This window comes from Amblyomma americanum, chromosome 7, assembly GCF_052857255.1.
Source record: "Amblyomma americanum isolate KBUSLIRL-KWMA chromosome 7, ASM5285725v1, whole genome shotgun sequence".
NCBI lineage: Eukaryota > Metazoa > Arthropoda > Arachnida > Ixodida > Ixodidae > Amblyomma > Amblyomma americanum.
Window position 1 is genome coordinate 106,004,716 of NC_135503.1, and position 60,948 is coordinate 106,065,663.

The window sequence follows — 60,948 nt, forward strand, 5'->3', positions numbered from 1 at the left end:
TTTCCATAGCAGATGTGCATATTGCATGATAAAAAGTTGTTCGTGGCTGAAAACCTGGTAGAATTAGATGCTTCGCGTTTTTTGTGTGCAGGTGTGTTTTTGGTGCCTGACACACTGTTATAGCGAGGATCTCTTCTTTTATGGTGCTCTGCTGGCATTTTTACAGGGTAAAAAATGTCTTTGAAGTTGGCTTTTCAAATCCTGCAATAGAAGTCAAGCGGATGAAAGTGCGAGAGAATGCGGCAAGGACAAGGTGCTCTTGGTGGTTCTTTGCAGTCTACGGCCCTCAAAATGGTGTCAGAAATTCGGTCCGCGTTTTTGGGGCGCCTATCTTGCTTTGGAAGAAAAACTAACTGCTACGTATAGCCCGGCAGATCACAAAAGGATGGACAGGAGATGCGAGCGACGCACTCTTACCAAGCACAAGGTAGTGTGCAGCAAAAATGAAGTGACTTACGAAATACTACTTGAACGCGGAAGCGCGCTCATCCGCCAAACAGGCGCCTAATGCGGCTGAACCCGCAGCTAGAACCAAAGGGCAAATGGTTGAACTCCGAAGCGGATGAACAAGTGGAAGCAGTTAGGGAGGCGGAGCGCCTTAAAAGCACCTCAAAGAGAAGCTGTGAACGCGGCAAAACTAAAATTTGAAAAGTGACACTTGGCTCCAGCACGTGAAGACAAATAAGCAGCCGAGAGGCCGGAAACAGGTGTCTTGTTTTACGTTCCTCTTTTCTCTTCCGTGGTTCCACTATGCAGTCTAGTAGAAAGATATGAAGAGGGATAAGGTGGTGGCACATACTGCAGTCAAGGATCCTGGTCGATGTCGGTTCAAATAGGTCGAAGTGCACCATCTGTGAACCATCTGAAATTATTCTATGCCGGTTTCTTGTTGCATTTCATGTTTACTTGACGACGAGATAGACTTTAAGCTTCTTTCAATGCGTGGCATATCAAAGAATGTCGGCACCAAAATGATGAGCATAAAGCAGTATACAGTCTTGTGCATTTGGTTTCAATTCCGGGCTGAGATGCTCGCTGCTGTCACTTTATCTGGCGCGGAAGAATTATTCAGCTTTGAGGGCGTTGTGTTCTCGGCATGGCGAGCTGTCCTTCATACACACCGAGGCCCCTAATCTTCCATTCCGCCTGGAGTATTTCCAGGAGTTGCATTTTTGTGTTGGCGACGTCTCTATTGACCGCTCTACGCCTCTAAACAAAAGCATTATAAAGTTACCAGCTTCTAATTATATCTACGTTAGTTAAATAATCACTAATTCCATAGCTACATGGATGTGCTTTAAGCTTCTTTTTCGACGGCGGATATTACCTGCATAACACCTTAATCAAATTTTCTGCGCTCGTTTTGAAACTACCCAGCGGTGGTCAGCGTCGCTGTCTTGTAGCTGATCTGGGCGAAAATAACTGCTCTTCTACTACGTATTATTTGCGCTGCTGTACACCACTAGACAGTTCCTTTTCCAGAAAAGGCAAATCAGATAAAATAGTGGAGGCATAGCCAACGCCCGATAGCCCTTATCAGCTATTGTGAAAGTTACTTGCTATTCTGAATAAGTCCTTATCTTTCTCGTGCGCTCCGATTTCCGGGCAGCTAATTAGTTTATTCACCGCGGTCGCACTGGCATGATTTATGATAACGACTTCTGACAAGCGTCGTAAAATAATTTGCCCTTGTTTTATGAAGTGCTGCACGGCCATGAAGTACGGCATATGGGGCTGCATCCGCTTGGCAAACAAAACTTCGTGTTCACCAGATGTACGCACTACAGTATTGCTTTCAGCTTTAACGAAGGAGGCATTTTTAAAGCTTTGAGAAGTTCGTGAAGATTGGTAAAGCCGGTATTAACACCAGTTGGGGGTCAACTACGGCGCAGGGCTTTTGGATTTACCCGCTGCGCAGCAATTTTTTCTCAATGGCAACATAGTGTAATTAGGGATATGATGGAAAGAAAAGACAATTTAGCGCCCCTAAAAAATGAACTCTTTAGTTGTGCGTTCAATGAGGGCAACAGACAGGATACCAGATAGGTTTTATTTGTGTGACTCCTGCCGAATAAAAGGCTAGCACTCTTTTTCACAAATGATTAGCCCCCTTCATGTTGCAGTTTTGGCGGCTCCAGCCAATATTTCATAGCGTTATGATCGGGTTACATTATAAAAGTATGGGAGATACTTAATAGCTCGCTTTGCGACGCCGTTATCGACCTCGACGATATCACTGTATAATCATAATCATCATGATCGTAATTCCTCATTATTGCCATTTGGTGAACAGGTACGCCATTGCACAAGAAGACGTAATTCATAATCATATAGAAAGTATCAATGATGAGAATTTGTGCGGAGAACAGTGAACAGTGCATTTAAGGCGCAGTTCTGTGTTCCCAAGCATGCCCGTATCTCTTTCACTCTGCGCATTTTTTGTTTTAATTACTCTTAGATGCTGCGTTTCCGACCCAGTAGCGACAATTTTAAACACTGAAAAGAAAGGCATTACACGAATGACAAAAACTTTCCGCAGATTTTGAACTCATTCTAAAGGGAAATACCGCCGGCTGCAGTTATCATTAAAAAGGAAACAATACACATCGATTTTATCTTCGCAGTACCAACCCGTAAGGTCCAAGTTTGGAAGTTAACAGGCGAAGTCTAGAATCGGAGCAAAGAAGACATCCGTGCACACGCCATTACCTAGCGCTCAGCGCTTCGCCTGAAATGGAGACAGGCGCAACTACCACTATTACATAAATCACGCGCAAACGTTGGCGCCGAAACTTCGACAAGACAGCACACTCTATAAAGAGACTCGCCGACACTCGAAGAAGGATTTATGTCGAAGCACGTCGGCGCTCCACCCGCACTCTACCTGCGGGTACGCATATTTTCGATTGGCGATTGGAGAAAAGGTAGGCCCGTGTAGATGCTTTTTCTTTGGATAGGAATTTTAAAGAAGCGATAGCCCTGAAGGAAATAAATCAACATCGGTTTATCTGTCAGCACACGCCGGTTTGGAGCTTGTTTGAGACGGAAAGTTTTTTTTTTTTTCAAAATGCGTTACCTACAGTCATAAAAAGAGATGAATTGACTTCGTCACACGAAATGGGGAAGTTGCTGCTATAGAGGCTGGTGAGTTATCTATACGGAATGGTTGATACATTATTCTGCCGTCAAAAAATATCAAAAGTTTCGTGGCCCTAGACGCGCCTTCCGCTTCAAGTCTTTTGAAAGATGTTTTTTTTTTCTGCTGGCCTTCGTTTGCATACTGATCGCAAACTTCACTCTAATGGATCGGACAACTGGCAAATTGATGATCATTGCTCTCCAAGCACATTAGGAGAGCGGTGATATGTGAAAATAATTAAATTGTTTCCTTATCGACTAAATAACAGTGGTACAAGTTTTCATTTTATGTTATTTTGGAGTCCGCCGCGGTCGCTTCGTGGATACCTCGCTCGGTTTGCCGCGGCGAATGCAGAAATATCAGCGGTGCTATGCGATTTTACTTCCTTTGAAACAATCCGGTAGTCAAAATTTATGCGTGTCACACATCGGCGCTGTGCGACGCACGCTCGAAAGCGTGGCTAGCGCGGTTCCGCCTTGGCCCGGTGTGAGGTCCCGAAATTCTTTGCGCTGAACCGGTGACCACGAAAGAATTTTGGGAATTTTGAAAACTGCTATGTATATTACTTACGGTGTGCTCCAACTCACTTCAAAAATAAGGAGCCTAAGTGTAATATGTGTACTGTTAACTCCTTAAAATTATCTAACCAGCTTGCTAGTTGGCAAGTCTCAGCTGCATTATGTGTCACTACTACACTGGCAACGCCATGCCGAAGAAGCGCTCTATCGTCGAACTCCCAAACCTCATTTTTAGCTATTGTTTGCAGTCTTACGTAAAACACCTTGTACTTTAACAGGTGTTTCTAGGAAGCCAGCAAGTAATTTTTAAAAACAGGCTTTTCAAGACATAAGGATGGGTTTAGCTGAATATTAATACCACTGTTGGCGGGTAACAGAAAACAGGTATCTCATGTGCAGTAATAAGCTTCTGAAGTAATTTCGGACTGCTAAATATTACAGTTTGATCACCCGTTGCAATTTTAAATTTTGTAGCAGGCCCTTCGTAGCAGCCAAACCATTTTTAGAGTTTTGAAAACGTGGTTGGCCTCCGCTCTCGAAGTCAAAACGTTTCAGTCATCACGCACCAAAAGAGCGCACTTTCGAAAGGCGACCTCTCTGGCATGCGCAGACGGCGTCGATCACCGCACGTTACTTCGCGGCGTCACGTGACCTTCTCTATGCTGAGTGGGCTGGGGCAGCGAGCTGCGGCGAGCAGTGCAGCGCGGGCGGGTCTGAGAAGGCCACGTTGCACGGACGCCGCGCAGTGACGTGCGTGAGGGGTTTCGCTCAATTTTATGTCGATCGTACAAGCGATGTAACTTTTTATCCAATTTTTTTGCAGTATGAATTGATTACTCCCATTCCGTATTTAGCTTTTCCATCAGCCAGAAAACGTATAAAACCGAAGGATTGGTAGGGCCTGCGCGGTTACTAATATTGACAACGCCTCCTTTAAAACTATGTAAATTAAGGGTGACCGCATACAGCACTCCGATACTTGGCATATTGTTTTTATTAACTTTTGTCACCGAAGTGAAATATTCATGGGACATAATTTATGGATTAGCTGTACTGATTAGAAACGAAGCTCATAGAAGCAGTCAAAGTTTATGGAAGAATTTGAAGCGATAATTTTGGCCGTCAAGCGCAGCACAATAGTCACGCTCAAAAGTCTCTGAACCACGTGATCGCAAAAGAAGCCGATAGCTCTGTTATTAGCCGCCAGTCCACGTTCGTGTTACTGAAAAAAAAATTTTTACTTGCACCTACATAAGTGCGGTCTCCAACTGGTGGATATTATATTGGCTTTGTTTGCAGACCACGCGGGACCGAGGCTGTTCTCCCCAACTGTGCATAGTGTCTTCCAGACTTGATTTTTGTGTTTGCGCTGCAGTCCTCCCAAGGCGATTCTGTAAGCTGCTTATCATGGTTTCGAGTCCTCCACATATTTATCCCCGTCTGCCTGTCCGTCATGATTGTCATATTTTCTGCGTGTCACATGTTTCCATTGTCAAGTTTGCCAGACATGATCTTTAGATCTTGAACTGCTCTGAATTTAGCCCGGAACCTTTTCATTATTGGGGACAAATTTCTAAGCTTAGAGCACAACCTAAAATGAAGCGCTGAAAGCGCTGGTACCATATAGCTCATTGCAGTGTCGCATGCAGCCATGACGACCACTTACCACGGCTATCTGGTAAAAAGAGACGTATAGAGGGAAGTGCCACATGCATTTTTTGCGCCTGAATGCACGCTTCATGCCGGGGTTATTCTCTTCAATAAGCTAGAAAAAGTACTATGAAAAATTCCGTGCCCGCACAAGGAAGCAGTTATGGTATTAAAACAACATAAACGTGAAAATACCGGGATGTCCTTGCGTCGTTCACCAAATTTTTAACTTTTAAATGAAAAACAAACACGTGATTCTTCTCGAAAGTGTGTTTCATGCACGCAATGCTTTAAAACTCCATTTTTCTGCTGCTTCTATTAGGATACCAGAGCCAGTAGGGTTTAACATACATTCATTATTAGCTTAGCCTGTACTTAGGGCTGTTCGGTGTATTAGAGGGTTTATTTGCAATTTTACAAAATCGACATGCCTGGTAGGAACTGCCAAAAGTAACTAGCTTGACGTAATGTGACCAAATGATATTAAGAACAGAAGCAACGGTAGCTTGAGGCTTGCACACTGCGATCAATACCGCGAATACAGCTCCACTACTGTCGTTTGTGTTTTTTATTCTAATGCTCAAATGAATTATGCTTCCTTTATCCCGGTACCTATCAGCCACCAATACAACCTTTAGGACTCTGTTTCAAGCGTCCTTAGAGTAGCTTGTGCGCGTTCGGTGACGTTGCCAAGTTCCACATGAATTCAAGTGTAAGCTGCCAGTACTAGGAGAAAAGACTGTGGCCGTTCGACTCAGACAGATGCAATGCTGCAGTAGAGCCCTGGAAATGTTAGACGATCCGATCAGATGTCTTACTTGTTTTTTCACCTAGAACGTATATATTTTATAGTAGTTGTTCAGCAGTACACTTAAGAGTGCGTGTTACAGATTTGCTAGTACATCTTCTGTCTGGCTTTGCTTCAAGAGATTTTCACTTTATACTGGCGCTCAGAGAAGCGGGTCTCTCGTACGTATTTCACGAATTGACGCTCACCACTGAAAGTCTTTCTTTTTGCGAATTAGAGAAAACGTGCTTTGAGCTGTTCCATGGTAGGTAAACTCCAGATTATGTGAGGCTGCTGCCCAGTTCATCTCTGTTACTTGAACTAGGAACGCAGGATCTGTGCATGTTGGTAGAACGTGAGGATTCATGGTGGGCTATCCTCGTGTCGCTCTTATTAAGTATATCGCAAGAACACCGCTCTTACGAGTGTTCTCCGCATGTGTGCTTATTGATTCTTAGTGTTAATAATTGTTGAGAACTATGTTCTGCTGCAGATGGGTTTCCTTTTTCGATGATTTTTAATGTCCCTGCCTATCACGTCACCATTTGATATCGGAGGAACGCTCCCGAAAAGGATCTTAACTAAGATGACTTCACCACAAGTCACTGCTTGCCACCTTTCTCACTGCTCACCACTCTCCTGGTTACGTAAATGGGAAGTTAGGAGCTAATGAACCAAGCTGCCAGCTGTCTTCGGCTGTAAAATGCATACTAATTCAATGTGTGACACTCGCGTGCATGACAGAGGGTCATATCTGTCCGGCGTGTCACAAGTACCATGCTACTCGTCTTATAACATGCCCTTTTCAGTAGCCAGTCAAAAGGTGAGGGCAAGGTTTCTTACGCCCGTTGATATAAGGCTGTTAGCCGCATGCCGCACTCCTTCCTTTTTCTCAGCCTCTAAAGTTCTACACGAATCACTCGAAAGGGCGAAGCCCTGCTCTCTCAAGCTCCGGAAATTTCTAGTCCTATACTTAAGGACGGGCGTTCTCACCAAGGTGTTCCGAAAGTGCAAAGTTGAAATCAATTCATGGTAAGGCGACCTTCTTGCTGAAGCTCGCATTGCTTATTGAGGGCTTTATTTTGATAAAACGTAGTGCTATCTCGAAGGGTATGCAAAAGCAGTTCCCCTACCTCGCGTTTTCGCTATTAGGGCTCAAAACAATACTTTAGTCAAGTAGATAATCCCTTTTTTTCTCATTTTGTATGAAATATATTTTTTTGAAATAACACTAAGCAAAAAAATGGCTTATTGCCAGACGACATAGGAACCGTGATGCCTGTATTTATCGCTAACAAGACCACTCAGAGGGGCGCCTCCCGATGTATCGTCTACAGGCGAGTCGATTATGTCCCCGTGCGTATGGCGTTATTAGCTCTCTTCCGTTATCTGCATAGCTTCTTGTGTTTTGTGCTTGCCTCAGGCTATACAAGGTTTGATAACGCAGAAACAACGGTTACGACCACGATAATTAAAGGTAACTGATTGTCAAACTGAAAGGAGCTGAGAAAGCTGATACTGCTTGTTATATTTGTGTGGCAGAGCAAAAAGAAAATTTGCTGGAAAACTGAAGAGGCGTAATTAACTCTTTACCTGCCGCTACCTACAGTTTTTGCTCCGAGATTGTAAACTGCATAATTTAAAGTAGCAGACATTATACGAATACATTTCACAGCCCTAAACTTTTTATCAACAGAGGTACATGCATTGATTCTCCATAATGAATTCACATTGCAGCTGATGTCTTAATGACATGACTTTTTAAACAGATTCTGCGTTCTATTTATGAGTTCAAAGAAGGCGCAGAGGCGCTGTTAGGCGCTGCTTGCTACTCGGGGATGCCTTTGATTATGAGTACGTTGTTTCTTTCAGAAGTGCTCGCTACATAATGAGACGAAAAAATTTGCGCGATTTAATCGCATCGAATTATGGAGGTTTTCCACCCGGCTCAATGCCAGATGCGATTTCTCCCTAGTGCAACAAGTGCGACCCCAAAATACGCTTGGGGAACGCTACCCTGCCGCTTATGTTTAAAAGAGCAGTGAATTTCAGTTGGGAGCTGCTTTGCCCAGGAGTCCTTCGATATGGCGTCGAACGCTTCGCACCTCATAGTGACGTTTGCTACAGTGAGTGTGCCCTCATCTGTCGTGACATAGAATGCTTTCTTAAGGCCGAAAATGCAGAGTACTGAGATTGTGCATTGCAGCTCTTTCAAGATAACGTGTTGTAATAGGATGCTTCGGTAGCAAAGCGTTTCGAATGGCTTTTTCCTGCGATATCTGTCCTCTGCTAGCTCTACAATGCATCAAGCGCTACAGGTCGGCCAAACGTTTCGAAAGGACATGCAATGGGTTAACACTATCAATTTCTTAAACTAGAGCTTGTTTTGTTGAAGACCCAGGTAACTAATTAGGAATTAAGAGCGAATACATCAGCTTACACGAAATACGTATAATTGTCGCGCTCGTAGCATGCGGAGGCACTCAGTAAAACCATTTTGCTGGGTCATTGCTTGCCAACAATGTGAAACGTTGAGGGGAAAACTATAAAAACTATGGTCAACTTAATATTACAATATAATTCTGGAGAGTAAACAAACAACTAGTCAAGAAAGAACGCTTTAGGTCGACACTGAAGAACAGACTCTTTCACAATATTCAATACTTTTGTGCGCCTACGGGCAGTATTTTTATCGCTTATTGTCAGTTCACAAATATTCAAGTTCATTTTTGATTTGTACAGCAAAGCAGCTGTAAAAGAAATTGTCAGAAATCCAGTCGCATGCCTGGCTAAGTGTCAGTTTTCTATAACGTGTGAAACATCGCACAGAGCAGGGCAAAAAATAAGACATAAAATATATATTGAGCTGCGCGTACACACATGTTCGGTATAAACAGGACATGCACCTGATATCGATTACATAATTTAATCAAATACCTTAACTGCATGCTGCTTGGAGAGCGCAGGGGGATTAGATGAGAGTCAACACATATACGCGGAGACGGTTCGTGAAAATTTCTACACAATTACTTTCATTGATAATAGCTATACTGTCCCGATTAAGGAGGTCTGCGATCTGATTGATTGGTTAGTATTTGTACGCCAAAATTTTACGCATCTTAGCAAAACATCTTCATCATCGGAACATTTAGGGATTAAATCGAGTCGCATGGTTATATGGAATGACGGAACAACTCCTTTATGGTACCTGCAGTCATATGTGCTCCTCCGCCGCCTACTGCAACTATGTGTCATGGCGTGCGAGATGTTGAGAGTTCTGCAAGTTCTCTAGTTAACTGGTTACAAAAACGAAAACACTGCACATGGTGGCACTTCAAGGCTGCGAATTTTATCGAGTGCATCCAACATCTAACCACCCATACTTCACAACGATACATGCGGCCTTGCTGTCTTACGTATCTGAGCTTTCATTTTGCCCTTTTTTCAGGCCCCGCCATTTGTCAAAGAAGGCTATAGAGATGGGAAGCTCTACGTAGCTGGCATGTTCGGACTCATACTGCAGGCGCTCGCCGACTTCGTACCTTTCAGGTTTTGTGGCGTTTCCTTGAATTCCTGCCAGGCGTAACAATGGCTAAACATTCAACAATATCCGAGCATGTCAGTGCTTATTTGACGAGGGTTCTGAGCAAAAAGTTTTCATGTTCTGCTTTCAGCTTGGGCACTTGTGCGATCGATATGATCAGGCTAAATATCAGCAAACAACCTGAAATATATATCGAATAAGTTTGTAGCAGCACCATCCCCGCCATTATCGGCCGCGGCGAAAAGAGGCGCGGCGATGTGGATCATCCTCGTCCTCATGCGCCGCTGCTGACAGACAGCGCTCTTTTGTAGCGGGAGGTACACTAGGCTACCAGTCGAGCATTTCGCGATATAGGCGAGACGCCAGTTGTGCGCATGCGCTTTTACCATGCCATGGTACATGCGGGAGGCCAGTTGTGCGCATGCACCGTTACCATGGCAGCCGGGGAGGAGGAATGGGTGCGCCGGGCGCTTTGTCGTTTCCCTCCCTCCTTAATCCTTTCCATTAGGGCGCTGTTCGGGTGTCCATCGAGATATGTGAGCATGGTACATGCGGCAGGCCAGTTCTGCGCATGCGCCGTTACCATGGCAACAGGGAAGGAGGAGTAGGTGTGCCGCGCGCTTCGTCGTTTCCATCCCTCCTCTATCCTTTCTTTTACGGCGCGGTTCGGGTGTCCAGCGAGATATATGAGACGGTTACTGCGCTTTGTGCGCTCGCGGTGCCATCTGGCATGATGTAACACCGCGCGGCTAGCCGCCGCCGCCATTTGGTATGACGTCACACCGCGTTCATCACCCGAACCGAGCGTCGTCGCATGTGCAGCATTGCGTATAAAAAGCGGGGATGTAATCGGCGGCTGCATCGCAACGCTTGATATGGATGCACCGAAGGAGTGTCCAGCCGCTGCTAAACGGCGGTATAGACAAGAGAACATTTACTCTTCCGATCCTGAGGTTGTCGCCTAGCAGTTGGCTACTCAAAAAAGAAAGAATGAGCGTCAGAAGGCGAAGAGAGCAGCGGAGACGCCCGAACGGGGTGGAGCGCCTTGCCAAACGGAGACGCCAGACTGCCGAGCGTGATAGACACTGCATAGCCGCCGAGAGAGAGCCTATGGAAGGCGTCAGATAACGGCAACCAACCGAAGAGGATGTGAAGGCCCGTCATGTGTCTTATCACACTATTCGAGTTTCCGAAAGTGCATTTGTGACCCGGACATTTCAAGCGGACATGTCTCTCATTGCTAAACATACAGTGTCAACAACAAGCTCACCCAGGGAAACGTACCTCCCGCTGAGTATATCCTGGCATAGCGGAGCTAAGCCACTGCCATTTTTTTCTGTCCACAATGTGCGGAACGGGCAATGTGTGGTGTTGCATTTGGGTTGCAAGCCCCAAGGGTAGCGTTGGCCTGGCGGCCTGGGGCAAAGCTGGAAACATCCGAAGGTCCCGGCAAAGGATGAGTCGACTGGCAACAGAACAACTTGTTTATTCTGGCATCTCAAAAGAGCAGCCGGTCAGGGCGACCACGTTACTCGAAGGGCGAAATCGAAGGCTCTCCTTGGCGTCCGGGGCAGCTCGCTTTATACCCACGGAGTCGAGGGCAAGAGGGAACGGCTTGGGAAGAGTCATCCGATACGGCGACGCTTGAACATGTTCAGGCGTGACGGGCGCGTCCGCCAGGCCGGCGCCGGTCAGACCTCCTCGCCTCCCAGTTGAGGAGCTCCTCTCCCCGGCTGCCGCGCTTTGGCAAGCGTGGGCAAAACATGCACACACACACACACGCACGCACGACGACACGTGGCACTGAAACATGCCTGGACGCGCTTGGCGGGAGGCGTTGCGGCCGCGATGAACGAAGCCGCGGCGTCCGTTGCATCCGCGCCGGCTATACCGCGCGTCGTAGGTAGGCGAGACGTAACAGACCGCCCCGCCGGGAGAAGGAGATCCCGATGGTCAGGGGACTGCATCCGCTGTCCAGAGGGATGTCGCTCGATGATGCTCGTAATCGAAACCGATCGTCCCTCGACGTTGCTTGAGCGCAGCGCACAGAGAAGGCCTCGTTCTCGGGTTCAGGATCACATAGGACACTGTAAAGTCACTTCGGGAGAGTTGCCATTTTTGTGCTCGTTCCCAGCAAGCGTTAGAACTACGCCGAAACGCAACCGCTCAGTCAGCAAGCACGAGACAACCCTCACTAAGCTCTGCCAGGCTCTTTCCCCTTTTATACTACTGCCTAGTTCCTTACAGTAGTCAAGCAGCACTCAGAACGCGTCCACAAATTGGAAAATTGCACTAGAAAGCACATAATCACTTTGAAACACTAAACAAAAGCAATATGTTAAAAATCCTGCCTCAGGAAGAAAACATCAGTAACCAACAACTTTGAGGCGGATTCCTACGTTAGGGGCTTCGACTTAAGCCATCGGCGTTACCGTTGAGACTCCCCTTTTTGTAACGCACCTCAAAGGAATATTGTTGCAAAGCGAGGCTCCAGCGCAGGAGGCGGCCATTTTTGGGAGATATGGTCTGCAGCCATTGGAGAGGGCAGTGATCCGTCTCAATGATAAACCTCGAGCCGGCTAGGTAGCATGACAATTTCTGAACGGCCCACACGAGACACGCACACTCTTTCTCGGTGGCGCTGTACGCCTGCTCACGACAGGTCAGCTTACGACTAGCATACAGGACGGGGTGTTCCACTTCTCCATTGTCCCTTTGGCACAGTACAACGCCCATGCCTCGCTCACTAGCATCGCACTGAACAACGAACCCTTTGGTATGGTCTGGCGATCGTAGCACAGGCTGGCTTGTTAGGGCGCTCTTTAGGGCGCTAAAAGCTCTCTCCTTTGTCTCGCTCCAGACGACTGTTTGGGGCTCTGTTTTTCTTAGAGCATCCGTCAGGGGAGCCGCGATATCGGAGTACCTGGGGATGTACCTCTGATAGTAGCCGGCGACACCCAAGAACGACCGAATATTGGTCTTCGTGCGCGGTTGCGGGAAGTCTCGCACAGCGGCCACCTTTATTTCAGAGGGGCGGCGACGACCCTGTCCAATCACGTGACCGAGGTAGACAACCTCGGCCTGTGCTAATTGGCACTTGGGAGCCTTGACTGTCAAGCCCGCTTCGCGCAGGCGGGTTAGCACTGCCCGCAAGTGTGCCATATGCTCAGACCAGGAGGCGGAGAATATCGCTACGTCGTCTAAATACGGTAAAGCGAATTCTTCCTGTCCCCGCAACACTTTGTCCATGAGGCTTGAAAAGCAGTATGGCGCGTTCTTCAAACCAAAACTCAAAACTTTAGGACGGAATGTTCCCATTGGTGAAATGAACGCCGCATACCTACTAGCCTCTTCTGTAAGTGGAACCTGCCCATAACCCCTGACAAGATCTAGGGTGGAAATAAACTGAGCGCTACTAACTTTCTCAAGGCGCTCCTCGATGTTAGGGATCGGATAAATTTGATCCTTAGTAATGGAATTAAGCCTGCGGTAGTCGACGCAAGGACGAGGTTCCTTGCCCGGTACCTCAACTAAAATCAAAGGGGAGGTATAATCACTCTCACCCGCCTCAATAACACCGAGCTGTAGCATTTTCTTTACCTCAGCCCTAATAATATCGCGCTGGCGGGGTGACACCCGGTACGCCTTGGATCGTACTGGCTCTGGCGAGGTAAGTTCTATATTATGAGTAAGGACAGAAGTCCTACCAGGCCTCTCAGAGAACTGACCTTGAAACTCTTGTAAGAGTTGGTGTAGTTCGGATTTCTGCTCAGCCGACAGCGGTGCTTTAATGATTAAGTCACTAATGACCTGATCAGTGTCTTCCCTGTTCGTCACTGAGCCTATTCCCGGAAGCTCGACTGGAAGCTCTTCTAACTTTCCCGCGTCGGGCATTTCCTCTCCAGTACCTGGTGCCTTCAACGCTACAGGCTCAATTTTATCCAGTTCGGACGTGCCTGGAATATCAGCTTGCTGCGCCTCCGACCCTTTTTCATTGTTCGACAACGTCGGCCCCGCAACTACCGCCTTTGCAGCGAGCTCCCGAACTCTCGGTCTGGTTAAGGCCTGAACGCTAGCCTCACCAAACAAAAGACCCTTCTCGCGCAGGAGGTGATCGGACCGGTTCGAAAATAGGTACGGGTACTGGGGGGGCAGCATAGATGACACTGCTGCCTCCGTCTCAATTGCTCCGAAAGGTCCTTCAATGAGCACTTTTGCTACGGGCAGACACACGCTGTGAGCTTCCACGGCTTGCTTGATCCATGCGCACTCGCCCGTGAACATATCGGGTTCTACGTAAGAGGGGTGAACTACATCCATTGTAGCTGCGGAATCACGAAGCACTCGGCACTCTTTCCCGTTCACGAGGAAGTCTCGCATGTAAGGCTCGAGAAGCTTCATGTTCTCGTCAGTGCTGCATAATGACAAAAAAACGACTTTTGTTTTTGTTTCTGGACACTGCGCCGAAAAGTGACCCGGCTTCTGGCACGTATAACACACGCGCGCTTGCCTCGCCTCGAACCGCTTTCTGCGTTCGGCTTCGGCTGCCGCCGTCTCCTTACGTTCGGTCGGACTGCTTTCACTCGCATCCGCACTACGTGTGTCCCCCCTTGCTCTCATGGGTGTGAACTTCGGCCTCTCAGACTTGGAGCCAAATTCACCCTTTTGACCGTCCTTAGCTCCGCGAGCCCGACGCGTCACAAACTCCTCGGCTAGCTCGGTGGCTTTAGCCACTGTACTAACGTCTGGCCTATCCAAGACCCAGTACCGCACGTTCTCAGGTAACCGACTATAAAACTGTTCCAGCCCGAAACACTGCAGAATTTTCTCGTGGTCACCAAACGCTTTCTCTTCTTTGAGCCACTCCTGCATGTTTGACATAAGCCTGTAGGCAAACTCTGTATATGACTCATTTCTGCCTTTTTCATTTTCCCGAAACTTCCGACGGAACGCCTCCGCTGACAGCCTGTACTTTTTTAGCAGACTTGATTTCACTTGGTCGAAATCCTCTGCCTCCTCTCTCTTCAAGCGAGCGACTACGTCGGCCGCCTCGGCGGGTAACAAAGTGAGCAAGCGCTGTGGCCACGTTTCCCGAGAGAACCCCTGCTTCTCGCACGTTCGCTCAAAGTTAACCAGGAACAAACCAATGTCCTCTCCAAGCTTAAACGGCCGCATCAGGTCAGTCATTTTGAACGATACCCGTTCTCCTGCACCGTGTGCCTGACTTCCATTACGAGCGCGTTCCATCTCTACCTCGAGACGCTTCATTTCCAAAGCGTGTCGACGGTCGCGCTCTTCTTTCTCTTTCTCTTTTTGTTCTTTACGTTCTCGCTCCTCTTTCTCTTTTTGTTCTTTACGTTCGCGCTCGTCTTTCTCTTTTTGTTCTTTACGTTCGCGCTCCTCTTTCTCTTTTTGTTCCCTCTCCTCAATGGTCTCAAGGCATTCCGACAGCTCGTCATCCTCAGCCTCCAACTCAAGAATCGCCCTTAGCAGTTCTGGTTTTCTGAGTTTGTCTGAGACATCAAGACCCAACTCTCTTGCAAGCTCCAGCAATTTCGGTTTGCGCAACGACTTCAAATCCATGGCTGCTCCGAATGCTGCTTTCTCTACTGCCTACTATTGTCTTGCCGCAAACTAACCCGGCAGCAACGACAACCACAATTACCAGCTCTGTTTCTGACACTAACAAAAGCCTGGCAAAACTCAGAAGAAGAAAGTCCCGCACTCACCAAACCTCGCAGCCAAGAATTCAGCGCAGTCGTTCCGCTGCAGGCAACCAGTCATCACACAGGGCTCGTTGCACTGCTCCCGGATGGTCGTTGTGCTGCTCAGCATACAGTTGAACGCATATCTTCGCTGCTGGCCTCCGTTGTCGGGATCTCACCGCTGGCAACCAGTTGTTGCATTTGGGTTGCAAGCCCCAAGGGTAGCGTTGGCCTGGCGGCCTGGGGCAAAGCTGGAAACATCCGAAGGTCCCGGCAAAGGATGAGTCGACTGGCAACAGAACAACTTGTTTATTCTGGCATCTCAAAAGAGCAGCCGGTCAGGGCGACCACGTTACTCGAAGGGCGAAATCGAAGGCTCTCCTTGGCGTCCGGGGCAGCTCGCTTTATACCCACGGAGTCGAGGGCAAGAGGGAACGGCTTGGGAAGAGTCATCCGATACGGCGACGCTTGAACATGTTCAGGCGTGACGGGCGCGTCCGCCAGGCCGGCGCCGGTCAGACCTCCTCGCCTCCCAGTTGAGGAGCTCCTCTCCCCGGCTGCCGCGCTTTGGCAAGCGTGGGCAAAACATGCACACACACACACACGCACGCACGACGACACGTGGCACTGAAACATGCCTGGACGCGCTTGGCGGGAGGCGTTGCGGCCGCGATGAACGAAGCCGCGGCGTCCGTTGCATCCGCGCCGGCTATACCGCGCGTCGTAGGTAGGCGAGACGTAACAGTGGCCATGTCTCCTAGCAGCTTTTCTAACTTCTAATAGAACCTGCTTATTGACCGTTCGTGATTTACTTCATGCGAAACCGACACGCTCACATCCACAAGTATACGATCCCGCACTCTCCGTATCATGGCGACAAGTTGCTCAATTTGGACCCGCAATGTTATCCATCGGCACACACGAAATGCTCCTTTTGACCATGCAGCGTCCCATCAAGTCTACGCTGTCTACCTTTACCACCTGCCGACCTGGCTGTCAGGACCATTCCTCTCGTTGGCCATGCTCGTGACGACACGTATCAGATCGCCGCCATCAATGTTTTACCTCGTTATGTCGTAGCTTCCTCTAGACATTGCTGGCGAGATCCATGACCTAATTGTTTATTGCATTCGCATGAAGTAAATCAGGAACGCAGGCTCACAACAAACTGGTTATATTGTAATTCTAGAAGGTTGGCGAGTGACAGAGACCTACGTAACCGGTTTTTTTTTTGCCTCAGCCGATTATGTTGGCGATGGTGCATCTAGGAAATGGTTGCTCGAGAAAATCTTGGCCGCTTAATTTATCACCCAAAGCTTCTGCATTCACCTATGACACCGTATAGCGGATAAACAAGCAGAAGCCACGCAAGAATAATTGCAATGCACACGGTAATAGGAGAGCGGCGTTTGTACCTCGTTTCGCCTGACACCTTATGCGTGAGAAAAAATTTCGCTTATATGCGCATTGAGTTCTTCCATAAATAAGAACTAACACAAATAGAGAAAAACTCGCTGTTTGCTGCACTTAAACTTTTTTTTTATCGCGTCAGTGTTTGCACCTGCTTTCCCGAAACATGATACGCATCGTGACGCGTTTCTGCCTCTTTCTTGGTAGCTACGAGATCATGTATGACCCCAGAAGAACATTTGGCGTGCGCCTGGCAAATGGTTCCTACAACGGCATCATTGGGCTCTTGCAAACAGGGGTGAGCAACATTGTGTCACGTCCTGCTGTGCAGCTTTGACGGAGATGGTAGCTCAGTCCTTTGCGAAACATAAGTAGATGGAGCGAACAAAAAAGACAGCACACAGAAAGAATAACACAAGAAACGTGCTACTTGCTACAGTTTATTGAATTCAGGCGCGGCTTATTATATAGCCAAGAGTAAGGCGTGGTTGAAGGAGAGATAAAAACAATACAAAAACGGGTAAACGACACGTGCGAGGACTTAGTCTATGCACGAACTTTCCCCAGAATGTGTTCTACTGCGATACCTCTGTGAAGCAGTACTGGTCAAAAGAAATTTCCCCAGCAGAATTGGTCAACGCAACAGCAATGTGCATAACTGTAGCAGAGGTTGTGTGAACCGCACAAACTTTTCAAAGCAACAGTAATGACCGTAAAAAACCGTACCAGCATACACGTCGCTCTTCCAGACATCATCGTAATAAAAGTTTCTTCAGGCTTACCAAGCTAAAAATAAAGAAACATCTTAGCAAATGTGTGATTACGAATAATCGCTTTAGAACTCTGAAACAAATCTTAAATGAAGATACACATGAATTTAAAGAAATTGTTGTAAACTACGCCCTACCGAGCAGTTGGCGATTATTAATAGACATTGAGAAATATTTTTAAACACCAGAAGATAAGCAGAAACCATCATCTGTTCTCTCTCATATTTTTGGTTCTCAATGGGCAGGCAGCAGATCTGGCTGCCGCCCCGGTGATCATGCGCTACGACCGGGCCCAAGTGGCTACTTACACGCCCGTCATGTACACCAGCCAATGCGCCCTCATCGCCGTCGCCGAAGAAGCTTCCGTCAACGCATTCAGCTACTTCTTTGTCTTCGATTGGGAGGTACGTAACACGCCATGCCTTTGAGGAACCGTGAAAAACTGCTAGAGGGAATGAAGCATGGAACTACTACAATATGTGTCCGTATGTTGGTAGAGCAATCCCTTCTTGACATCCGTGGTGCGCAGTAAGCTCAGATAGATTAAAATATAATCATGTACACATCTTTCGTTTAAAGAAAAAGCTAAATAAATTCCGCGGATTGGGACAAAAGATTACAAGGCTAGATATTTAGAAGGTTGCCTGAAGCAGCGACAGTGAAAAAAGCAAAAGCGTTTGTGGGATGTCATTCTGTCGAAGGACGATTCCCAACATAAAACATAACTGTTTATTAACGAGGGCAGCGGACGAGCAAACCCACGCTACGCTCGTATCGGTAGCGGAAGGAAAACAGCCGCCCTTCCCAGCCGGGCAGCCTGTTTTTGTAGCCGCCGTTGGTGACGCGTGTCTCGGGTGACGCAGCGGTGGCGCTGTGCTTTATCAGTAACGCAGTCCAGCGCGTGGCCGTGTTAAGCTGGGCCGGATGATAACTAGGCAGAGGCTGCGCGGAAATGTGCGCAGAGTAAGTCGCCGCACGTTTATTAAATGTACAATTGGCATATATGAAGGTTTTTAACGTGCGATAGAAACAAGATTCAAAAAGAAATAGGAAAAGTTGATTTAGTGAAGAGTGCATCGTTAAGAAAATTAAAAAAACGCATTCCTTAACTGCACAGAGTGAACAACGTTTCTCCGAAATATGCGCCATTGCCTCAACCGCAACTATCGAATTAAAGAGCATTCTTCAGAGTAAAAAGGTGGTACTTGAATTTTTGAGCAATCAACTCAAAGAGAATGGGATTGCGACATTTCTGCACGGCAATACAACTAACAATTTCAAAAAACAGAGACGCCGACCAGTAAAATGAAAATTTAAATAGCACTTTTCAGGCGAGCAGAGTGTAAATAAAAATAGAAAACTTTGGTGCAGTGGAGGGCACTTTCAATATTTGTTGACATACACACAAGGCGATCACTGAGCATGTCAAGCCCCTGAGGTAGTAGATCTTAAAGTATGAATTGCTTTCATCACAGGAAAGTGCGCACTTACCATACGACCAAGTCCACATTGACCATTAGCATTTCACGCCATAGCTCGTGAGAAATAAGAAGGCCTGAATTACATATCCAAGAAGCAAAGCCGGCGGGTGGGAGTCACCCGGGTTGATTACCGGCGATGCTCACGGCCCCAACTACACCCTACATATAACATGATGCTTAATGTGTGTTGTGAAGTGACACTGCGCCGCTGCGAAGTTACACATAAATCCTGGGCGGTCTGCTTGTTTTTCCGACTGCTGCCGTGGCCTCGAGGCAGACCACCCGCTTTGGCTTTGGGAGGTTGTAGGTTCGAGCTCCCGTGGAGTTCAGTGGATACAAGCAACCACAGGCCAGGTGCTCAGCTTTCCAGGGTGCATGGCTTCGGATAGAATCGTGCACATTCAAATCCCGTTTCCTTGGGCAACCGCCTTCCGGCCTCTCCGTCACTGCCCCTAATAGGGCATAGGGGATTTTCCTATGTCCACTTTGCCACCCAGCAATCGTTGCATGTGCCATCTCTATACACAACTTTATATACGCCTACGACGGTGGATGCTCGCGACTTGTATTGCTAACGTATTAAAATGTATTTTTGCTCATCTATTTCACGCGTTGACGCTTTAGTGGGTAGTTTAAGACTGGCCTCGACTACATGCTTTCATAATACAGTCTGCGCACCGCCCCCCACCCCTCCCCCTGTGGGTGGAAAAGACACGCAACCGCGGTATCTGGATCAGAACACAGTAAGATTATAACCATCAGAGGCGGGTTAATTGGACTTTGGACCTTGCAATAGTGCGAGACAAAGAATTGAACACTATTTCCTTCACTTATTGTTTCGTTGCGAAAAACACCCGTTTGAGATTCAGTAATACCAATCGTTTCAAACTTTGGAACTGAAATGAAACCAAGAAGCACTTCGTGCAGAGTACACCATTCCGGAAAACCTTCAAGGTCTTTGTGCTATAGGGCACAAGGTATGCGGCTTACATATTACACCTAATTTCTTGTGCCAAATTTGAGAATGCGATAAAGTTGCCTAAGAGTCGCCTTTCTTATTTATTTATTTAGTCATAGTGTTAACCATCGTTTGAGGATAGTGGCGGAGAGGAAAGAGAAACAGTTCGACAAAAGCCCTAATAAACCCGAAACTTCGAACATGAAACATTATAACGACGATTATTTAAAGTTATATTTTTGCAAACACAACATTCAAATACTGTTACACTGGAGCTAATGACACAGAAAGCAAAAAACAGGCACAAATGCTTCAATGTGGCACCTACAGAACAGGTTAGTTCCCATTAAAATACTGGCGAAGACTTGTTTGAAAGATTTTCACATTGGTAGCATGTAGAAAATGAGCAGGCAGTTCATTCGATAGCTGTATCGCGCCAGGAAAGAAGCAACTAGGAAAGACGTTATTGCTTGCGAAGTAAGGACTCGGTGATCGGTGTACACTATCGGTGTTCAATAATATATCCTGGACACTTTTACGATTTTCACGCTTCACTCTCGTGCTGCCGCGTTCAGGTATGGGCAGGCCTTGTCGCCTGCATCCCACTGGTTTCTGTGGCCCTGGCGTTTATCGAAAAGCGGAGGCGTCGCAACGGAAACTCTTTTGCCCTGGAAGTATACGACAATACATGGGACATTCTTCGCTCCTTCTCCTACGAAGGTATGTAAGTGCGGATTTACTCGGGCTTACAGTGAGGACTTTTTCTGAAGCGGTGGCTTAGTTTTTCATTTAAAGAAGACATATAAAGGTGTTTTGCGTCATCATTTCTTCTCTTGTTTTCATTCAGCCATTTAACCAATTAGATCGGCACGATAAAATGATCACTGAAAGTGCTGCTTTTAAGGCCCGGTTTTGCTAGCTGTCTTTTATGAAATTTATTTCTTCATTCGACAAATCATTTCGTTACATCGCTGATTTTACATGGCGCAAATGTTTGCCAAATCATCATTTAGAACCCACTTCACCGGTTTCCGACTTTTCCCCTGCAGGCCACACTGCACCCACAAAGAGCCACGCTGGAAGGCTGCTCTTCTCATTGTGGTGGCTCACGGTTCTGGTCCTCACCAACGGATTCGCTGGCCAGCTTAAAGCTAGTATGGCCATCAAGAGCGAGCCACCACGATTCCGATCCGCGGAAGAGATTACGTTCCGACCTGAGATACGGCCGCTCATATGGAAGGACACCGGGTTTGAGGCATACGTTCGGGTGAGCCACATTTCTGAAAGTTGGCGAGCAGGTGCCAGTGGCAAGGATCATTCTCACTCACGACATGGTGCGTGTTTTAAAAGGGTTTGCCATAGCGTTTGCGCGTCATATGCTGGCCATGCAGTGTTCCCCAAAATTTATTCCAAAATTTCTTTTCATAAAAAAACATACCTGCCTCATACTATCCGCACCATTTCTACACAGCTGTTGTACCTCGTGCTAAACGACTGTTTCTTTTAGGGATCGTTGCTCCCTGGAATGAAAGCACTTGACTAATTTCTGCACTCCTGTCGCGCAGACGTCTACAAGGCCATCTTTGCGAGCACTGACCCGCCAGGTTTATCGCCATGGTGGTTTCGCGTCCATCTCCGAAATGTACTCTCAAGTGGCCATGCAACAATTGTACAGCGGCCGAGCTGTCATTATCAGTGACCAGGATGTCAGCATGCATATGCTGGCCAAGCAATGCCGGCTCACTGGAGGGAGATTGTACGTTGCACCGGAACTCCTCTTCACACGCTTTTTAACCGTCGCCCACGCCCAGGGTATGAAGCCAAGTCTCGTGCGCAGGATTCACGGCAAGTGCGTTTTCATTTTTCCTAAATACGTTTTCAGCCATTTGCCAATGCAGATTCATGGGATTTTCGTTTCTTTCGCTCTTCTTCAGCGGAACAACACTTTTCTCATCGTTTTAGGAGGTAGCCCTGCTCGAGCCAATGTCAGGAACTGTGTGCATGCCGTCCGTTAGTGCCGAGCGACAAAGGCATTTGCCATTCACTGGACAACTCGTCCTCGGCCGCTGCCAGACACGAAATATTCGCACTTTGGCCGCAATGATCGTTGCCTCGGCTAGCCTGCCTGGCGCTGTTCCAATTTTTTAACGGTCACTGCATTAAAATGTGAATCTCGGTGAAATCGCTGAAACTGGAGTCAGAAAGTGCTATTATCTAAACTTGCACTCTTTATTCCACACCTTTTTGCACGTTTGGCGTTAAAGACCCGTTCACCAGAAGATCCTGCGTCGGCGTTGTGATCGCAAAATCATGGGCATAATAGCTCTGGCAGGTGGTCCCCAGACAGTAACTTAGTAGGCAGGTGGTCCACCTTGGTCACATGACCATGCGGCGCCATCGCAACCTGCCAAGCGGATAATGAGCAAACTGCTCACCGTGGCAGGTGGAAGTTAAATTAATGATTTCTCGTGAAGCGCAATCTGGGCCGCACAAGGCCCACCGCTGGGAACACCTGCCTTCTCGGGGTAGTGGCGCATCGCTTAACCGCTGCACCCTCGCGGTACGAGATGCGGGAGGACAAGGTAAAGTAAAGAATGCCCTTCTGTATATATGAGAATTAACCCATTACGGTAACGCGTCATGACCTTAAGGTGGAGTTAAGTGACCCCTCCAATCTTTTGTTGGTTTTCTGCGTGCGCGCCAGATGCCGCCCGTGCCGGAGGCGTGTGTGATGTTGCACGTCTCGCGGCGTTCAGTCAGTATGGATGTTGAGAGTTGGCGGCTCGGAAACATGCAACAAATCGAGCATTACAGCCGAGAAAGTGGCAGTGACGATTATATCATTCAGATATCGAAATGATCGTGGAATAGAGATACGGCTACCATCCCTCCACATCATCAAGCTACGCCAAATAAAATGAGCTTGGGGGGAGGGGGGGATGACATTTCCCCGAGACATGAGCACCTGGCATTTGCAGCTATGTATATTGTAATCCAAGCTAGCATGAGCGAAACAAGATTTCTTGAATTGGGTAATAAAATATTTTTTCCCGAAGGTAAATCAAAGGATCCCCTTCATTCATTGTTCCAGCATCTCAAGAAAGAATGGGGTGGGGGGTGGAATTTGAAATATGCCTTTTACTACAAGTACGCAGCGCCAGCAGTGGAGTGAGTGTTAATGCTAACGACTTTATTTTTAAGCAAAGAAATAAGAGCAGTCCCTCAACGGTAGGAATCCTTTCTTGCTGCCACCCTTGATACTGCCACCCTTGCTCGATTGAAAAGCGGAACGTAGTCTTATACCTAGAGCTGGTGAAAGCTGCTTACCGTCACTCAGTTGTCTGCTGGCAAATGCGCATTAATTTGGCATTGACCTGACATACCTGGACCAAATTATATTAATTAGAGATCTCGCTACAAATGCGGCATTCCCGATCAGAAAAGTCCGGGTCTATGGCATTTAACTCGCATGGATATGAGAATGTGTTTGATTTATAAATGCTTATAAATTTATGCAGACTGCACATACAGAGCATGCCACCAATGCAGTTGGTGCAAAAAAGCGTTATAAACTGATTCGCAGTCATGCAGCTGTAAAGTACTTAAATTTTTTCTGTCATTACTAAAATCAAACAATGGGATCATAAAGGTAGCTGATATAAAATGACAAAATAAAGGCTTTGGAAAGTATATTGATCCATATTTATGAGAAATTTTCTGGATCACTTCAAAACGATCGCACACTATTAAGCCTCAGGGCATCTGCTGTACGCTTCAATAAGAGCATAAACTCGCGGTAGATTATCTGGGACAGCCATGCTTTATCCAACTTATGCCCTATATGTATTGTAGGAATGTGTTATACTTGACAATTTTTTTTATTATGCCCCAAAGAAATCTTTTAGCTGTACGGTCAGGGCTTGCTCAATTTGCACCCTAAGTGCAAACTATGTAAATATAAAGTTCATAGTTTATTAAATATATATAACCCTACCCGAACGCCCAAACACTACTAGAGGAGGTCCTAAATCTAACAATTTTAACTGGAGCTCACATTTGTGAAGAAAGGAAAACGGACCAGCACAGTTTGTACTAGACCTATAGTAAACTTGATGGATTGCGCAAACAACAAATGTCATTAAGTTGCAAATCAATTGAAACAACATCCTTACTAAAATGCAAGTGTCAAGTCAAACGTAGTGCAGTACAATGCTGTCAGATATTTGTTTGTTGTTGTGTGTTGAATTAAAAGTCACCTCCAATGTTACCTTCTCTGCACAGTTTCTGGAACCCAATAGGCAAGGCTTGGCGGTAGATTACGTTGTGTGCCTTAAATACTCCTTGCACGAGTGCACTTGGGCAACAAAAAAATTGTTAAACGTATGTTGGGTGAAATTTCAGTGCTCGTAAATATCCCAGGTGGCCAGAATTACGGCTCAATTCGCCGCATGCTGCTCCTTATACAACTGGTACGGTTTGAAGGCGTTATCGTGGTATCACTCCGAAACAGGAGCGCGCAAGTCATAGATTACCGAGAGGGGATGCGAATCCTGAAGCAAAGAGAAATTGTACTTGTTTATGCTTCCCACAATGCAGCACAAAAAAAAAATTATGCGATTGTACATCGTAGAGTAAACGCTAATACTCTTAACTGCACTTCACACTTAATTCAGAGTGGATTTTTCTTCAAATAAAAGGTTCACTCCGCCAACAAATTTGAATTTCCGTGCCTGTGCCAGTGAGATGGCTTCAAGTTTCGTGCAGTCTTGACTTAGTTCTCCTTTATTTTGCCCTATCCGTACTTTTGTGACTTTCTTTGTTCGGCAGGATGAGAGCCATCATGGAGTCAGGACTGCACCTCAAGTGGTACAACGACGGCGTCGAAGACTGGCACCGCTGCCAAGCTATGCAAGGAGCCGGCACCTCGCAAGCCAACGAGCTGTCCTTCAAGGTGCTCCGCTACGACGACATGGCCGCCGTGTTCTCTCTGTGGGCTATAATGGCAGCGATCTCCCTGTGCGTGTTCTTGGCCGAAGTGTGCTTCCACGGGTGGGCGAGAGGACGTTCCTATAGGCTCGCACGTATCGGTGCAAGGCGTAACAAATGCCGGCGCTTGCGTGACAGTCAAAACTAAGATGGTTAAAGCAGAATTCACAATGTTACTTGTGTAACGATGTTACTCGTTGCAAGCGTGTATACTGCAGCTTTCACTAGGATATAACAATAGCACATTATAGTAGGAGAGACTTTGGAGACAACTTTCTTAAAGTAGGAGTGCGTATCTCTAGCAGATTAGCTTCCTATATACGTTTAGACCTTGGCACGACTATTTCCGGCCAGTGCTTGTACGTGGGTTATTAACGCCATATTCGTGCTCGAAGTTTCATGCTTGACTCTCTTCCTTTGTATCTTAGTTAGATTCAGGTGTCGTATACCCATGTCACACGGCATTCCACGAAGGCATTTCCAGCATAGGCACCTTTCTTCACCAAAGGAGCGAAAGCTTTAAGGAGCAGCGGCGCTCCTACATGGTGCGGCCCAAAGGTGAAACAGTCGTTGAGGCTTAACACCCGCTGCTGAGCTCAAGCCGGCGGAAGTGAGTGTTTTATAATTAAAGTGAGGAATTCTGTTCATTCGTTGACCTAAGACAATCTTTTATTATTTTGCTTCCTTAAAAGAACTGCAACAGCTGCTCTCATCAGCAACAGCAGATTTTGTGTATTGCCTTGTCCACCAGAGGCACTGGGTGTTGCAACACTTTCACTGTCTTGAAATATGGGCATAAAATACAAACACCCGTACAAAAAGCAAAGCCAGACCCACGTTTCGTTTTTTTTAAAAATTTTTCATAAATTGTTGGGTACATTTATTTCTTTATTGCGTTTGCTTTTTGAAGTTGGATGGCACTGCGATCGCAGGTTCTCGAAGGCCACGCTTTTGGGATCCAAATGTATCGGACGGGCGTATTCACCTCCAAGCCCCTTAGGGGGCAAAGGCACAACATTTGTTCCGTGTAGATGCGCACCTTACGCCTTTGGATATAAGGGCCCGATTCTCAAAGGCCTTTGCGGGGCCCATGTGACAAGGGTATTAGAGAAGCTAACTTTTAGTCGATCGTGTTTGCTTAAAAGTGTTGCTTAAAGGGATGGCTAAGAATGGGTATCGTAATATGCGCACTACAAATATTATTCCTTTGTGCTTGTCAACGTTGTGTCCAAGTCAGATGAAAACTTCCCTGCAACGCAAGCGGTCTAAAACTAATTCTCCTTTCCTTGTATCCTCGTCAGAGAGGATGAAAATGTTGCCGATGCCTATATCAATTTATTGTCTCGAATGCCGTGGCACTCATAGCATTTTGCAGCAATTACGCTAAGTGGTGTCGAGCTCTGTAGGTCTCAGCCAAGCTAAGCTTAGAGGCTAATTCGAAATATGCATCAAAGCTTACCGATTGCAAGCATGCCACAGGTAAGACTCGTTACCTACTTTTTAGTGTACTGGCCACAAGAACTAGATAGGCTAGCGCGAATGATGGCATTAGTTTATACCTTTTTTATTTAAGAAAAGTTTTGTATTCCTCAGTTCCAAGTGCTCCCGTTGCGGCCGGTACAAATTTTACCTCGCTTAAGATAGCCAATATGAAATCTCAAAACCACTTCCAAAAACCCCCAAGCCAGTTTTCTTCGATATCTCCGTCACCACTGTGGGGTTTGATACAACGATACTATCGCGCAACTGATAAACTGTGCAAATTACCTGTACACATGGTTCACAGTATCTCCTCAGTCATGCTAAATGTGGGCAGTCGACAGCACAGCGCAATTAAACTGAAGACGGACAGAGCTACAAGCAACGTTATGAAACCAACGAGGTTTAAAAAAGTAGTTTACACGCGGTGCAAAGCATATTGAGGCGGATAAGCGTCGAAACATCGTCTAGAGACGTTTCTGTGCCACGTCAGCAATGCTGCCCAAGGGTAGTAGCGCCATGTATATAATCATGACGTACAATTTACCTAAACTAACCCAATGTAAGTAGTCAACGTAAGCTTACCCAAACTTTTTCGTGTGGATACTTAGAAAGCATGAAAAGGCTTGTGTAAAACAGAAAACGTAGTCAATAGTGACTGCCTGAACTAATGTTGAGTGAAACAGCATCAAAGAAAAAGTTGATAAGTGTGACAAATTTGGAAACTGAGCCTGATTACCAATAACTTTTGTATCGCGACAAGACAACCAGTGGATGCGTTACGCTTAACCAGCGTCATCTTGCGGACGAGGACAGTTAACACCGCCCTCGCTTGATGAGCTTACGCTGCGTGGTTTCAGGATAAGAGGGGAGCAATGTGGCACCGCTATTGGTCGTTAATGGCATAGGGTTAGCCCCATACTTTCCATGCATTTTCGGCCACGTTGAGAAACATGTTGCTCACTAATAGCAGTACCATTGTAAGGCATATATCATTTTGTTCCACATTTTGTGCGCACTAGACTTCTTGAAAGCCAGGTAAAAATTAAGTTTTTAATCAAACTGTCAACCAAGTACATAAATTTTGGCATTCTTCGTGTATTTAAAATTCGTAACGAAAAATTCTGCGTGTAATTTTTTTAAATTCTACTACAGCAGTCGCCAACACTTATGTACATAGATGGTTGAAAAAAATCAGCCGTGTATCCTGGAAGGTACAGAAAATAATGATACCTGTGTAATAAAAAACTGTTTTGACATAACTGAGCATAAAGTAAAAAAAAAACAGGAGCTCAAAGCAATCTTTTATTCGCAGAAACACCATCACAGTCATTGGTTTAATAGCACCCAGCTTCGTAATGAGTGCCGATGTCAGTTTCTCTTTTCGTCTTGTCGCTTTGCCCCTTTTGTAAGCTCGGCTGCCAGCACCTATCGGCCCAACAAGCCCTGGTTTGGCGGACCTGCGCAGCGGTCAAGACCAACTGGATCGCGAAATGAGAGACTCCACCCTGTATTGTAAGGGGCGAGACCCACTAGGGGCCTCTCCTCGAGTATCTCTGTTCAAATATAACCAAATAAATGCTTCTCACTAGCACCAACACCACCCACTAGAGGCAATCTCTTCCTTCTTTTCTTCTTTCACTTCCCCCCTTATTCCCTTCCCTACGGCGCGGTTCGGGTGTCCACAGAGATACGTGATAGAGTTACTGGGTGATTTTCCAGTAACTCTATGAATCCTGATTATGAATCGTAGGAGGTTAGCTGGTCTTTCAGCAATAGACTTTATTCGACCACTTGCTGAAATACCGTCCCGAGTTTCCCCCTTTTTCTTATTTTACGCATCTGCTCCTTCAAAATCGCCAAAAAAATTGACTGTGCAAATAATTTTTTCAAAAAATTTGACCCTTACAGGAACCACTGCAAATTAATTACTGGGCGCGGCTGAAAGTAAAGAATTTACTGCAAAAGCTATAAATTAAATGAACTGAACAATTAACTGAATAGGCTATCCATAGACTACAATCCATCTGATGATGGGCATAAGACGTAAAGCTGGTGGATTTTCACATACAAAACCGTAGAGCTTCAGCATAGCCTGTGACACTTTCTCCCGCGTCGAAGGTCACCCACTGAGGCTTTTGCCAGTCGGGCAAGCCTAGAGCCGCCACTTCAGACGATTTTATGTGTGTCGTTCGTCCGTCTGTATTTAATCCCCACTGAGCGACCTCAATGTGTCGCCAGTTGTCCCGACAACATCCGTGCCAAAATTATGACGCAACCATTTGTCTTAGAACGTTCCGCTTGGTGTCATGAGATTTCTCGTTGCATATCGCTTACATGTGCTAGAAAAGTTGGAAAGTAACGTGCTCGAGGGATTCAACAGCCGATATATGCACCTTCAATTGTATGCTTTCTGCCCCGCCGCGGTGGATCAGTGGTTAGGGCGCCCGACTACTGATCCGGAGTTCCCGGGTTCGAACCCGACCGCGGCGGCTGCGTTTTTATGGAGGAAAAACGCTAAGGCGCCCGTGTGCTGTGCGAAGTCAGTGCACGTTAAAGATCCCCAGGTGGTCGAAATTATTCCGGAGCCCTCCACTACGGCACCTCTCTCTTCCTTTCTTCTTTCACTCCCTCCTTTACCCTTCCCTTACGGTGCGGTTCAGGTGTCCAACGATATATGAGACAGATACTGCGCCATTTCCTTTCCCCCAAAACCAATTATTATTATTATTATTGTATGCGTTCTCAGATTCTACCTCTTCCCGTAAGGTGTGGTTGAACGGTCCACCGAGATCTGAGAGAGTTGATGCGCCACATTCTTTCCTCAAAAACCAATTTTAAGAGCGTTATCTCTTACTCATCACGTTTCTCGATTTCTCGGGGTCTACTACAACCTCCCTTCGACGTGAAATTTTCCATGTCCGAGGAATTCAAAATGGCGGCCCCTATAGTAAATCTACATAGCAACCCAATTGTGGATTGATCGGTGAGGTCATTATTATATTCAATTGGTGACTGATTGATGATTTGTCTGATATATCCAACTGCTGATTGATTGGTGATAAATCCAAGCTGCCAAATTCGTATTTCCATTGGTGTACCTAACTTTAATCTCATTCATATCAATTCTAGTAAACCAAACAGCTAACGCTCGTTACTTCAACGTCTTCCTGACGGTGACGCCATCTTTCTTTATATGAAAATTGTGATACAAGCTTTCGTCGTGCAGTGTTTCGGGGCTGTCATACGCGCATGTGTGTGGGGATGGGTGGGAGCGCACCCAGGGACAGTTACGCTTTCGCCTTCCCACAAGTAAGCAGTCTTAAATGTGTCTGCCGAATTTGTTAGATCGAGAACTCTACTCCTGCTGCACAACGCTGGAAGTCATGTGGCTACAAAATTTGACCTTAAAACTAGGAGGAGCGCAGGCTTGGTTCTGACGTCATGCCATGTGATTCGCCGCGCCGCGCCTCGCCTCAGCTGCACGCGTTGAGCCGACGGCGCTCACTAGCCTTGCAACTATCGAATCACGTGGCTCCTTGCGCACCACCACATCTGCGTATGTGATTCCGACGGTAGTGGTGGTGGAAAACAAGTTAGGCTGTGGATTAGCTCAGCTAAACCTAAATGAAATCCGTCGGGGTTCACTGTGTTCATTGGCGTTGGCCATGACAACGTTCTAGACTCCGATGATTTTTCAGAAAGCAAAGCCGCATAACTGGCTCCCTGAGTTAGTGGACACCTCAGTAGTGCTTTGAGGTACGCGGCGGTGGTGAGCGAGAGATGTCAGCTGCATGCATTAGCGACAATTTTGTGGCAGACACGCTGCACTGCAGCAATAGGCTGCAGCGTTTATTGGGTGACCAACCTCTCGCGATCAACCATTAACTGCCACCTGTCAGGGTGGGCGCGCTGCCTATCCAGTGCGCAGAACGCACTTAACGTTACAGACACAAAGCCGGGTTCGGCTAGGTCACGTCGTCAGACAACAGCCGCGGTTCCCCGGCGCCGCGATATGCCAAAGATTCGGCTCGGCGGCGCGGCAAAGTCACGTGATGCGTTGCTATGGCAGCGGCTCAGCAAGGACGTTCGAGGTCAAACGCGCGGTGACGGTGAAATCGCTTCTATGAAAGTAGCAAAAGCTTTTGCTTTTAGACTTCTTAATACTCAGAAAGCGAGTTTTGGGGTCCGAACACCGCTCTTTATGGCGGTTTCCTTAGTCCGGAACACCGCACGACGAGGCCCCATCTCGCGCCCGCTCTACTAGAGCCTTTTGGGACTCCAGTGCAGAGCAATTGAGGAGGGCAGGCTCCCATGCCTCTCGGGCAGGGGTAAGGGAAGGGAGGAGGTGAGGGTTCTTACTACCCGCCCACACCATATAAATGATATCGCCGATCTCTCCACAGCGCGGGCAACGCCCATCTATGATGGGAGCCAATGGCACTCTCGCAACTGCCGGAAATCCCGTGACCCGCCGTCCGCTATATAAAAGCGTGTGACATGTACTTACCTTCACGGTGGCTTCCTGGCCTTACGGAGCTGGGATCGAGGGGTTCTTGCACATGTAGCGGGGTCAACTTGCCACCGTGGGGGGGGGGGGGGGGGGGGTATCTGTTGCTACACCATCGTCGTCGCTTCAGATGTCGCCATTGTTGCGACGCCCGTCTTTTCATTCAATTTTTTCTCTCCTCTCCTATCTTTCAACTTTTCTAATGTCTGCACGTGGCAGCTATTGTGACTCAGCACGAGCCAGTGGCCAGGTACGTGCACTCTTTTTTTATCATTCGTTCAGTCGCGACAACGAGAACTTTCACGCAAATCCATGGATGAGCAACGCGCAGGAACTACTGGTATCATCGCCGTCAAGCGCAATCTGCTTATATTTACGATATGGAAAGGCGTCAGACTGAATTACTAACATGCTTAACAGAGCTTTCGCTCGTCCTACTATGTTAAGCTGGGTTCATCATCATAATTATCAGCCTGACCGCACCCACTGCAGGTCAAAGGCCTCTACCATGTCTCTCCAATTAACCCTGCACGGTAGTTTCAATTTGTTTTCACCGCGCTTTTACTTCCCTGATAGCAAAAAGACCCTAGACTCGCCTACGATACATTCTAGGACGACTCTAACGTCTTTTTTCGTACCAAGGAGGTAAAGGCGCGATGAAAATAATTTCCAACAGCGGGGCGTGTTGGCACCAGGTTGTTCGCGTTTCTTTCCATCGAGGTAGTACGTCTCGCGAGAACCACCACCGGCAGACACTACCTACACACCCTGAAATCCACATACCAGCCACGTATCCCACACAGCTCCAGTCCCCCACCATATTTACGACGAACTAGTTATTAAACCACTCCCCAAAAACAGGTACCCCACATACCACGAACCCCGCCGCAGAGCGCGCGCAGGGGTGCTCCAAAAACAGCTATGGCACGGAACCGTAAGCTGTGTAGGAGAGGAAGCTGGTTAGCCATCACGAACCCCTCCCTCCAACCTATTTCCACCCTTTACATATCCCCCACTGCCACTTCGGAGGAGACTGAAGAGGTCGCCATTACCCTAGCCATCACGCGCACGGATGCCCGGTATACGCTGTCAGACTAAATCTTCCATGCCAAATTTTGCTGTGCGATGTCAGTGCACGTTAAAGATCCCCAGGTGGTAGAAATTATTCCGGAGCCCTCCACTACGGCACCTATTCTTCCTTTCTTCTTTCACTCCCTCCTTTATCCCTTCCCTTACGGCGCGGTTCAGGTGTCCAAAGATATATGAGACAGATACTGCGCCATTTCCTTTCCCCCCAAAACCAATGATTATTATTATTTCACGTCTCTGCATTTCGTATATTGAACTCTCTCTCCGCGTACCCGCCCTGCCAAATGGAGCTCATACGGGTGCCTGCCCATTCCGAAACCCCGGAAACGAGGCTGCTAACGCTTTAGCCCGAGATTCTCTCAGCTGGGCACCGGCGGCCTCGGATCTATTGTCTCACAGGAGCGCATTCATTCATTCAGTGAAATGACGCAGGCCTGCAAAGCCGAGCGTCGGCTCTACCCCCACCCCATCCCTCCCTCGACAATTACCACCAGACACTTTGGAGGCGGCTCCAAACACGCATCTTACCTTCCACTTATATAGGCTTGCGCTATCACCAAGTACACACAAACCCCTCCTGCACCCTCTGCCACCACCCCAAAGCCATTCTGCATAATATCCTTTTCCTCTGCCCGGCGGATCCTCCCCCGCGAGGTTTGGAGCACCTTAGCACTTGGGAGACCCTACTGCGCTCTGAGGACCCGGCCAAGCAAGCCATCGGCACAGGCCGGGCTGCCAGAGTCATGAGCCTCCGGGACATGAACGTTTGAGTGCAGTGGTGCCGTGCGGGGTCCCAATGACATGCGTGTCCTAAACCCCCTTGTTTTAATAAAAGTTTTCACCACCACAACCATCGACGATCCCAGCTGAAGCGTGTGTGCTCTCCCGCGCGCGCAGCAATCCCGCCGTCCGTGGCCCCCTCCCTTGTTAGTTAAGGTAACTAACCAGGGAAAGTAACGTGGAGCACCCCTCGTGAGCCGAAGCCGTGGGAGGGTGCACCGGAGGAAAGCCAACCAGAAGGGGAGGCAGCGGGGCTGAGTCCCCACATCCCGCCAACCTTAAATAGATCCCCGCGCCTGAAAGTACATGCTATTGAGGCGTCTCCTGGTCTTCATGCACTTGAGGCAGATCTTGCCGCATAGGTCACGCCGACAGCGTCAACGCAGACTGGCGCGGTGTTCCGAATGCGGCGTGAAAGTCTCCGCTGGGAAGACTGCATGGCTCGTGGACTCTGTCCGCAGGCCCACGAAGAGAAGGCCGGATAGAAAACTGTAGGCCAGGATTCTGCAGTGGTCGCCAGGGTAACACCAGCCGGAGGTGACTGCTAACTGGTCTCGCCACAGCTGTCCCGGGTGGATGCGGCGAACAGGATGCAGGTCACTCTGTCGCAGCAGGCGGTACCAAGACGATGTGCAGAGGACAGCAAGCCTAGGCGGCACCACTGGATCTGAAAAATTGCCTAAACGCTCTCGGCTTGCCTTTAACATAGGTCACGGGAGGGGAAACGGCATTCGCAAGGGACTAGTGGCACAATGCTTAACTGGCTAGCGAAACGTAACGGGCGGCCGTGAAAACGCAAAGTTCGAGTGAACAAAGCCCTTTCTTGAGTTGAATAATACTGCTAAGCGCGCGCGATGTTGCAAAAAAAAGACGGGTGGGCAGCAAAACGCCCCCCGTCTCAACAACACGGTCCAGTGGTCATGTCTCTTCTCGCGTGGTGCAAGCAGTTCCGAAAAAGCTTAGGCCTGACTACCACTGACAACAACCATGAACAAAGGAAGTAGCCTTACAAGGGTTACGTGCCTGCAGCTGCGAGGAGACATCAGCTTTGTGCGGTGGTCCTACTCCACTCACAGCACGAAACAGCTTCTGAGCTGCTTCGCACAAACAGGCATTTATTGCTACAACAGAAATAGCGCCAGCTAGCAACAAAATATTCTTATGAATCGAGGTTGTCCGACTCACCAGCAAGGGGATACTCCGAGGCCGGACGGGAGGAGATGCGGGGGAACGGTCTTTGCCACTTCTTCGCCCCGGTGGCGAAGAGCGGAGCGCGCGCCGAACAGTCCGTACGCGCCGACGATCCCAGCCGAAGAGAGTGTGCTCTTCCGCGCCCAGAGCAATCACGCTGTCCGTGCGTGGCGCCCTCCCTTGTTAGGTAAGGTAACTAACTAGGGAAAGTCACGTGGCGCACTCCTCCTGAGGCGAAGCCGTGGGAGGGTGCACCGCGGAACAGCAAACCACAAGGGGAGGCTGCGGGGCTTAGTCCCCACGGCGTCCAGCCCTACTTAAAGCCCTGATGCACGGCAAGTCAAACGCCGCTTTTTAACATTCAAACACACACGTTCCACATTACGTGTACTCTGGAGGCTTAGAACTCCGCTGCCGCCCCTACCATCCTCGACAACAAGTATACACCCCCTGCCTGCAATCGGGCCGCAGGGCAGACGTTTGCTCTTAACTGCACCTCCGTAGATGCACAAACTGTGGAGCCCTCATTACCTCTACCGACCTATAATGCAATATTTTGGGCCAGTATGATAGGTACTTTCATATTAACAGCGCCCCCGCGGCTTTCGCTGATTAATGCGCTAAACCGGTAAGGTTAGAACAAATATTTTTTCTTTCAAACTTAATGGATCCTAATGAAAAGGGAAGCCGCACATTGGCAAATGTAGTAGTGTGCGGCAGCGTGGAGAAAAGTGGTACCGTGCTATCTTATTGCCCAAGGCGTAGCAGCAAATTTTGACGCCCTTTAAACAGCGTGGTCGCAACGATGCGCTTCCCACGTCTTAAACACTAGGATTCTTAATGCCTCAATCCCGCTACAACGCAGATTAATATTCAAAAGAAGACTCCTCTAGTGGTACCAGCGCTATGCTTATGTTCTGCGATTAGGAGATCAATTATGCTGCGGGAAGAGTCAAGCTAACTTATTTTGTTTCTAGTATTCTATGAAACACGGCCAGCTAAGTGATGCTGGAAGGTGGAAGAAATTGTACTTTTATGAGGCGTTGTCAACACGAAGTCCGCAGTCACACTTGAGAATTTCGAGAGAGTTACGCATTATTACGTTCAATCACCAGGACTATGGGCATAATGTGCGACACATCTCCCGGAATTTTATTTCATTGGATTGAACTCTCTGAGCGACATTTTAAGTTTCGTTTCAGCCCACGTGACAATCGCAAGCTTCGCCTCTTTGCTCAACAATATTCATTTAGCAAGCACTACCAAACATTGCTAGCTGGCCTATGTCCTGTAGTCTGCGCTCATTCTATGAGAGGTGCATCAAAGAATGCGGACGCTTTTCAGTAATGAACGATAAAATTAGGGATATTTGAACTAAGGATTTGGTAAAACCGATGACCACACGAAGTGAAGGAAATTAATGAAGCAAACTTTTGTAAAATAGCGACGAATGTTCTTAAAGCCGGATGCAACCATTTTAGCTTAATGATACGTGTGCGTTGTAATGGCAGCACCTACGCAGCAGATATCAAGCATAAAATGTATACCGGTCACTTTATTAGTAGGAGGAAACCGTAGTTTATTGCAACTATACAATCACACCAAATGGAGGAAGAAGGCTTCTGACGTCAAGTGCAGGATATATTATGCAGTTCATTGCAGGCTTTGATTTTTGCAAGCGAAAAGATACACTGGATCATTCATTGCGAAGAATGAAGGCGATGCGCAATTTCAGAAAGATCTGGACGACCAGTAAGACCTGAAGCGGCCAACGGCGTCTCAACCATGCCAATAAAATGGCCGATATTAAAATTCTTTTTAGCATTTGTCATTTCTTTTTCCGATTGTTACCTTAAAGCACAATAGACAGGCGGTGGCTAGCTATACTCGTAATTAGCAGCGTCGTGATAAGGCATTGTTTATTCGCTTGCGCTTTTTATTCGATGGTCCGCAATCGATTAAACTAAAAACAATTACTCATTAGACACATCAAGAAAGAAGAATCGAGCTACTGTGCAACCGCAATCGTTGTGCAGTGCAATTAGAATATATTTACAGGAGTATGCACGTAGATTATATGTACAGGGGTATTGCTGCATCGCATCTGACATAAAATCCTCAGTGTACCATACTACCCCGAGTCCTTCCCACAATGTACTGTTGGTGCATGTTAACGTGATTTAGAAATGGGCTCAATGTATCGATCGGAAATGTTTAGACAAAGTAATCGGGCTATAAGCAATGCCTTGGTTCACCGCAATTACTGATACAGCTCCAACACACGAAAACTTTCTGATGTAAAATTGGTTGGCCAATATGTCTTCACCTTACTGCTATTCACTACACTGCGAACGCACTCGATCTGTACGTCTAGGATGACTAAACAGTCACCCTTAATCTGCGTGCTTACGGCAACAGCCATTTGAGGTGGCTGGGAGCTGGGGTTCGCTGCTGTCGTTAGTCAATATCTTCTTATCATGCGTGCACAATTGATTCCTCCTTCTAATGCGGCCCAGAGGGTGAGAGGTTCAAAGTAATATTTCATTGTCTAAATAATTGAAAAGGCGGGTATCAGAAAAAAGTTTGTCCTATTTACTAGCCCATTAATCAAGGCATACCGCGGCTGTATCTGATCCCCAACTTTTAACAAATTGTTTTTCATTTCATGCGCTTTCGAATCGGTTTGATCATTATGCACTGCTCTTTCTTCAGTCACCAGCGGTCCTAATTTGAAGAAAAGCAAAATCAGATTTTGTTTCTGGTGCTTGCTTTTCGTTGTGGACTGTTCTTTTGTTTCATTCATGTACCTTTGTACAAGACAACCATTATTTTTCCTTGTGCTTCATTTATCTATATCTAGCCTTTAAAGAAAAGGCGATAATTCCTCTGCTCTCTTCTGTGCTACATCACCAGCCTTCCAGCAGGTAGGTGCTGTAGCATGTTAAAATATGCATCCAGAGTTTGGTATAAAGTTGCGTTCGGTGCCAACTCACTGAAAAAAGTTTTTTGTGTGGTGTCCAGGAGGTGGGCGAATGCTCGCACGTTTTGCAAGCCTGCAAAACAGCCGTGCGTTGTACTGTTGCAACGATAATCTGCACATTTCTGCACAGACTATTACGATTCCAAGCGTTTTAATTTGTCCGAAATGCGGGTTTACACATCAACTTTTGAATTATTTGGGAAAACAAGCGTTCTTTCGTAACAGATATTTCTCAATTCTATCAAAACTTTCTAATTTTTCTAAATCGCTTTAGCAGTAGCTGCATCCTTGCAACAGCGATTCTAAAAAATTACCTCTGATGCTGCCCACCACATACCAGCCTGTTTCACAAATCGGTATTTCCTTTGCTAGGTAACACAGAGCTCGCAGAAAAAGTCAAAATTAAATCATTTCATTTTTGACAAAAATACCGAAATTCGGTTTTCACAGAAACACATGACATTTATTCCTTTTAAACAAGGACATGGCTAAATTTTTCACCTACAGATGGTGCGGTAGCCACCTGTATTAAGTCATCATCATCATCATCATCATCAGCCCTACTACACCCACTGCAGGGCAAAGGCCTCTCCCATGTCTCTCCAATTAACCCTATCCTTTGCCAGCTGCATCCACCCTTTGCCTGCAAACTTCTTAATCTCATCCGCCCATCTAACCTTCTGCCGCCCCCTGCTACGCTTACTTTCTCTTGGAACCCACTCCGTTACCCTTAAAGACCAGCGGTTATCTTGCCTTCGCATTACATGCCCTGCCCAAGCCCATTTCTTTCTCTTGATTTCGACTAGGATGTCATTAACACGTGTTTGTTCCCTCACCCACTCTGCCCGCTTCCGATCTCTTAACGTTACACCTATCATTTTTCTTTCCATGGCTCGCTGCGTTGTCCTTAACTTAAGCTGAACTCTTTTCGTTAGCCTCCACGTTTATGCCCCGTAGGTGAGTACCGGTAAGATTATGCGGTTGTACACTTTCCTCTTGAGGGAAATTGGTAAACTGCCACTCATGATCTGCGAGAATTTGCCATATGCGCTCCACCCCATTCTTATCCTTCTAGTTATCTCCCTCTCATGATCTGGATCAGCTGTCACTACCTGCCCTAAGTAGACGTATTCCGGCACAATTTCTAGGCTCCCGCTGCCAATTGTGAACTGTTGTTTCCTTGCTAGGCTGTTGAACATTACCTTGGTTTTCTGCATGTTAATTTTTAGACCCATCGATCTGCTCTGCCTAACTCGTTGATCATGATTTGCAGTTCACCTCCTGAGTGACTCAGCAAGGCAATGTCATCAGCAAATCGCAGATTATTTAGGTATTCTCCATTTATTCTTATTCCCAACTGTTCCCAATTCAGGCTTCGAAATACCTCCTGCAAACATGCGGTGAACAGCATTGGCGAGATCGTGTCTCCTTGCCTGACGCCCTTCCTTATTGGAATTTTATTGCTGACTTTATGGAGGACTATAGTAGCTGTGCAGCTGCTATATATATCTTCCAGTATTTTGACATAAGGCTCTTCTACCCCCTGATTACGCAATGCCTGTATGACTGCTGAGGTTTCCACTGAGTCGAATGCTTTCTCGTAATCAATGAAAGCTATATATAGAGGTTGGTTATATTCTGCGCATTTCTCTATCACCTGATTGATAGTGTGAATATGATCTATTGTAGAATATTATTTACGTAAGCCTGCCTGATCATTTGGTTGATTAAAGTCTAACGTTGCCCTGACTCTATTAGCGATCACCTTAGTAAATACTTTGTAGGCAACGGATAGTAAGCGGATCGGCCTGTAATTTTTCAAGTCCTTGGCGTCTCCCTTCTTATGAATTAAGATAATGTTTGCATTCTTCCAAGCTTCTGGTACAGTCGAGGTCATAAGGCATTGCGTATACAGGGTGGCTAGTTTCTCTAGCACGATGTCCCCTCCATCCTTCAACAGATCTGCTGTTACCTGATCCTCCCCAGCTGCTTTTCCCCTTTTCATTGCTTCTAAGGCTTTCTTTACTTCATCTTTCGTTACTGGCGGGATGACGCATTGCTGTGCACTGCTGTCTTTCTCATTAGCGCTCTGATTACATTGGCTACTGTACAGGTCTGTGTAGAACTCTTCGGCTACGTTAACTATCTTATCCATATTGCTAATGACATTGCCCTGCTTGTCTCTTAATGCATACATCTGGTTTTTACCTATGCCTAGTTTCCTCTTCACTGTTTTTAGGCTACCTCCGTTCTTTATAGCATGCTCGATTCTCTCCATATTAAACTTCCTTATGTCGGCTACCTTGCGCTTATTTATTAACTTTGATAGCTCCGTTAGTTCTATTCTATCGGTAGTGTTAGATGCCTTCATGTTTTGGCGCTTCTTAATCAGATCTTTCGTCACCTGAGATAGCTTCCCGGTATCGTTTCGAACTGTCCTACCGCCTACTTCTACTGCGCACTCCGTAATTATTGATGTCAGGTTATCGTGCATTGAATGAACATCAAGATCATCTTCCTCAGTTAAAGCCGAGTATCTGTTTTGCAGCGCTATCCTAAACTCCTGTGCTTTCCCTCTTACGGCTAACTCGTTAATGGTCTTCTTCTTCGCTAGCTTCTTCCGTTCCCTCTTCAAGTCTAAGCTAATTCTAGACCTTACCATTCTATGGTCGCTGCAACGCACCCTTCCGAGTACGGCCACATCCTTAATGATGCCAGGTTTAGTGCATAGTATGAAGTCGAATTCATTTTTAATCTGACCATTGGGGCTCTTCCAGGTCCACTTCCTGTTTTCTCGTTTGCGGAAGAAGGTATTCATGATCCGTAAATTATTTCTATCCGCGAATTCGACTAATAACTCTCCCCTGCTATTTCTAGAGCCTATCCCTTAGTCACCTACCGCGTGGTCGTCAGCCTGCTTCTTGCCCACCTTCGCATTGAAGTCACCCATCAGTACAGTGTACTGCGATTTTACTTTATTCATTGCTGATTCTACGTCCTCATAGAAGCTTTCAACGGCCTGGTCATCATGGCTGGATGTGGGTGCGTAGGCCTGCACCACTTTCAGCTTGTACCTCCTATTCAGCCTAATTACTATAGCTGCTACCCTCTCGTTAATACTGTAGAACTCCTCTACGTTGCCAGCTATATCCTTATTAATGAGGAAACCCACACCTAGTTCTCGTCTACCCTCTAACCCGCGATAGCACAGTATGTGTCCGTCCTTTAGTACTGTATACGCCTCACCTGTCCTCCTAACTTCGCTAAGCCCTATCACATCCCATTTAATTCCCGCTAGTTCCTCGAACAGCACTGCTAGGCTAGCCTCACTAGCTAAAGTTCTAGCGTTAAACGTTGCCAGGTTCAGATTCCAATGGCGGCCTGTCCGGAGCCAGAGATTCCTAGCACCCTCCGCTGCGTCACAGGTCTGACCGCCGCCGTGGTCAGTTGCTCTGCAGCCGCTGGGGACTGAGGGCCGAGGGTTAATTGGTTTGATCATAGAAGGTTGTGGCCAAGTACTACACCAGGGTGGCCAAATCCTGTTCTGGTGAGAGAGTGCGTTGTCGGTTCTGGTCACCGAGATAAGGCCGCACTCCAGGCCTGGTTATGCAATTCCATCGACACGCGGTTTTTTTTTTTAAACCCGGTGAAGAATTGCGCGGCACCAGGATTTGAACCCCGGTCCTCTTGCACGCGAGGCGGATGTTCTACCTCTAATAAATTAAGCATTACCTTTTGGTGTCAAATCTGCCTGCCGTGGCAATAATTGTTTTCTTAGAAAACAGTTTTTCATGTTTTTACGTGCATTTCTCAAAAACCATGTCGTACTCTTTATAATTTTCAGATCATTCAGAAATTCGCGCTTTTGCTGCTAGTCTGTCAGCGCCCCGTATATGTATGTAAAAATCTAAAAAAAATTGAGATGAGAGATATAGCTCCTACGAACGGACCAAATAAACCAGATAGAATGAAGTAAATAACCGTGTGTTCCGCTTCTGCCGTAACGTGCTTAGTCTTAAACGACAGTTGGACGAACTATTTCCGAAATTAAAGAGCCACCTTCCGCTCAACAAAACTAAGCCATAAACGGCACATAGAATGGGCGGACACTCAACTCCATGTGCATGTTGTTTTACAAGCCCAACAAAATACACATCGATAAGACTGGCCCAATTGATTATATGTTATAGCTATATAACGGTGTACTGTACTCGGAACAAAGAGCTACGAGCGATGCTTCTGCAGCATTGAGAAAAAATACTTCTAAGTTGAAAGGACTATAAATCGATAACCATTATTCCTATTCCCTCGATACGGAAGGAAAAAAAGAAGATAAAGTTGCCGTACTCAATTCTGTCTCCATCAGGCCTTTATCTACGTGTCTCGTTGCGAAAATTACAGCACATAACCCTTTCATTTTCCTTTCTCAAGCATTACTTAATCACAACAGATACAAAGTTTCGCAGTGAACATTTCTGAAGATTTCACTTCCAGCCCTGATCTCCTCCACTGTGAAATGGGTGGGACGCCCTGTTTGCTAATTCATTTGTCAAACACAAGACTGGGCCCTAACGTGTCAACCTACAGTTTACTGTATGACAGCATCAATTCGGCTGTTTTCTCCCTAGTGATGTTGGTTTGTTTTGCCTAGCGCTACATGAGATATAGTTTCTCTCCAGTCAAGCGTTCGGAGGAAAATATGCTTTGCAAAGTGACTCGTGTGCCTATATTTAAAGGTACGTATCAGCGCTCTTCAGTCGAGAGCTTCCAGGCAAAAGGCACTTTTCAACATGACTTCAAACGTTTCGCACCTCCGAGTCACTTTTATTACGGTGAGTGCTTCGCTATAAATTTTCTTCGCTTCGCCCAAGTGTTCATCTAGCAAACAACCTTTTTTGTATATGTCTTGCTTTTCAGTTCGTTTAGAAAGCATAGCGCTTTGACGCAGCGCCGACAAAGAGCCTGCTTCCGATCATAACTCCGTTGGTCGTTATGTGCCTCGCTTCAAAACTTGTAGAACAAAAATGCCAAGAAGAAGCCGAGAGGTGGAAACACCTCGCGCGCGTTATAAGCTGATGCATGGTTAAGGGCCGTGATATCACGGATTTATCAGGCCGGCGTGCGCTGCCGCTGGGGGATCACGTTCCATTGAAATATGGGGATGGCTTTCGAAAGCCAGACCTTCACTTCTTCACGACCACTGGAGATTTCGCTTCGGGGCCACAAGATTTGATTTACAGTATAACTATCCCGCATTTAAAGAATCCAATACACAGATAGCCACTTCAAACGCGTGAGCTCAAATGCTTAGATTGACCAACAAACGCATTTTTATGAGATCATAGTAGTGGACAGAAGACCAAGAAGATGCAGTGAATTTTTTTCTGTTTCATTTTTATTTCATTGTACTTCTTACTACGAAGAGAGCGCGGATGAAGAGTGGCAGAGATACATTTGTAACGCGCAGAGAGCGAGATAAAACGATTGGAGTGGCAAAGCTCGAACTCTGAGATTGCTTGATCTTCCAGTAACTAGAGATTTCAAATCAAAGACAATTCAAAAAGAAGATTGTTACTAAATGAGAGCCGAGAATCAAATTACCAATATATAGCTACCTTGATTCAGCAAGAAATTTAGTGTAATATGCCTCTCGGAGAGTAAGTAAAAGTGACTAGTAAGAATGCTTGCAGACGAAACTTTACGAAATTCAATCGACTAAAAACTGCATCTTACTCAGATTCTAGCCTATTGAGACAGTGTCTTAAAGAGGAGCAGTCAGGTATAGTGCAGCGCAGCTTACTGCACAATTATTACTCGATAAACAAAGGGTGGTGACACGTAGAAGCACTCTGTCGTGTATTTTACTCGCTTCAATAAACGCAGCGTGTGGGGGCAGTACAGAACCTTCCGCTTCAGCGAGAGCATTGAGCAACGGCCAAATAGAGGAAAGGCCACGCGTTATTGGTAACGCTACTGCACCGCATTTCTGTTCTGCGCAGGCGCCACCGTATGTCATGGAAGGCCGCAGAGCTGGGAAGGTGCACATGACTGGAATTTTCGGACTGATACCACAGGCACTCGAAGATTTTGTTCCCTTTAGGTGCGGTAGCCTCAAAGCAACTTTCACCTTTCTTTCTTTCTTACAGAGGTCTACTGTCGAGACGCTAAAGCAGACTTACGGCCTGCTCCGTGCGAATATACGTAACGTTAGATTCTACTCTGATATAAATGAAGGACGTTACCAAGTACAGAAGAGAAGCCATTAATTACTGAATGCATTCTAAGGCGAAATATAATATTTACAACGAAAGTAGAAACCGACATCTCATGAATACTGGGATCTAAGCGGCTAACTGCAACCTCAGCAGTTGTCTAAAGAGTGTCAAAGGACAATTATTCACAATATGCTGGAGCAGGAGAGAAAAAGCAAAAAATGCTTTCTTTTCGCGCTTTTAGCAAATCCAGTCATGCTGCACAGCAATTGAGAACAGGATTATTACACGCGCATGCGCTTTTGGTATCTACATTTTCTGTAATATTTCTCATAGTTGGCATTTCTTTCCTTCTGTGTCATAAAAGATTACCCAATGCTAAAATTTATTTGTGCAACAGGTGCACACCAATATTGTAAATCAAGCGCAGTCGAAGAAAAGCAGAACCAGGATGCGAGACTAGGTTAGGGAATATGGTGGGGTTATGAAGCTCCGGTTGGCATAGCGAGGAGTTGAATGGTGTGAATGGTTTGTCGACCTTACCGGGCCGAAGCTGTACAGGGTGCGTCAAAAGTTTCCAGGCCACATGTTTGGTTTAAAGGACGTGAGCTGGAGAACTTTCAGCACCGCCGAAAGTCTAAAAATCTGTACAGGATAGAAGAAGGATGATTCTCACATCTTAGAGCATTGGTAGCTTCGTAGGCGTCTTAAGACCTCAAGTATACTGCTCAAAATCAGACTCTGTGCCCTTGGGACCTTTGAAACATTTCTCGTAAGGCTATCTTATGATCAACTGTTTAGGCCAGTATCATGCAGCGAACGATGACCTAGAGAATAGGGGAAGCGGGACACTAGTATTTAAGACCATGACGCCGCTTTGATATCAGACTGGTGGATAAGACCTGATTGAACGTAGTCCTTCAACCCTCTTTATAAGAAAACTCTGCATTTAGACCGAATTTTGAAAGCTATATTTTGCTGAGGAGACGGATAAAAGGCCGCCTTTTACCTGCAAGATGGATGTTCCGGTTGTATCGAAAATGAGGCGAAGCACTGGCAGGCACCTATTGTGGCAAAACTCGATTAGCAGCTTATGCTCCTTGGTTTGAGAGAAACACCGGCTTCCTAAACACAAAAATTTAAACTAAATGTTTAGATCAGACAAAGGACACCTAAAAAAACTTGTTCAGTAACTTCTTGCTTCGCAGTGAACAATGTCACACGCTGTAAAAGTTTCTATGCATAAGTAGGAAGGTTGCAGTGATTAGTACTCATGGAAAACAGCTAGTGCGTAGGAGTTCAACTTGCCATGATTCGGGCCTTTCAATGCTCGCCATAAAGCAAGGGTTCCAGTACAGCCGCGCGTCCACTTTCAGGCGGTGGAAAAGAACGTGGATGGAAATATTGCAGTGAACCGCCTACGCTGCCATTTTAACGCGACAGTGTTAGAGCGGGGTGCTGTGCGGAGAATCCGCTGTCGGCGTTGTGAACGAAAAATCACCAGAACTAAACTGGCAGATGGTGCCCAGAGAGTAACCTCGGAGGCAGGAGGCCCACCTAGATCACTTGACTTTGAGGCGTCATCGCAACCTGCCCAACGAATAGTGAGCAAACTGGCCACCGCGACCGGTGGTAGTTAAGGTAATGATAGGTCGCTCCGGAAGAGCAACCTGGACTGCACATTGTCCCCAATGGGATCACCTGCTACCGCAGCACATTGTTGCACCGCTTAAGCGCGATGTCAGTGCACGTTAAAGAACGCCAGGTGGTTGATATTTCCGGAGCCCATGACTACGGCGCCCCTCATAGCCTCAGTCTCTTTGGGTCGTTTAACCTCACAAATAATAAATCATTAACCAAACTGCACCAGGAGCAGTATGAGGACTCCCACGGATCTATGAATGTAAACCAAATAACGACCTGCTGCATGTATGAAAATCGCTTCATACTCTTAAAGGGGGGCTTATGGGTCCCTTTGCATTTTTTCTGCCGTTCGTGGTGCCAATCGGCTTGCCAATGCCGAATATTTATTTTGCTTTTTGTTTCAATTTTGGTTGGCAGCTACGACATCGTGTACGACTCTCGACTATCATTCGGCGTGCGCCTTGCAAACGGCTCTTACAACGGCATTATGGGACTCTTGGAGAGCGGAGTAAGTAAGCCAGCCCATTCTACCAGCGAAATGTACTAGTCAGCATTGTGGTTCACTGCGCAGTGGGAGAGTGAAATTCAAAAAGAAAATGTCACCGGCATTGAAAGACAAAGTAGCAACTATGAAGGAATCAGGTTGAATAATTATTGAGAAGTATGCATTTTGAGTACTTATGGCTGCACAATATATCATTCACTTCATGCAATACTGTTTCAGCAAACAGTCACCATTTGTTTTTAGCGCGGCCGTCACCACAAGACATTAAATTTCTCCTTGTGGAAACCTGCAGAAATATAAAATTCGCGCCTCAATGGTGCTCACCGGTAAGGTTGTGTTCATTAATAAAGATTGTGCAACCCGGCTTCATGCTCAAAACTTGGTCCTAATTTCTTAGAATATTCGTCAGCTTTAGTCGTTTTTTTTTATTCTAACATTCGTCGCTGTTGGCGTATCCGTTTCTGAATAATTTTAGAAACAGATAGGTGTTTCCTGGGCGAATAAGGAGGAACTTCAAAGGTAAGCGGCATAATACACCCGGAAATATTTGTTTTTACCGCCTTTGTATCGTACTGCTATTAGCCGCAGAAACTAAAAGACTTCAAGTTCTCAATATGTAGCAGTAAATTAAAAATTTAGCATTTGCTTGAGATATCCGCGATGAAAAAAATGTTATCTACTGTAGTAGAAGGAAGTCTCAATACAAGGATGTTGCTCTTGTACTACCGCTGTCTGCTTTGGTAACAACTCTTTGGTATACTCTCTTCTTCGATCTGTAGAAGCCACTAAACTAAACATTTTTCCGGCAGCCTAAATATTGAAAATATTTGCCCGACTCTCTTTTCCGGTAGCGTAAGCATGATATCATTCGTAGTAGTGTTGAATTTGAAACATTTCTGTGGTGGGCATGTTTAAAAGGTTTATACTGAGTACGTCCATACAAAAAAAGAAATTATCGCTTCTGTTGGGAAGATTGTTGAAATCCCACCTGATACATCCTCGGCTGCTCTGGGCATTATCAAATAACGGGTTCTGTCGGCCGCTAGTAGCGAACACAGCGTAACTTAGTAAAAATGTTTTAATTATTAATTGACCGAAAACTAAAAAGTGCGGTGATATCGTGCGCGATAAGGCAAATTCTTATGATCTGTTCTACCTACGAGCTGCTGAAACATTCCCGCGGTAACTTTGATGTTAGCACCATGCCGAATATCAGTGCATCCGCGCAAACAAGATGCGTTTTTTTTCTTATTTCCTGGGCCTAAAGAATCAGTAACTTTCGGATCAAATCCGGATCAAATGGGAAAACGTACTAACGCGAAGGGAGTACAAGGCATCCTTCTGCAAGAACCCTAGTCGTCTTCTTATCATTTATGTGATAACCTTAAGGGCCCCGTTCAGCGGAAACACCGGCGTTTTTCGGCGACAGGATAATCCTGATTGGTGCACAGGGCTTAGACGTTAAACGCAAGAATTTTTCCTTAAAAGAAAAATTAGTTGATCAAGTGATGGCATTAAACCTCTCTCCCTTTGGTCACGAACCAGACCCGCCAGTTCTACGCTACCAAGGAATGCTATCGCGTTGTACACTAAAGGCAAACTTCAGTTTTCCTCAATTGTTTCGTCCTATAGATCCTCTACGCTCCGGGTCCTATTTGCTGTATTCGTTTTCTCTGATACGTAGCAAGCTTTCCAATAAATCTAGCATTATGTCCTTGCCAAACATTAGGTAAATGAAACATTAATAGGGATTCGTGACAAGCCCTTCTAGTTCCATAGGCTGCCACCCGATTGGTCACAGCTTTCAAAATTTAAAGCAAGAGCGGTGGCATCATCCTTTAGAGCAGAAAAAGGTATAATTTAGGATTTACTGCACGCTAATTACAGGCCGCTAGGATTAGCGGAACTGGCTGAGCGCTGTCCCGAATTTGTGGTTATGTTTTATGGGGCGGTCTTGCGGGGTTAACTTCAATTACTGTCTCATGGTATTACTGTGCCCAATTTACCACCGAAGGGCGGCTTTCCAACCAGTGCATTAGTAATTTGAAATTAGACATGTAAAAGATCTTTTTCGAACTTCAATTGACAATGCTGAAATACATTTAGGAAGTGCGCAGGATAACAAAATTATTATAGACTAAATGAAACTAACGGTAGGCAGGTTAGTCCATCACACTTACATCTGGCTGTCAATGAATGAAAACGCCGTGAGTAATTATGAGCAAGCTAGAGCCTACCTATATTTCAGTTTTAGATGTTTTGGTTGCTGGCTGCTCCTTTTTGAGAACTACAAGAATGCTTAAAATGTCCTTCGTGAAAAACTGAAATAAGTGTGATGATTTAAAACAATTAAAGAAAACGTGTATGTACACAATAATATTAAGGTACGTGCATGTACCTCTGCACATGTACACTTCTTTGTGTCGCAAATATGTTTTACGTAAACTAGGGCGCTCTTTCCGTTTCAGTTAACTCGTGTAGCTTTTTGTATATGCTTTTAGCGTGAGTATGAAAATCTCCATTAACTAGGCCCATTTGTGCGTTTTCTCTTAATAGGCCCTGTAAGCGACCTACCATCATCACTGGATGCCATGCTTTGGAATACGTAACAACGTTTCACGTGTACAGGTAGCTGCAATATGAAAAAAAAGGACAGTTTGCACTCAAGCACTGACCATGTTGTATACTTTAGCTCTGAAGACGAAAATGTCTCATCATGACCGCCACCCGTCTAGAGCAATGCTATTTAGAAGAAAAGAAGAAGTTTGTTTCGCAGCCGTATTTACCGAGCCATTATTGGTAGAATGCGGAGAATGGATTGCGTTTCGAGTTAGAGCAGCCTGCCAGTGTCCAATTAAAGTGAGCATGGAGGCTCGTGCAAAGTAATCGACAAAGAATTGCGACATCAATAAACATTAACATTTTTGTAGATGCCGAATAGTGAGTGCGAAGGGTCTTATTTGATTCGTTTTCTGTGCTCCTCAACGAACAGGACGTAGACCTGGCCGCCGCCCCAATGCTCATGCGTGAAGACCGAGCCCAGGTGTCCATTTACGCTCCCTTCATGTACACCAGCGAATGCGGACTCATTGCCGTTGCCAGAGAGCCCTCCATAAACGTTTTCAGCTACCTGTTTGTCTTCGACTGGGAGGTAGGTGTCGTACCTGCCTGTTGAAAACAACCATGAATTACTCCTGCTACGGCCAGAGCAGCGCCCCCAACAGGTAGCATACTTCCCACTGGACTTAAAGCTATAAGGCTGACTGCCGTGCTAAGTTCCAAGAGGAGTCCTGCGATAGCCTTGGTCTAAAATATATCGCCATCCCAAAGGCACTTGGATGAAAATAAGCAACAATAAAAAGCATAATGTGCAATTATAACACTACCTGAGGTTTTTACCCTGAACGTAACTTCTTGCAGCTACTCATTGTGAACTCCACCGAAATGGAGGAAATCATCATCAACAACATCCTGACTCGCCTCCTGCAGGACAAAGGCCTCTCCGATATCTCTTCAACGGACCCCGTCCCGGGCCACCTACCGGCGCCTTATCCCCGCAAACTTCTTTTTCTCATGCACCCACCCAACATTCTGCCACCCCCGCTACTCGTGCTTTCCCTTGGTATCCAAGTCTGCTACCCTTAACGACGATATGTTATCTTCACTTCGAATTAAGTATGCTGCCCAAGCCAATTTGTTCTTTATTTTAATTGGGATATAGCCAAGCAAACTTTTCGGAAAACACGACAGGACACGAGGCAGAAGCACACGCACACACCGTTTCTGCCTCGTCTCCCGTCGTGTTGTGCGCAAAGGTTTCTTGACTGGTCGCCGCACCAACTGGCTCTATAATCTGCACTACAAATCGATTGGAGTGTCATTAACCCGCGCCTGTTTTCTGACCAACTCTGTTTTCTTCCTGTCTCTTAAGGTTAAACCTATCATTTTTCCCTTATCTCGCTGCTTTGTCCTCCATTTAAGTAGAACCCTTTTTGTTAGCCTGCAGGTTTCTTTCCTCTAGGTGTGTGCCACTAAGATGCTGGTGTTATATACTTTTCTTTTGAGCGACATTGGTAAACTGCCATTCCTGATCTGAGAGAAGCTGCCAAATGCGCTTCATCCCATTCCTATTCTTCTCGTTATATCACTCTCGTAACACGGGTCTGCGGCAACTACCTGCCTTAAGCACAGGTATTCCTTTACCACCTCCAATGCGTCGCTGTCAATAATAAACTGCTGCTGGCTTGCGACACAGTTTAACATTAGTTTGGCTTTCTACATGCTATTTTTTAGACCAACCGTTCTGTTCTGGCTGTTGAAGTCATTAGTCAGGCTTTGCATTTAATCCCCAGAGTGGATACAGTTTATCCCTTAAAGGTAATGGAGGAGGTCAAATTAAGCTAAGAAGCCAAGAACCAAGAAGAAAAGACAGTGCCGATAAGCCTCTTTGTTCGCCCAGACTGGCATGTGTTCTGGGAAGAAGTAATACGTCCGTCAGTTTGAGCACGAGAAAAATGAAAAGATGAGGAATAGCGAATTTAGTTAGGCAGCGCTTGCAAAATATACACGCCGAAGTATTTCACTATGCCATTCACTTCTCCAGGTTCGCCGTGCGCAACCTTTGACCCCCTTTTAGAACGTTCCCTTAGAGATCCCTAGCTAGCTTAATACGAGTGAAATTTCAGTCCGTACACGTCTACTGGGTCTGTGTTTTGCTGCGTATGACAAATATGTTGAGCTTTTCCTTTCCACGTTTTATGACAGCCTGAAAAAAATTTACTTACCCTTATTTCTGTAATTGATCTGCGCCAGGGTCATATGCAGAAACAGAAAAAGGGAGCGTAGCGTCTTGAGTCAACAGCGTCTATGGTTTCGTATTACATTTATCCGTAAAGTTCCGAGACTGGGGTCATTAAAAAAATGCGTTAAACATTTAAATCATTTGTCCAGCACCCCTTAAAAATAGTCTCCCCGGCAGTCTACGCACAGCTTCCAACGCTTCTTGAAATCTTGGAAACAGTCAGAAAACGATTCTTTTGGCAGCTCCTATGTCGTGGCGTCTTGAATGGCCTCCACCCTCCCCATCCGGCGACCTTTTAGGGTTCTCTTCACATAAAGAAACAGGAAAAAATCGCATGGGAAGAGGTCAGGCTAGTATGTCGGATGGCGAAGTCCAGTAATGCTTTGCTTGGCGAGAAAAGTTGTCACGCTAAGAGCAGTCTGTGGGCTATCGTTATCGTGGAGAAGCCTCCATTGTCCAGATGCCCATAAATAAAGGCGATGGCGTCGCATTGCATCACTCATGTGTTGGAGCACGCGGATATAAAGCTCCTGATTCACCGTCTGCCCTTGTGGGACGAACTCGTGGTGTATGACACCTCTGGCATAGAAAAAAACTATCAGCATCGGCTCTGTTTTGGTCTTGTGTCGCCGCACCTTTCTCGACGCCGGAGAACTTGTGGACCGCCATTCGGCACTCTGCCTCTTGGTTTGAGGATCGTATTAAAAACACCATGTTTCATCTTCAGCAATGATGCTGTCGACATATGTAGCACACTTCTCTGCCACGCAGATCAAATCAGCGCTCACTGATGCCCGCGTGTCTTTCTGGTCCTGTTCGAGGGAGTGGGGCACAAGTCTGACATTCAGCTTTTCTGTCCCCAAGTTCTCACTCAAAATTTGGTAGCATGTTGTCTTACTAATGTCGAGAGCTTCTGATAGCATGCGGACTGTGATTGTGCGGTCTTGCGGTACGATTTTCCTTATCCGAGCCACGTTGTTTTCATTCCGTGATGTTGAAGGGCGCCCCCGCCTTGAGTCGTCTTCCACCGACGTTGTGCCCGAAACGAACCTCTTGTCCCACTCGAAAACTCGCGCCCGCGATAATGTCTCGTTGCCGTAAGTGTCACGTAGGAGCTCATACGTCTGTGTGGCTGTCTTGCCACGCTTCACATATAATTTCATGTTTACACGCTGTTCGAGGTGGACGTCTATCTCTCCACATTCACTCACATTAGAATGCGCAGACGACTAGTGACAACGTATATTTCTACATGTAGTGCCGTTTAGCACCTGCCACATCAATTAACATAAATAGCTCAGGTTAGCCCGAAAACATGGCGCTACAGGTAAGCACCAACATTTGTTTTCGAGAATCATTTTTAGAGCAGAAAACGAATCAGTCGCGAAACTTTACGGCAAATGCTGTATATGCAGCTCCAAAGCACACATTGTTCCTTCCGGGGATGGAATAAAAATGACCCAATCCGCAGTAATTCCGCAGACGACAAAACCTTTAGTACAAATAACACGTTATAGAAATATGTTAATAAAAACGTTATAGAAACAGCAATGTGAAGGAGTGCAAGTCAATCCTTAGTATAATATATTACTCGCAAAAGCTAATTTCTGCAATGTTTTTTTTTAGTAACGACGGCGCTATGTACAAATCCGGCAAAAGCTGACAATAATCGCGGGGAACGAGTTTTTTATTTACGATTTCTGCATCCGGGCAATGAGCGACTCTGAAGGGGTAGTCTGTCTGGCAGATTACCATGCGTCTTCCTTCAAATGCACAGCTATCTCCAGGCACGAATGTTCTTTTTTTTTACATTTATCTATCCTGCAGAAGTAGCTGCCACAGGTGGGAACTAGTACAGCGACAGCGTTGTTCCTTTTACGGCAGCGGAAGCTATGTATACCCTTACCTCCCGTTAAACGTGGACTGGTTAAAAGAAAAGCGCTGGAGGCAGTGCTTGAGATTTGTATGAGGAGGAATACATGCTGGAACAGAAGGTCCGAGCAGTGTCGGGAAAATTGACGTTTACTCTTTGCTGCTATTACACGGAACTAAGTGATGACTGTTAGGCTTGTCCGGAGTTTGAGCAGCATCGCTCACAGCAGGGAAGCGACACACTCTAGGTGGGCGGAAAAGTTGTTGTTTAGTATTTCGTACTGCATGACAATGCGTTTAATGCCTTCCGGTGAGTGAAAGAACTTCGCATGTGATTTTGAGAAGCTGCGTTTTGTTAGTAGTCCGGAAAAAGGACTTAGCAGGCTTCAATATTGAAGCTAGCCTTGCTACAGCAACTGTGCCTTGTGTAGCTTTGTGTAGCCGAGCAGCAGCATTGGCACAGGGTTACTATCGGTCGCTGTAGAGTTTACTACGGTGGGTACAAGCCAACAACCACAGCAGCTTCAAGCTTCACGCGAGCCGAAGGCAGAGGCAAGGTGTTACCACGCAAACAGTGGGAAACAGCTGAGACGCACGTTACCTCAGGGTAGGGCAGAGCGGCAGATCAGCTAATGTAGCAAGGAAACAGCTTCTACGCCCACACAGGAAACGTTTATTCACGTCGTTCTCCAGAGACAAATGCAAACAATCACCCCTTTCGAATGCTCTGAGCATACCTGCATGTTCCGATAACATGATGACTGAATGCTAAACGTTTTGCGACGGCCACGCTATTATGTCGACCGTTTCAAGCGCAGTACCTACTCGCGCTTTCGTACTTGCCTCGTAGCTCATATCATGCACCGCAGTAATCCCATGAGCTACATTCTGGGGCACAAATATTGAAAATTGAAAAATTGTAAGACACTCTTATGGTAATATTGAATGTAATGGTCCATTCTTCTGATGTGTAGCAAAATCTTTATTTTAAACCGTTTCCATCGATCGCATCGAACAGTTAAGACTACAGTAGAAAACCAATTGGGAGCGCTTTTGACGCTAACGAAAACGCTAATAGAAAAAGAAAATACAAGAATGCCGTCCGGTGAACTGCGGATACATTGATTGTTATAGTGAATTCTTATATTATATCGTCACATGAGCTATTTACGTAAGTAAATAGAGATAAATAGCGGCAGCGCTCAACAAGAACAGCCTAGGAGAGAGCACGAGCCGCGCACTTCTTCCTCCGAAATCTTCGTTGCCCTCTTAAGTGCTGGCCGCCATATGAAAAAATTGCAGTCATAATGGTTTTTAGTAGAAAAATTATTTTGTGCAGAATTCTTGGGTATGCATATTAACGCGACAGCGTTAAGGAGCTCGTGTCGCAGAGAAGCCGGTACCTTCGGCGTTGGCATCGACGTCTTTGGCCGTGAGCGAAAAATGGCACATCTCGGTGGACACCTGAACCGCGCCGTAAGGAAAGGGATTTTAACGCGACAACCTTAAGGATTGATAGATTGATTCATTAATGAGTTGATTGATTAGTTGGTTGGATTATTGATTCATTGATTCATTGATCGACCGATTGAAAAATTGATTGATTGATTGATTGATTGATTGATTGATTGATTGATTGATTGATTGATTGATTGATTGATTGATTGATTGATTGATTGATTGATTGATTGACCGAACGATATATCGATGTTTCCTTCCCTTATGGTGCGATCCGGGTGTCCAGCGAGAAATTTGAGATAGGCGTCATTTCCTTTAATTAAAAGCAATTGTTCCTTTCATTTTCCTTCCCGTACGACCCGGTTCGGGTGTCCGCCGAGATATGTGAGACAGGCGTCCTTTCCTTAAATTCTCCAACGGGCCATGCGTCGCGCCGAACGGGCGATGGCGTTCCCTGTACTCCTCGGGAACGCTGCGCTGTCGCGTCTCACTCTTAAAAATGAAGCTTAAGCGTCCTCCAATTTTTTTATGCTGGTCAGCATTTTGAACGCCTGGTAGGAACCAGTGCAGGCTGAACACTTCGCAGCGGCAGAGCTCTCGACACACGTCCTGCAGACCGAACGCAGCGCCCCACAAACTGCAGCTATTTTCTGTTCTCTACCTTTAACTGCATCAGCAAAGAAACGAATTGGTATGCAGATCACTTACTGTACTTGCACGAAAATGGACAGAACGTGTTTAAGCACACTCAGAGGTTACAATGTCCGCTTGTTGTGCATAGACATTTCGTAGCGTCTTGGCAGCCCGTCGAAAGATGGCGCCTGATGCCTGGGTTTGAGAGTACACGAGAGCGCGAACCGGTCTCGGTTCGAAAGGGCCATATTCTGGTCTATACAGCGGTTTTGAGCAATGAACTCCTGAATGTGGCCTGAAAATGGCCGCACAATTCTTAAGACACCACAAAGGAAGCGCAGCGGCTTGCGCAAGAAGCAGTGGCTCCGCAACATTGGAAGAAGGACAGCGTGGTTGACGAAGTGACGCGGACTAATTATTGCTCGTGTTTATCATATCCGCTGATTCAACTCTGTTTTTTTTACTTTCTGCTTTATCCTTATTCTTTACATTACATTGAAAAAACCGTGTAAAGACGCAGAATGGCCGGGTACAGGGAACGACTGCTCCACGGAACACGTCATGCAGGGATTGCGCTGGCTGAAATCCGGCATCGGTCTACCCTTGGCTGGTTAGGCCTCACGAATTTCGGCGACACACCGTTATCGTATAAAAATGCATTTAGTGGGCTAATTCTTGGCCTTTATTTTTTCACCTTGCAAGTTGTCGATTTTTATTCGGCCAGTATCGTAGCACTGTTCATTCTACTTTCTAATTTGCACGTATATGCCTCCGCTCTAACGCATATTTCATGCGTTTGTGAAGATTCGTTGCCGAGGAACATTATTTCCAGATTGCACTTTATCACCCGAGTTCAATCAGTGGCTATGCCTTTATACAGCTGATGCCTTAGTTGCGGGTTCGACCACTGTTGCAGCTGCTATATTAACTGGAGGTGAAATACGAAAACAATAGGCTGCTGTGAGATGTCAGCCATGCTAAATAACGCACGGTATCCTCATATAATGAGAAGCCCTACACTACGGCGTCACTCATAGCCCACATGTGCCTTGCAGACGTTAAACCGAATTCACCACTTAGCATGCACTTTTCATGTTATGAATTCAAGCAGATCAAACAAACGCAGACTCAGAAACAGCGCTTCTATGTATGCATGTTTTGGCGCAGTGCCCAAGTAGTAATACTAAATTAATATTTTCAAGCTAACTTGTAGGCCCTATATACGCACACACACACACCCATCACTCACACTACATGTAGCAAGACAAGACACTCGCTAGACTTTAAGTCTGCAAGTTCCTTTGTTAAGGAGTCATTTTTTAACCAATCAAAAATTATTATGGCTAGACTTTAAGTCTGCAAGTTCCTTTGTTAAGGAGTCATTTTTTAACCAATCAATAATTATTATGGGAGTACGTTTGCAATTGTTTATCGTTCCGAATTTACAGATGGCTTATAAGAGACGCCTTGGGGAGGGCGCCAGCTTAATTTAGACACTTGGGGCACTAAGCCCGCCCAGCATCGCACATCACTGCGGAGGTGTTTTTTGTTTTGAATTATCAGGCGAACGAAAAAGCCACAGACTCAGCGCGACGGCCGAATAATGAATATAGTTATGACGTACTATCCCAAAGACTTTATTCCGGATAATGCATTATTAGTAGCTGGTGTATATGCGCATGTAACGCATCAGCGACTTGTCAATGTATGAGAGACGTTCTATTAATCGTAATGTAGAATGGCAGCTTCTCAGATGCGTTCACGCTGTTCTGTATTTAAAAAGTTTCTTTCGCGCCAGTATCTAAATGTGTCCAACGATATATAAGACAGATACTGCGCCATTTCCTTTCCCCAAAAACCAATTATTATTTTTATTATTACACGCTCCGCCTCCATTCCTCTCCTTCTCTAATACCGCCGCTTTTCTTTTTCGTCGACGTAGTTTTCAGCAAAGAATTTCGGAAATTAGTATTCTGAAGTTCCCAGTCCACAAACCATCTTTGTTTGCGGGGCTTTTCGAAAGCGTGCGGGCTCGGGTAAAAACCGCGACCCAAGAACCACAACCAGGCCTCTTTCCCACTACCTTTCCTTGTGAGTTTTTGTTACGTCTTGAATAACAGGCATGTGTGACTAATTCCTGGCGAAAAATGCACGCGTTTGGCGATCGGTCTTACCGCACGCTGCTTCACCAAACCGATAAGCACTGCCCTTAAACCTGTAGCTTTAAAAGCACGAATGCAATAGAAGCCGTGAAGCCACTGGCTTAAAGTTGGAGTGCGTGCCTGATTTACGTTCTTGTAAATAATTATAATTTATCTCCGTAAATGAAAGTTTGTCGCTCTGAAAAAGAATTACAAGATGTGACTACTTTTTTATGTTGTTAGTCCGTAAAATGAAACTTTATGTTTTACGTTATTGTTGAGTTATAATCATTGTAATTAAAAGTTTTAAAACTGCACGAGCTATGTACTCTGTTAAAGACGAACTAAAAGGTCGTGCAGAGGTGACAGCTTAATTAAGGAACAGAATCGCCTGTCGTAGTTGGGAGTCTTTTACAGTGCTCGTGTGCAGCGTCGTGCACCAAACTGCCTTTTCAATTTTTGGCAAGTGGACATTTGTAACCAAGCTTGTAGCTTTTACTCAAGAGCTGTTGCAAATTCATTCCTCTCCTCAGTCAGCGTTACAATCAATAAAAGTTTTGTAAAACTATAACCTTCCTTCTGTAACGCCATACCTTACCACGATTTTACACAGGTATATGGGCTGTCCTTGTGGCCTGCATTCAACTGGTGTCGTCGGCTCTCGCATTCGTCGAAAAGCGAAGAAATTGGAACAAGAACTGATTCGCTTTTGAAATGTACGACAAAACTTGAGACATTCTCCGTTTTTTCTCTTATGAGGGTAAGAGCGAATTCTTCCAAGCAGGGTTTTGTCGTCAGCTTATTCACTTTAAAATCGTCTTAGAAAGACACCGGGTTAGCGGAAAGGCCCGTAAAGAAGCATACTTTGAGATTTATTACTGCAAGAACATATGTCTTCTTCTGTTGCGGCAGGCACTCGATTGAGACCAAGACGAACGCCGGCAGGCTGCTCTTCTCGGTATGGTGGCTCACAGTAGCGGTGCTCATGAACGGCTTCGCTGGCCAGCTCAAGGCAAGCATGGCCATCAAGAGCGAACCGCCACGATTCCGATCCGTGGAGGACATTTCGTCCCATCCCGACATACGGCCCCTCATCTGGAGAGACACCGCATTCGAAGCGTACGTCCGGGTGAGTGCCCTTTTTCGAAACTGTGGCTTGTATCCATTGGGAAATCAGAAGAATAATGCACCTCTACACGCACTGCTTATTATGACAGTGTTATTCAGAGATGCGTGTCCTCTAAAATAATGTCCCCTCATCATTAATCAATGTCTAAAACCTAACGTTATTCCTATGATATAAAATATGCATAATATCATTTTGAATACTAGCACTGGCCTAGCCCATTGGGTATCCGCCTCACATGCGGCAGGTGCGGGGTTCGATCCCCAGTGCCGCCAGGTACCCACCGGTGAAACAGTGGCTACACGCTTTCCTCTTGCCTGGTGGTCGACTTCTATGTGGTGAAATGATTGGGAAATTGGTCTTTGGCGCCACCTTGAGAAGGGTAAAACCTTGTGACATGGCGCTCTTTGGCCGCGGAAGCCGTTGCGCTGTAAAAATCCATCACCATCATCTTTTGAACACTAATATCCGGGCTGTGTGTGGAAACTGCATTATCTTCCACGCCACACCCGTTGATACAAATTTAGGCATGATGACGTATTTAGTGTGCTTTATTCTTCCATATGCTCTTCTTGACTCAGACATAATAATAATAATAATAATTGGTTTTTGGTGGAAAGGAAATGGCGCAGTATCTGTCTCATATATCGCTGGACACTTCAAGACCGCTTCTGCGAGCACTGACACGCCAGGTTCATCAATATGGTGGACCGGTGTTCATCAGCGAAATGTTTTCTGAGGATGCCATCGAGCAACTGTATGCTCGCCAAGCAGACATCGTCAGTGATCGTGACGTCACCCTGCATATGCTCGCCAAGCAGTGTCGGCTCACCGGAGGGAGACTTTACGTGGCGCCAGATCTCCTCTTCACCCGGCTCTTGTCCATGACTCACGCGAAGAACATGTTACCAGAGCTTCAACGTAGGATCCGTCGCAAGTATGTTCGCACATTTAGTTTTTTACCCACGGAAATGTTACTTTACACCAGTTAGCTGCACGGAGAGTGATAGCTGAGGTGGTACAAAGATGAGACTGAATATTAGGACACAAAAAGTGCATGAAAGTGTTATAAATAACTTGCCTGACATAGCATGTTTGTTGACAGCCGGATGAAACTTGTGTACTATATTTTTTCTAGTTTTATAAAAATTCGCCGTATTACATTGCTACGCTATTGGTTTATAAGGTACCTTTCGCGCATCGCTACTGTTCAGAAGCACTTTCAAAATATGCGCAGGGTAAGAAAAATACCACTGTCACAGTTTTTCTTTCTTTAGAAGCGCTAGCTACAAAGAAAAGCATAAGAAAAATCTGCTTTTACAGAAGAAATGCGTCTAGATACGTTTCATAAAGTTGACAAAATTTCAAGCGAAATATACATTTCTTACAATGTACACTAGCTGTTTGAAAGCATAATTGAGGCGTTGCATGGAGGCTATTTTTTCACATCAAGAAATTGTAATTCTCATTACCGCGTCCATGCATCATTTGTTTAGACTAAAATAAACAAAGTTTGTGTGTGTGTGTTGGGGGGGGGGGAGTTGCGTAGGGTGAGGACATTATTAGCGTCAAATCGATACGCAAAGCGAATGTTCCTGTGGGAAAGAGGTTAAAGGAAAAAATGTTTCAGCAGTAGCCTTCTCGGCTATGACGAGAGATGGTGGGCAAAGAAAAAGTTCTACTTCGCTGTGGCGCCTCTCAAATCCTGGGATGTTGCGTGAGGTTTAAAATATATAGTTCTGTTTGCAATCAATTGGTTCCAAACTTTGCTCAGTTAAGACAAATTGGAGACATTGAGAGGAAAACTGGAAAGTACATTATTTCAACTAGCTGCGGGAAGTAAAAGGGCACACTTCGCGCTCGTCCACGCAACCAATATTATGCCGGTGCCACTCGTGTCTCACTGTGCGTCTACTGTTGCGGCAAGTCGCCGAGAATAGATGTATACCCTCAGAAATCTGTCGTTCCATAAAGGTATCCTGCATCACCCAATAGTCCGTTTGTTCTAAAAGAGTACTTTATCTTTTTTGCACTTCTCGTTAAAATACGGCTACATTGTACTATTTTCCAACTTTTCCGATCTGCTTTTCCGCTAGAATGAGAGCCATCATGGAACAGGAGTGCACCTCAAGTGGTTCCAAGGCGGTATGGAGGAGTGGCACCGCTGCCAGGCAGTGCAAGGGGCTGGCACGTCGCAAGCCAGCGAACTGTCCTTCAAGGTGCTCCGCTACGACGACATGGCAGCAATGTTCGCCCTGTGGGCCATAATGGCTGCATTCTCTCTAATGGTGTTCGTGCTCGAGCTTTGCTATCACCGGACGGCGGCGGGACGCCGCTACAGGCTCGCGCGCATCTCCACGAGGCGGAATGCGCGCTGCCGGCGCCATTGTGCCGCTCAAGGCACTCACCCTCCGGCTTAATGCGCAGCGTGCTCAGACTCATCATGTCGCCCCTGTAGAGCGCGTGCACGTCCTGGCTAAAGAGAACTTTTTATATTAGAGCTTTTTCCACTGGGCTATGCTGGCACATATTGCACAGCACGTGGATTAGAGAAGAAATTCAGGTTATTTATACACTTTTCAATATTGCGACTAAAAAAAGGAAGCAGCCTCTAAAATCAAATGCGTCTAAAGAAAAGACAAGCGCAGAAAGGACGGGCCGAAAGCCGGGCAGGTATATATTTTAGTGTTGGCTCTCAATATGTGGCTGTAGCTGTTGCGAGACAAGGCTATTTGGGCAGCATTAGGAGAGGCGGTTATCACGTGATAGACGCCTTCCAGTCGACGATGATGGTAATGATGATAACAGAATTGGCATGCTAGACAGGAGAATAATAACTAAGTACCTTTCAGCTGTATCCTCACTTGTTTAAGCAGGAACGCCCCGAATGTTCTGCACAAACACTTTAAACCCAAAAATTGTGTATGCCTAGCGGCTGAGCATGAGTCAATAAAACCGTACGTGAGCATAACCTTCCCGAAGTTGTCTCGGATGGCAGTGATGTGTTGCTACTCGATAATATGAACGCATTTCTGATGGACGATTGTAATAAGCCATCTGGCACACAAGCGTAGTACATAATATTTTGCGTAGCTGATTTGGACTTACACTCCTCAGACCTTGTTTTTTTTAATAAGGAAGAGAATTCGAACTCTGACGTTCTTTTCAGTAAAAAAACGAATGAGGAATTGAGAAAATATAACACTGAAACGTTGGAAGCCAGCATGAGATGCAAGCGGAAGATAATTAGGTGAGTGGTTGTAGACGAATATTTCAATTCGCTAGCAGACGGCCGTCCTACGCCTTGCACCGCGCTTACCAATACACATCTCGGCCGCTGTATATTGTGCTTTTGCATGGGTTGCATATTTATTTTTCGCAACACAGAGGAGTCTAATGTTCCTTCCACTGATTTTTCCCCGTATGAATTTGTTAGAGCGTGAGAGCGTTAGAACGCTTTTGAACGGCGCCTGAGAGTGTCATTACTAATTTCTCTAAAAAATTGGACATTTATTACAATTTTAAAGCTAAAGGATTTGCTTTTCAGATAAACGCAATTATCGGCTGTTCTATAATGTC

The 60,948-nt window shown here is 46.1% G+C and overlaps 2 protein-coding genes across 2 annotated transcripts; both read left to right on the forward strand.

The window, feature by feature from the left end:
* The first annotated feature begins 16,980 nt into the window (after positions 1–16,980).
* Positions 16,981–25,483, forward strand: LOC144097371 (glutamate receptor ionotropic, delta-2-like). The gene is made up of 6 exons (XM_077630106.1): positions 16,981–17,051; positions 17,769–17,927; positions 20,538–20,682; positions 21,012–21,229; positions 21,528–21,811; positions 24,790–25,483. The coding sequence occupies exons 2-6, from the start codon at positions 17,799–17,801 to the stop codon at positions 25,094–25,096; spliced, it is 1,083 nt and encodes a 360-aa protein (XP_077486232.1). The 5' UTR covers positions 16,981–17,051; positions 17,769–17,798; the 3' UTR covers positions 25,097–25,483.
* Positions 25,484–42,620: 17,137 nt separating this feature from the next.
* On the forward strand, positions 42,621–59,789 carry LOC144097983 (uncharacterized). Its single transcript, XM_077630567.1, has 8 exons — positions 42,621–42,634; positions 45,251–45,341; positions 48,331–48,489; positions 48,759–48,968; positions 50,911–51,020; positions 57,156–57,377; positions 58,028–58,310; positions 59,466–59,789. The coding sequence occupies exons 1-8, from the start codon at positions 42,621–42,623 to the stop codon at positions 59,787–59,789; spliced, it is 1,413 nt and encodes a 470-aa protein (XP_077486693.1).
* The last annotated feature ends 1,159 nt before the right edge of the window (positions 59,790–60,948 follow it).

Excerpts from the sequence above, each read along its gene's own strand:
- LOC144097371 (XM_077630106.1), top strand. The coding sequence starts at position 17,799 with ATGCGCTACGACCGGGCCCAAGTGGCTACTTACACGCCCGTCATGTAC. Across the intron at positions 17,928-20,537 it reads TCTTTGTCTTCGATTGGGAG|GTATGGGCAGGCCTTGTCGC; the intron begins GTACGTAACACG and ends TGCCGCGTTCAG. Across the intron at positions 21,812-24,789 it reads GTGCGCAGGATTCACGGCAA|GATGAGAGCCATCATGGAGT; the intron begins GTGCGTTTTCAT and ends TTTGTTCGGCAG.
- LOC144097983 (XM_077630567.1), top strand. Across the intron at positions 48,969-50,910 it reads TGCTTTCCCTTGGTATCCAA|ATCAAATCAGCGCTCACTGA; the intron begins GTCTGCTACCCT and ends TCTGCCACGCAG. Across the intron at positions 57,378-58,027 it reads GAAGCGTACGTCCGGGTGAG|TTCAAGACCGCTTCTGCGAG; the intron begins TGCCCTTTTTCG and ends ATCGCTGGACAC.